Genomic DNA, 60,328 nt, shown 5'->3' with positions numbered 1-60,328 from the left:
CAACAACAAAAAAGAAGAAAGAAATATAACTGCCACGGAGAAAATAAGGTCAATGCACAGCTGTGTACAGTAAAAGTGAATTTGGGTCGTTATGGTAAGAATGCGATGCCATTTAGGGATAAAATGGACTTCTTTCATGATGAGTAAAGAGAGAAAGTGAAAGTATGTGTATTTTACTATTGGACCTCTTCTGAGAGCATAAAAGTTTGTTAAATTAAAAACAACATAAAATAAAATAAATCTTTATCAAGTTTTAAGACTGTGTGTTTCCAACTTGTGCTTATATGTTGTGTGTTTTTGAATTAAGAGAGCATATCAAAGGAAATTAGCAGACATGTGGATGTGTGTGTGTGTGTGTGTGTGTGTGTGTGAGGGGGCTGTGTCTGGATTTATGTATTAGAAACTTTACTTTTTAATAAATATTTTCATCTTCTTTGAAATCAGAAGTTAAATATTTGACCACCAGCCTGCATGCTATGAGTTACGAATTTTACAACTTTTAAATGAGCCTATTTAATATTTTCTTTGTGTTTAAATGTTAGGCAATATAATCATTACACCTCAATTTGCTTGTGGCAGGATATTTAATGGTTTTTGATGTTACTTGAAAAGAGGGATGCAAGGAAGGGACCTTCATTGGTTAAAAGTTGAGGTCACAGCTTGCAAATGTCACTCACATGCAAATCAATGTCTGTAATGAATGCATGACATTCAAAGGGTTTTTTTACACTTACTGCATGAACATCTACCGTCATCTTTCCCATCAGACGGGACATGAATGGATGACTGTGGGTGGGGAAATATATTAAAACAATATATGCTGTGTATGATGCACACAGGCCTGAACATCTGGATGGGGGCGCTGTGACTATAAACGCCCAGAGAGCGTGGCGCTATACATCTGACACAGGAGAATTATAGAGTTAATAGTATTTGGCATGACAGGGAGAGAGAGCCGGAGCGCAGTGCCGAGCCTGAATGCAGTCTCATCCTGTTTAGTATTCACTGTACGCAGCGCCTGGAGGCCCCGGAGGGCTCACCTGCCCGGAGTCTAGACGCACCATCACGCACGTTAGGAGGCTCAAGCGGGATCGAACCACCTTCCTCCCCCTCCTCTCCCTCCTCCTCCTCCTCCTCCTCCTCCTCCTTCTCCCTCTCCACAGCTTCACGGTCCGTGCGGAGTCGGGCAGGAGGGAAGTCGGTCGTTTCCACGCCACCCCAGGGAGAAGACACCCCGGTGAGTGTAGTGGGTGGGTGGGTGGAGGGTGGAGGGTGGGTGGGGCCCAGACAGTCGGGTCGGCCGGGGACGCTGCCTGTCTACCTGCCTGCAGCGGTGCGTGGGGATTCAAACGTGTAATCAGTTACTCTACAAAATGTAATCCCATTACTTTTTTTTAGAGACTCACTACTCGTTTCGCTAAACCCACCAACACCACAAAAAAAAAAAAAAAAAAAAAACCCAACAGAAATACAAAAAGAAAAAGATTTCTGAGCTCATTTTAGTCTTATAGTATAAGAAAAACACATATAATTTGGAGCTATCTCACTATTGTTTTGACTGGATAAATATTTCAGCATTTCCACGTTCAAGTCAACTTTCCTGGCTGCTATTACTCATCCAAATGATTGTGTCTGTGCCAAGTTATTTTTAGTAATGCCGAGGAAAAACAAACTGAATGTGGAGTGAGCCTATAATTTACCTCCAGCCTGCTATTTAAGGGATTTTATGACAAAAGTGAGGATTTACCGAAGCTCTATTGTGAGGTAAACTCACCTTTTGTTTATTGTGCTTTATGTAATTACACTGGCGGCCTTTTATTTTTGTTTGTTTGTTTATTTCTGCCTGGCAGTAAGTTTAGGTATGAGCAGTGTGATAGAAGGAAAACAAAAAGTTAGGTTTTTCCAGCAAACACAACAATAATAATACTAATAATAATAATAGTAATAATTTTGGATTATGGGTTGCATCTTAAATTCATGCACATCTGTTCATTACAGTGCAGGCACAAGTAGTGAGACAATGCAGGCTGTCTGTCTACCTGTCTGTATACCTGTCTGTCTGTCTGGGTCGATCGGTAGCTCTGCGATCTGTCTGCAACCCCTGAGAGAGTAAAAAAAAAAAAAAAAAAAAATCCCCCTTCTCTTCTCCAAAAAAAAAAACCCTCCTCGATAGCTCTGCACTCTCCTCCTCGCCTGCATGTTTGTGTGCGTGCCCGCCTACCAGTGCACGCGCGCTGCATGCACGTGTTAGGTATGTGCGCGTGTATGCATGAATTGTGTGCGTGTGCGTGCTCCCGGCTGCTGGTTCCCTCACACACACACACACACACACACACGCTCTCGGGTATACAGTCACAATGAATGGCTGCCTGTAGCGAGGCGGAGGGAGACACTGGACCGCTGCTTCTGCCGCCGCTCCTCCATTGAAACACTTTCCGACGGATACACGGCCGAGGGGGTGAGTTCGGCACGGAGGGTCACCGAGGACAACGGCTCGGGCTCGGGCTGTTCGGGCGAGACGGGTCGGTCGGTCGGTCGGTCGGTCGGTAGAGCCCCGTACTGTACATGTCTGTGTCGGGCTTCTTGGATTCGGACGGAGCGGTGCTGCTGCTGCTGCTGCTGCTGCTGCTGCTGCTGGTGGTGGTGGTGGAGGAGGAGGAGGAGGTGGATGGAGGTGGATGGTCTGCGGTTGTGTTAAAATGTGTGTGCATGCATAGATAGATAGATGCAGAGAGGGAGATAACAGCTATTGTTTTTTTTTTTTTTTTATTGTTTTTCTATGAAGGAGGGAGGTGGTAAAGTTGTGCTGGCTTGCTATGGGGGATGGGCTGGAGGGGGCAGCCCCAAACTTTAACCACTTCACCGGCTCCGCTCATTAAGTCGCCTCGGGCTGCCTCCCCCCACCTCCACCTCCACCTCCACCACCCCTGACTTCATGAGTCTCCTGCATTCTTGAACTTTTCTCCAAAATAACTAATATATATTTATTTAACAACTTAGTTTTTTTTTCCTGTGCAGACTGTGGTGCATTTGGTGTCCTGTCGGTAAACGGGTTAAGGATTTTAACACCCCCCCCCAACCTTTCCTTTATTTTTTTATTTTATTTTTTTTTTTACTGTCCCATCCTGCCCCCTCCCTCTCCTGCTCCTCCATGCCGGATCCATCCGTCTGTCTCGCCCACAGTTGCAGCGCATTTGTGTCCCGGGATGACCTGTTGATGTCGGCTAAAGACGGAGCCGCCGTAGACCCCCCCACCTCCACCACCACTTAAAAATTCAATAAAATTCAAAACATTTAAGTCAAGTCCAGGCTAGCACAGCCCCCCCTCACACCCCCCCCAACAACCCTCCTTCTTTTTGGTTTTGTTTTTTGTTTTTGTTGGCGGAGGTTTATGAAATAATTGTATCCGAACCAGAGACGTTTTGGAGCGGGGAACGACGCGTGTCTGTCCCGGGTCGGACGCCGCCGTTCGTCCGGAGGAGGAGGCGGGGAACTCGGTCTGAAGCGGTGACATAGAACCGGGCGGTCGGAGCCCGGAGCAACTGCTAAATATCCGAATAACAGGATATTTCTGTGGCGTTATTATTTTATTATTTATTATTTACGCGTGTTTTTTAATCTCTCCTTTTAAATGAGTTGACACACATTTATTTATTTATTTATTATTTTTTGGTGTGTGTCCCTTTTCCGCACCCCCCCCCCCCCTCCTTCCTTTTCCCTCCCCTCCGTACAAACACCGGTCCGGGCCAGACAAACCGAGGACTCCCCCAGAAAGCTCTACCGGCCGTCGAGGCTGGCACACGGCGGGGCACCGAGCACTCTCTGCCGGCTCTGACTGCCCTGCTGCCCCGCTGCTGGAGCTGCTGCCGCCGGCTGTCTGTCTCTCTTTCTCCCTCTCTGTCTGGCTCTTTTCTCATCCCGGCGAGACGTCGACTTCCATGTGAGGCGAACTGATGTGTGATTTCTGTGTCTGAATAGTTGGTTTTTATTTGTTTTTTAATAAGTTTCAGCTCTGGTCGTGGTCAGGGGAAGCTAAAGCTTAGCCACATTTCTTTTCTTTTTTTTTTTTATTTGTTTTTATGTTTTTTTTGGTGCATGTCTTCCACAAACTGTTGTCGTTAAATTTCTGCCTTTTTCTGAAAGAAAAGCCTTAAATGGCCCTTTTTAAACTAAATCCCACTCACTTGGGGTTTATTTTAAAGGCGTGTTTTTGAATTTTGTGCTCTTTTTCCTGCCACTGTTAGCTTTAGCTTTAGCTTGCTACTTGCTAACAAGTAGCCACCTTAAACCTCCCCTAAACCAGGAAACTGAAAATAATCATATGCTGATTGATGTTTTTGTCACAAGTCTGTGTTGGTGTGGATGCAAATAAGTTTGCTTGGGGTTGAGTTGTGTGGCTGGAAGTTTGACTGCAGAGATTGAGTTTACTTTTATGGCAATTTTTGATTCAAGAACCCCCCCCCCCAAAAAAAAAACAAAACATGTGGTTTAGTTTGCATGAATTGAAAAGTTTGTGCCGAGGAATTGCAAAACAAGTTGTGGTACACAAGCAGAAGCGTACAGTTTAGCGGAGCCCATAATGGGGCACATGGGGACTGCGGGTCAAGGGTCAAGTGGTGTGAATTAACTCCCCTTTATGTTTCCTGGAAGTTGTCGTGACCCCCTCTGACCTGCCAGGAGGAAAAGGTGGCTGGGTGGATGTCCTCGGCTGACGCGGTCTGTGCTCTGCGGAGTGTCGAAATCAAACCAGACAAGCTGCTCCTTGTGTGGAAGGAAAAATTAGCCTGTAGACTATGATAATGCCCTTGAGCAATTTCAGACTTTATGACACATTCTGCAGTCCTCTTGTGAGTGTCAGCATAACTGGAGACTTCTCTGTTTTTCTACTTTCTTTTGTGTGTGTCTGTGTGCTTTGTTTTAGTGGTTGTTGGCTTTTGTTTTGTTTTGTTTCTATGCTTTTGAATATTGAGGCAAGATTTTTCTTCACAGGTGCTTTATCTTAGAGAGCTGCCGCTCATTATTATTCATATGACGGCTCATATTTACACCTGGAAAGGACGGTGGGAGTCTAGTGCTGGTTTCTGAGGAGCTCCACTGGGACGCTCGGTGGTTCAGTTTCTCGCTCAAGGCCACGGGAAGTGCAGATGTAAGGAAGCAGACGGTGCACATTGTGCATTTTTTTTTTAGTGCCAAGTTGTCTTTTTTTTTTTTTTTCTTCTTCTTCTTTTTTCTTTTCCCAGACAGTTCAGAGGTCAAAACTGGCAACTTTTAATCCTGGTTGTGCTGCTTTGCCACTTCACTTAGATAGTAATTGCCACTATCATTGAGATCATGACGCATCAATTAAAGTAGGAGTAATGTATGTAAACAAATGCTGGATGAGGACCAAACTGTATGGAGAAAATATCACTCTGAGCCTCTTTGGGTGAATTATAATTACATTAATGCAATGCATATTGATTTCTTTACATCGACACAAACTGTCAAGTCACAATAACGTGGCAAGGTACACTGGCAGGCAAACATTGACTTAGTCAGAGCATTTTAAAGATTTTTTTTTTTAAACAAAATAAGGAGGAGAAAACTCAACTGTAATTTATGTGCTTGGGTGCTAATGGTGCTCTGACATGATAGGCATGCTATTCAGATCAAATTGTACCAAGTGCTCCCAGTCCAATAAACAGATGTAATTGTTTTAGTTCAGAATAGGCCTCTCCAATTAATTAAACTTAATATTATATGGGAAGTTCACACAGTTAATCTGCACTGTCATGTCATCATTTAGGTAATAAAAAAAAAGAAAATTTACTCCAACTTATTTCTACTGATTTAATTCCTACAGTAAAAAACATCCAGAGATGCTGATCAGTGCTTTTCTTTTAATTTCATCTTTATGGATGCTGTTTTTCAAAAGAAAATTTAAGAACTGTTAATGAAATGTGCAACACTGTGGGTGTAAATAGACACACTCCACTCTCTCTCTCTCTCTGTCTCTCTCGTAATGAAGTGCTTTACCAACCACGCCGGTATTTATCAAAATTAATTAGTTGCAATAAACCTAAAAATTAATTATGATGAAATGCAGATGGCCTCTCGTTCTCAGTGGTGCCCTTACGTAGGTGTGAGGAAGGAGCTCAGGACTGCTTTAGCCCACTTATACCCCCCCCCCAAAGCCTTATTTTTCAACCAGGGATGGTTTGCTCAGCAGGCTCTTCACATACACAGCTGGAAGCTTCTCAGTACAACCACTATCTGTTATGTTATTGGCCGTGGAGCAGAATGATTTGAGAATTAAAACTAAATATCCACCTGCGCCGCTCTTAGTGGTGACGTTCAGCACATTCCAAAAAGCTGTTACCTACTGATGTTGTTGTCCTCGCTTTCTTTTTACTTGCCAAAGTTTCGCTCAAGGATTTCTATTTATTTATTTATTTATTTATTTGTGTGTGTGTGTGTGTCTGTGAGATTTTGTAACAGGAAATAATGTCATGATGCATCACCCAGAGTTGCTAAGACGGCAACAGTGCAACACATGATTCAAATGTTTGCAATAGCCGCACAAGTTGGTAAAATCAATGCGGTACCACCCAAGTCTTTTGCAGATGTGCGATCAAGTTAACACTTGGACTGAAGATAATCTATGGGCTGAATGGGCTCAACAAAAGTCTGTCTGTGCGAGGGTTTTTACTTTTTTGACCTTTCATTTAAATGGAGTGCCCTGATTCTCCTTGTTGATGTGACAGGCAGTTAGGATGTTTATATCGGTTTTCATGGTTGATTTCAGGAGGTTTCAATGCTGAATAACAGTGGGGTTTTTATTTATGAGGCACGACGCTGGTTGTGCTGCAAGTGGCTTGTGTTTACGTTTTCTGGGTAGGAGCTGGTTGTTGGGCTTGGAACGCCTGGCTCAAGCTGTGTGGCCCAGAGCGAGAGGTTCTCCCCGACCTCAGTGCGACGGTCGCAGCAGTCAGTGAGGTTCCATGAAATTAACGCACAGCTTGTTAGCAGGATTCCTGCTGCTTTTATTTCCTTTGTGATTAAATGCTGTCCAATTCTTCCTTCACAGCTTAACCCAACACCCATTTCCCCGACTAAATGTGATTTCTCCCGGAATGATGTTTGAAACAGTTAATATTGCAGATGAAAGTCTATCCTATGTGGCTTTTGTGTTTTCATACAGTCCAGTGAAGGATGAATGGATGCTTTCAACCTTTATATTCAGGTGACCTATTTCTTTCTTTTTTTTTTTCTCCACAAATGCTCTGGCAGCCTAAACTGAATGGGAACACGCATAGTATTCAGCCATAAATGTGCTTAAATCGGCTTCAAAACTCAAACAGTTTTTATGGTTGTACTTCGTGGTATAAGTCGCTCTGTCTCAGATTGACAAGACAAAACGGTATTGTATGAGCTGTTTGATCATCGTTCACAATGAGCTTTTTCCATTTTAAGTAAATTATTGGATGATGTTGTCCAGCGATTTTTAGACTATTATGAGGATTTGCAGTTTCTTTGTCTGTTATCTGCACATAGACGTTGCCGCCTGGGGCTCGGCAAACTTCATTATCATCTGTGTATCAGGTGCCTCCTTACACAGCAAACCTTCAGTCACAAAATGAAGGATACGTTACAAGATACTGAAAGTTGTCATCGGGAGAGCTGCGGCAGTGAAGCAGAATACTGTACATGCAGCATCTAATGACAGCTACATTTCCTGTATAAATAACAGTGGATGGATGGATGGATGAATAATCATTCTTTAACATAAACCACTTGAGTTCTCTGTTGTTGTTTTTTTTTTTTTCTTCCTCATGCTGATGTTGATACCTGAACTTATATCAGCTGAAACTGATTGCTACCAGTGCCTAAAAAACATGTAACATGTCTGTCGATGTGCCGCCATGTCTACGGTGATGTCAGAAAGCTGCAGAATATTAACGTTTTTTATTGTGGTGGGACTTTCCAGAGTTACATGTAGCTATGTTGCCAAATTGCTGACGTTTTGCAACTGTTTCATTATTAACTGGAAATTTATTCCTCTTTGCTGCCCTAAAACGGCAGCTGGAAGTGGCTGCGTAGTCCAAGTTCCTGCGTAAGAGCTAAAGAATTGATTTTCGGTTAGACTGCTTGATTTATAGGTAAACAGTGTGTAAAGCTGTGCTTATTTTGACATTATGTAATGTTGGATTGTGAGTAGGTTCATGCACTCAGACAATTTGCAGCATTCACACCTGATCAAGTATTTTAGGTAGAAGCGATACACCATCTTGCATCTTTTGCTGTCTTTATATCTGATGCATTGTTCAAGGTGGAATCAACACCTGATCCAGTATTTTAGGAAATACTGGTTCACTGTTCACAAAATACCCACATGCCGTCATCACTACTCTGACTGAATAACAATCAACAGAGTTCAACATTTTCTGACATTGGCCCATCACAAATGCTACATAATCGCCTGATTTCAATCATTTGAGCTGACCATAGTCGTTAAAATCATTTAAATTTGTCTCTAAAAGCTGGATGAAACCAAGAGAAATGTCATTTCTTTGAATATATCCAAGCTGTTTTCCACCATATCAGGTTTGACTGCTGCTCTTTTAATGACGTCTTCTTCTGCTGCAGTGGCTTGATGGCACACCAGAAAGAGAACTGGCACCAACAACTCTTATTTCTAATAGTCGATGAGCATCTTTTGACTTTAGCATCAAGGATTTCGTCGAAGCTGTATGTGTTTAATCATTCAGTGTTTTCACACCGTCATGAAGTTTGTGTTTTTTCTCCATTGGGTCAAGCAAACGCTGTGAAGTAAGTCTTACGTTGTGCTTTCTGTGGAGGGGGGGCTGCATTTTCGGGCTCTGTTTTGGTTCCCTCCCAGCGGAGGAAGAAGACTAATCACCGTCTTATTGTTTTATATTCGTGGTTTGTTATGGGTCGTTGCCAGAGCAGGAGCTCAGCTTCATCTACTACCAGCAGCTGCTGTCCAAATGATGCTGAGCTGTGTGTGTCTGGGGAAACTTATACACCATCCATCTCTTGGAGATCGTGGTTTCGTATAAAATGTGTTTGCTCAGTAGTGGAGTGACTCACCTTTGTGTGTTCTCTGTTTACTTCTGCTCCGTCACACTCCTATGTAAATATATTGTGCTTTTCTTGTCTTGATAGGAGGAAGAGGATTTTTGGAGAGTTTTTTTTTTTTTTTTTTTTTTTTTTTTTTGGTTACTGGTTCATTGCTGGCTTTTTTTTTTTTTTTTTTTTTTTTGAATGGTGATGAAGACAAGTGAAATAGATGAAGTTATGTAAGCGGCTGTGTTTTGACTGAGGAGGAGAGATGAGAAAATAACAAAGTAGGCCAAAAACCACAGAGCAGTTTATTAACTGTGAATTAGATGTAATGAAACGTAGGTTTAAAAATTTTGACTTACATAACTGTCGCTGGTGGCCCCAAATTCTCTCTCTTTTAGATTCATTTGGAACTCGAGAGTTTTGGATTAAAAATGTTTGCCAAATAGTTAATTCATTAATCATCATACACTTGACTCACCCTTTATTTTAAGACCTTTTCCTCGCTGTTTCTGTCTTATCTGGATTTATTTATTTATTTTTTGTGCTCATTTGTCATCGCTCCTCGATTTAACCATTTCCTCCTCTCCTGCACGGCTGTCTCCCTCCTGCTTCCTGGACCTTTCAGCCCTAACTTCTCCCCTCCTGTTTCCTGCAGACCCTGTGGTGCTGGGCAGAGCGTTATGGCTCAGACGCTGCAGATGGCGATCCCTAACTTTGGCAACAACGTCCTGGAGTGTCTGAACGAACAGCGGCTGCAGGGCCTCTACTGTGATGTCTCTGTGGTCGTCAAGGGACACGCCTTCAAGGTGCGGGAACTGTTTTGGTGTTGAAGGATGAGCATTTGTATTCAGATTTGCCGACATGCTCGCACGGGAGCCACACGGCGTGACTGCAGTCTGTTGGTGGTTACTAAATAGCTGCACCGGTGAAAGTGATTTTCCTTAAAGAGCTGCTGCGTTCCTTTGCGTCGGCATTAGCCCGCTGGTCATCTTAGCTGCTTACAGGCATTTCAATAATTAAGCATAATCAAAACCAGCTCAGCTTTACCTTGAAAGCTTAAAACTCTAGAGACAGAAGTGCCTTGAAGTCGCTAACTATTTCCAACTGTATCTATATTAGCATTTTTCAAACAAGAGCAAAGAAAAAGCTAAACTAACTTGACATTTAAGCCCTGCTAGATCAGCTTCTATACTTCTCTGACAATGAGGCGTCCGTCTCCTGTTTGTTCTTCGTAAAACATCTCACAAATCAGGACTTAACTTATCAGGCCCTAACTTCGTTGAATGCTCTTCTGATGGGCCTCCATTTGAAATCCCTTACTGATGGTCTGGTCCTCAATCCACGTGAAAGGCCATATGTCAGTCTGCTACTCTTCAATGCATGCTGGCCGCCAAAAATCAAGTCACTATTGGTGCCTTCAGGCACTCATCCAGCTGAACTCAATCATTTAATCTTAAACTCTTCTCCATCACCGTGCTCCTCTGAGAGATGTCGTCATCTTTTATAGACAAGGTAGTCATGAGTCTCCTGAAGACTCAAAGCTTGAGAGAGCGGCTCCTCTGCTGATGTCTCCAACGGCCCAACATGCTTTTACAAGCCACCTTCTGTGCAAGCTCTTTACTTTCAGTTATTAAATAGATGTAGGAGGTTGTATTTACACCAAGGTCTCTTCATGCACTCGGGCTTCAGCAATGACCTTCCTTTGTAAGTTGCTTTGGATAAAAGCGTCTGCCAAACGATTAAATGTAATGTATGCAAATGTGTAATTTGTTCCACAATGAAGGTATTGACGACATCTTGGTCAGTTAAATTGGTGCGATGACTAAATACGGCCTGTATTGGATAATCTCAATAGATTTTAAAGATTTGGAGAGATCCGTCTGACCACTCTGACCACAGCGGCATAAATCTTTGGTTCTGCCTCCATTCAGTGTAGTTTCACTTTGTAAGTCTGCGAGTGAAATATTTGCTGCATTTCAGAAGTACTGTAACACAATGAAAAATTAGTCCTCTACAGTTGGATACAGTTTAGATGTGGTCAATATTTCTGCTGTAGCTAAAGGGGAAAAAAAAAAAAAAACCTCACGATCAAAGTGAGTTACTGTAAATATTTGTCAGGAGTCTAACACCAAGTTAATCTCCCGCTACACTCATGTTGTTGAGCTTTACTTGAACAGACACACGAGCAAGAGACGACTCCGTAGGTTTTTAGTTCTGCATAGTTCAAAATCGGTCTGTTTGCACACCATCCCGACTTCCTTCTCCCAATTCTCCACCCCCCAGGCCCACCGTGCAGTCCTTGCCGCCAGCAGTTCCTACTTCCGGGATCTGTTCAATGCCGGGGGGAAGAGCTCGGTGGTGGAGCTTCCCCCAGCCGTGCAGCCCCAGAGCTTCCAGCAGATCCTGGCTTTCTGCTACACGGGACGCCTCAGCATGAACGTCGGCGACCAGTTCCTGCTCATGTACACCGCCGGCTTCCTCCAAATACAGCAGATCATGGAGAAGGGCACAGAGTTTTTCCTCAAGGTAGCCGGCTAATGAAGCTTTTCATGTACAGTGATTTTTTTTTTTTTTTTTTTTTTTTTTTTTTAAGACCTTCCCAGATGAATCCAGATGTTGAGCTGCCAATAAAGGGTCAGAAATACATTAGTCCTAATCACGCTAATTTCTTCATATTAGAAGCCCTGCAAGTCGTAATCGTGGAGAGAAAAGATGCCAGACATGAGTTTAATTACACTTTTTCATGCTGCCATCATGGCACCTGTTGTGTGCGACATTATGTGTGGCGTTATGTTGTCACGGGGGTGTCTGTGTTTGTAGATCTGATTACATTTGGAGTGCCTTGCTGCATAAATCAGCATATTAATGAGGAAACCTGATTTCCTTGAATGTAGCCTTTCATACCCTTCAGACACCGAGTTAATATCATAAAAGAAATGAGTTATGTGTGGAAACACGCTGTGTCTATTAGCTTTCTACTTCATCGTTAACTTTGGTGAGCCACCAAGGAATTTTAGGAACTAAAAATCAGCTGCTAGTGCGTTTTTAAAGATTTAAAATTTTTAAATAATTAAAAGTTACATTTGTGGAAAAGAAGAACCGCAGATTTTTAGGTTTGAGCAGCTGGATTGTGATTGACATAATATAGACATTATTTAGATAATAACAATATGATGGCAAATATTGAAAGATATTACCTGTATCCTTAAAAAATATCATGGTGTTAAAGTAGACTGGAAACTACAGACCAAGGCCATTTCATCATAGACTTCAATACAACACAATCAGACTTTTTATTTTTTTTTTTTATATATATGAGTGGAGATGGTATGAAGGTTTATAGACTCTTTCATAATTAATAAATCAATTAGATTAATTAACTAGGAATAATCAGTTGCTTTAATTTTTTATTTAGTAGATATTTAATTTACAACTATAACAAACAGAAGCAAGAATTTCTGATAGTTTTGCAGATATTTTCAACAATCTGTGTAGTTACTGATTTTTATTTTTATTTTTTCCCCCGTTTTGTCACAAAAATAAATATAATTTTTGCTAATCTTAATAAATTAAACTATCTAGCTATCTGTGAGACACTTAATTAAATTTGTTTAAACCTGGACTGAATTCTGGAGCTGGATTGTCATCTTTCAGAGGGCAGAAAACTTTGACTTTTAAGGTTTAATAGGCAGCGCTGACTTATGAGTCATCAAAATAATGAACTAATGGTTGTTTATGTCAACGCACTTCTAGGTTTCATCCCCGAGCTGTGACTCCCAGGGTCTCCACACTGAGGAGACCCCGCCCTCTGAGCCGCAGAGCCCCGTCACTCAAACAATGGGAGGAGGAGGAGGAGGAGGAGCAGGCAGCGGCGGCGGCGGCGGCATCAACGCCGTGGGAAGGCCTTCCTCCTGCCTGACGCCCCTCCCCCTGGTGTCCAAAGTGAAGACGGAACAGACATCGACCACACCACAGCCACAACAGGTAGGCACCGTCTGTTGCCTCGTGTCGTGCAGTAAGTAGCCCAAGAAAATAATTAATCATCATTCGCTATTAACGTCCTTTGCAGCAGAGGCTCGTGAGTAGGTGTTTCATTGAGGCTTGAAAAGGCTTTGATAGACTTTCAAGGCGATCCTGTTGCTGGAGCCGCCGGCACTGAAAAAGCTCTTTGCGTGTTGAAACCGCAGCTTCTTTATAAAACACAGTACATGAACTCATAAGAGTTAGTTTTGAAATGTCATTTTTTTTCCCAGGTAGAGTGTCAATTTATATTGGATAGCCGAGATCATTCAGTTTGTTTACTTTCAACCACTTTATACGGGTTTTAAACGGAGCGTGTGTTTTCTGTTATATTTCCATTCATATGTGGGTGTTTTTTAGAATGGTGCAAGACTTCATTTGAGTTTGGGTTGTTGTTGCTGCTCAATGTAGTTCAGGCACCACAATGGCTTTATTATGTTTTCCTACTTTTTTTGAGTGTCTACTGAAAAGAAGGTGACTCAGAATGTGTTTAAGAAACATACAATCTCTTTCAATAACTCTATTGATTTTAACCAGGATGTGTTTTTCTTTCCGTGCTGCTTAATAAGCAATTTTAAGTTTTTAAAATTGAGTTTTAGCTGGATTGTGAGTTTATATATGTGGAGGGGGAAAAAAAGTGTCTTATAATTTAATTCAGAGGGAAGCATCTGTTGGCGGCTCAAAAATAGATGCCATGTGATGTCGGGTGCTATTCTGCATATCAGTGTATTCGCTTCAACGACAGCAATGTGTGATCATCACTTATTTTCGATTTTAGACAAGGAAATGGAATCAGATGTATAGAGTTTTTACCGTTAGTGTTTAAATATCTGTGGGCTTTGTTACTTTTTACAAGTAAAATGGGGAAATCTTGTTCAAACGGATCATAATAACAAGGTTCGCTTTGAGTTTTGTGGCTTTAGTTTTTCCTTTTGATTTTGATTTACTTGTCTCATTGCTCGATCATAAAGAGTTTGTTTTTGTAGTCAGTTGTTTTTGTGTGTTAAAAAAAATAAATAAATACTGGACAGAGCTATTTTAACACACACTCCAATGAGCTGAGCATCAAATAAAACAGTTTGACGCATTTTAGTCAGTTTAACATTTGCCTGGTTACTTTAATACGCACCTGAGTTTGGATGTTAAATGTTGGGGGGGGCAGTGACATCACCCGCTGTTTATCAGCTGCCGTTTTTCCACTTTGTTGGCGAGAGAACACAATCCTGATTGTATGGGAGAGTCTGTCAATCACGCAGTAGCCACGCCCCTCTTTATGTTTCATGATTGGCCTATAAATCCTGATTTGTTTCTCTTCGCCCCCGCAGCAGGAGAGCTCTCCCTACTCGGTGGTCTGTACCCCGGTGGCCAAGCGGCTGTGGGAAGGCGGCAACCGTGACGGGGGAGGGGGTTCAGGAGGGGGAGGAGGTGGTGGGATGAGGAAGGCCGCACGCTACTCTTCCTCCTCCTCTTCCTCCTCCACCTCCTCCAACAACACGGCCCAGGATGCCTCTGGCCGTGGGACCAACGCAGCCATGGTGGGCGGCGCCGCTTCGTTGGGAGGAGCCGGAGTCAACAGTAACCACAACAATAACAACAACAACAACGGCGGGACTCCCGAGGGAACGAGCCCCGGCACGCTGAGCATGTACACCAGCGACTCGCCGATCAGTTACCACGACGACGAGGAAGAGGACGACATAGCAGACGAGAGCGCCGAGGAGCAGTATAGACAGATCTGCAATATGTACACCATGTACAGCATGCTGAACGCCAGCGCAGCAGGTGAGCATGAGTTTATTTCGTGTTCCCAAACAGGAATCTTGTAGAAGATTCAGGACGATCAGGTTTGGATCTAAATCCGATGACAAAGTCTGGTAAAAGTTTCTCTGCAGAGACATCAGAACTGTTAGAGTTGTTAGTCGTTTATTCTGCTTCCTTGGTAGCTTGTAACGAGCAGTGACAAACTTTACCTGTGAAAACACTCAGTTTGGTTTGGGTTCTAAAATATAAGACAAATGTGCAGCAGAGTTTTATAGTATCATGGTCTGAAGGTCTTCTGTCAACTGTCAAAGGATCTTTTAAGTCTGTAGAGCAGGTTCAAAGTGCTTTAGTTCCTCCTTTTTCCCTGCTGACCTTGAACAGACTGATGACCCCCCCCGCTGCCTTTAAAGATACCATAGGAATTGAATGGAGGCAGAGAAGCATGTGGTGCAATGTTGAATGTAATTATCTCTCTGTTGCTCACACTTGGGACTGAATCATCTCATTTACTTCGTGGTTGTGCAACAAAGAAAATGGTTCTTATGAATATATTAAATACTAATAATAGAAGTTTTTAAGGCTGGGGGTAATTTTAGGATTGGGAGAGGATAAATTATCTTTTATTGTAGAAACATTTAGTTCCTGTATACTAATTGACAGTAATTAATATTCTAATTAACATATGGATTCATAATGGTTATTAAATTATAGCTGAGCTGCAGAGCTGCAGTACATGTGCATTTAAATAGTGTTAATGTGCACAGACGCAGGTATTCCCTCACGACAAGCTGTAATTAGCGGCTAACGAGCAATCAGAAATGGAGAATTAGTTAAGTGTGAGAGCCATTACCCAGAGCCAGCTATCAAAAGTAACGCAATTGCTTATTTTATTGACCAGCATCAACTGTGGAGCACTAAAAGCTGGGGGGTCAAATCTGTTATAACTGACCTAAATCTGATGGGTTTTATTTCATATTCGAGGCTTTTGTACCCGCTCTAAAACCTGCCATCCTCTGTCTTCAGTGGTCGGGGAGAGGGTGGAGGCCCTGCCGGATTTGGCCCCGGACTCTGGAGGCGGTGGACGGGGAGGCAGGGGGGCGCGGTCCCGGCAGGACCTGGCGTCGCTGCCGGCCGAACTCATCAGCCAGATCGGCAACCGCTGCCACCCGAAACTGTACGAGGAGGGCGACCCGGCGGAGAAGCTGGAGCTGGTGAGCGGCACCTCCGTGTTCATCTCCCGCGCCCAGCTCATGAACTGCCACGTCAGCGCCGGCACCCGCCACAAAGTGCTGCTCAGACGCCTGCTGGCCGCCTTCTTCGACAGGTCAGTGCCCCGATGCGCTTCGGTGCAGCTGAATGTCGTATAAAAACACTAAGACAAAACACAGCCGAAGCCTCCTGCTGTTGGATCCAGCGGACCGATGAAGTCATCTATAATTGAAAATGGTCTTAGAAGCGGTCAGTGTGTGTTCCATCATTAACTGGACTGCCTCGTTGCTCAGCATATTAAAAAATCCCCAGCCAATTTTCTCTGAATTATATTAAATCAATTCATTTTAGACATTTTCGATGTGATTCAGAGGTCAAAAAAGGAGCAAATGATCATCCCTTCATGGCATTCTTCTTCTCTTTCCCATTTCCTGTCTCCGTACCCTGTCTCACTAATAGAGGAATAAAATGGGAATGGAAAAATGAAGCGTAAAATATTTAGAAACTTTTGTCACAGCATTTTAAACATCAGTATCATGACGTACAGATTATCGCTATGCTCACAAGTGCCTGGCAGTTGCATTAAAATGTGCGTCATACGTGTTTTGTGAACAACCATTACACATAAAAGTATAAAACCCAGAAGCACATCATCACATTTAGGAAAAAAAAGCAAGAGTATTTTTCTGCAGGTTGAATTTTGACCATCTCAGTATGTGTTTTTATGTAAATCTCATTCTTGACATCATCTCCCCCCCCCCCCCCCCCCCCCCCAGGAGCACTCTGGCTAACAGCTGTGGAACCGGCATCCGCTCTTCAACCAACGACCCGAGTCGCAAACCGCTGGACAATCGAGTCCTGCATGCTGTCAAATGTGAGTCAGACACACGACTCTTTGCCATCTTCTACCTCTGCTGTTTTTGGTTGTTGTTGTTGTTGTTGTTGTTGTTGTTGTTTTTTTTGTTTTTTTGTTTTTGTTTTTTTTTTTTACTTCCTCTCTCCTCCCTTGTCTGTAGTTTACTGCCAGAACTTTGCGCCAAGCTTTAAGGAAAGCGAGATGAACGCCATTGCAGCCGACATGTGCACCAACGCCCGCCGCGTCGTCCGAAAGAGCTGGATCCCCAAACTGAAACTGCTGATGGCCGACAGCGACGCCTACTCCGCCTTCCTGGCCGACAGCGTAAAGATGGAGGCCGACGCACTGGGGGCCGATCAAGGCTTTGACGCCGCCTCCCTGGAAGCCGTGGCGGCAGCCAACAGTAACGAAGTGGGAGGCGGGGCCACGCCAGCAGAGACCCTGCAGGGGGCGGGAGGAGACGGCAGCACTTTGTTTTGAGTGAGTGAACGGACAGATAAATGAACAGACAGATCGATGGCGGGGAGGGATGGCATTTCTCCAGGGAGGGATTTTGGCGGGGGGGGGGGGGGTGATGACGAGTAGAGAGCGTCGACCGCTGTGGTCGTAATGACAGTTGTCACGCCTCCCCCTGGCTGCCATTGCGTTTATCGGGGGGTGGAGGTCTGTCTCTTCTTCTGCACCTCTTTCAGTCAGTTTGTTCTGGTTTCCTTCCTGCCTCCGTTTGTCCACATTGTCGGCCTCTCTCCACGGCCCAGAATGCCTCACTTCACGTTTTGTTTCTCCTTCCTGCTCAGACGGAGAGAGTCAGAAAGATGGCAGAGATAGAAAGGCAGCAGAGGGAGGAGGTTGCCCCCCCCACCCCTTCCCCTTTAACTCAAACCTGACCCCCCCCCTCACCTTCTCATCCCTCTGCGACCTTTCCAATGACAGTTTCAGCCTTTTTTTACTTTTTTTATTTTTAAGCGTCCCGTCACTAAAAGACCCTTTTCTTGTCTTTCAATCGAACACAGACATTCCCTTGGGGGGAGGGAGGTGTGGGAGGGGACGGGGGGGTGTGGGGTGGGGGGGCATATCCTACTTTGAGAAAGTGATATCACCTTTCTTCTTCAGTAACACTGTTTTTTTGATATTGAATGTATGAGTGGCGAAGCGTCCGGACCGCAGCGTTGTACGTCAGTGGAGGCTGAGAGAGATTGTACAGAGCCCTGTTTTCTTTTTTTTATCATCATTATTATTATTATTATTTTTATTTTTTTGCTTTTGTTTAATTCATCTGGACATCTTAGTGTTCAGTTTCTCTGATAACATGTGGGAGGGGGTTTCTTATAAAGAGGTCGGGCGGTTGAAATGAATATTATGTGTATATATATCAGCATGGTTTATGATCTACCCTGACCTCAGGCACGACCCTGCTTTTTAATCTCCACCAGCTGCAACTGAAATGAATTTGTTAGCCCTCCAAAACAAAAATTTCTTCGATTAAAGCCCCCCCCCCCACCTCCCCAACATCTTTGCCCTTTAGACAGAAAATCTTTAAGTTTGTTTACTTTTCATGTGTTTTGTCTTTTATATATATATTTTGTTTTGAGTTTTTTTGTTTTGTTTTGTTTGTTTTTTTTTTGTTTGTTTTTTTTATACCAAGGCTCCTTGTTACTGATGATTGTCAAAGAGTTTGCACTGTGTTCCTGCGGTATGAGAACAATCGAACTACGTTTTTGTACGTGTAAGAAGGGTGGGGGTGGGGTTTATTCCAAAAAATGGGAAAGAGAAAAAAAAAAAAGAAGGAGGCAGAATGCCAGTGAAAATCCAATTTCTATTTGTTGATCAGCCCCCTTCCTCCCCCCCCCCCCCCCTTTTTTTTTTTTGTTAAATCAGAAGGAAAGTCAAGAAATATCCAAAAGCAAGTTTCTGCCTGTGCTGTAAGGACCGAGGTGTGTGTGTGCGTGTGTGCAATACAGTGGCAATGTTCTTTTGTTTCCATCTCGTGTTTATATTGTTTTCCCTCAGATTATTCACAGCCATGCCCGTTAACGAACAAGTTTCCTCAGGCTCGCTGCCTGGATGTGCTCGCCCGACACGGACAAAGGTGCTAATTCAAGCGTTGGCACACGGCAAGTAATGCACCTGTATGTATATGTATGTATGTGTGTGTGTGTGTGTGTTGGTGTGTATCCAAGGGGCCACACAGTTTGTTTGTGTGCTGCCATAGAGAGTGAGAAAGAAAGAGGGCTCAGACGTTGTGTTTTCACACACGCTTGGTCGATTAATTCACCCATCATTGCGGCGAGCGCGCACACACACACACACACACACACATGCACTAATACGCATTTGGGCGCTGTCAGCTGCATCAGCTACAGTACACCAGAGCATCGTGGGAATTAAAGGGGAATTACACCTGAGAGGCAGCGGCTGCTGATGCTGCTGCTGCTCGTCACGTGGAAACAGTCGGCCAAAAGCAATGTTTTGTGTTTTTAATGAGGCTACATTAGATCTGATGGGCGTTTCACTGCACTCACTGAACCTTTTCTTTTGTTTGTGTGTGTCAGACTGCCGGTGAAGTCCTGCTTTCATGTGAGATGTTTCGAATTGTGAAGCGAAAGTGGTAAAGAAAAAAGAAAAAAATAGTTGTAGCATAGAAACGACCCTGAAAGTCACAGTTGCTGTTGATACTTGGACGGCTGAATGTGGAGCCTTCAGCGAAAAGGAAAAAAAAAAGACCTCCAGACTCAATAACGCAGCCGAATCCTCTCATCAGCTAAAGCCAGGAGTGGCCTGTATGCCCGTGTTCAGTCTGAGGTTGAATACTGAGGCTTCAGGTCGGTGTTTCTGTTTTGTCACCACGATTTGAGCAGCAATGTGGATGTCGGGGAGGGGGGGGGCATATCAAATGGATATTCAAATCTTTCATCTTTTACTCTCAACGAGAGTAAAGAGTAAATCAATCCCAGACAATCAATACAAAGTCAGTCCAGATCTGACACATCTGTCCGTTTGGCTCCGGAGGATGAAAGCAGCAGCGTGAACATGGCCAACAGTAAATTAATGTGCTCTTAAACAGTTTTGATTATTGGCCCAGAGTATGTGAAGTCTATAAAATCCAAACTAGGAGCAGAGACGTGTACATCACCACTGTTCCCTCCACACAAACACACAGAAAACTCATCCAGCCCGTTTTAATATGAGCTGTTGGATTATTACAGGAAATTAAGATACTGATGATGATTTTTTTTTTGTTTAGTTTTTAGGCCTAATTATAGTCAGCAGAGGTAAAAAGTTGGTGGCGTCTGACGTTTTTCATGGTGACGGATTAGAGTGGACGCACTGCTTGGGTGACACGTATGATTCCAAAGTTGTGGCTGCGGCGCCTGATCTATAAATAAATCTGAAATCAACTTGAAGTGAATGAAGAGAAATGAAAGGCAGCTGTGCATTCAGAGGGACCAGCGTGTAGGCCCAGTCCATTGTAGTTTGATTGGTCATCGACTGGTGAAAAGTTTATCATCAATTTAACATCCCTGAAAACTCATTTTGACAGTCTGGCCTTTTTTTTTGTTGTTGTTGTTGTTGTTGTTGTTGGTTTGTTCTTACAGATGTAAAAGCTTGAAGAAAACAGGATTGGAGTTTTTACTTTTACTTCATAGTGAAGAATAAAAGCTGAAAATGTCTGAGTTCTGAGATCTGAGTTCAGACCTTTAACCCAACAAAGATTAAAGGGAAGAAGTAGCGAACGTGCTAAGTAGTTTGTGGTTTTTAGGACTCTGTAGTTTTTTCCATCAGACTCTGTGGTGGCTTCAAATCTCTGAGGCTGATTTATGTTAATTACCCCCAGGGCACATGGAGACAGTTTATTGCCTCACGGCAGAGTGCGATGACTCACCAGTTGTTGGTGCATTTGTGCTCTGAAAGTGTGAACAAGTCAAGACAAAGACCAGAGCAGTTGAGCCCAGAGTCCCACATGAGCACAGTGTCACTTCCTGGTGCAAAAGAGAAAATTATATATATAAATTATATATGAAATCCTAAAATAAACACCTGAAGACTCTAGCAGATAGTCAGCTAACGGTTTTATTCAAGTTTCAGCTGCAGCCTGATGTGATTTGTTGCAGATAATCAGGAAACCCACAAAGGAAAAGCATTAAAATGGACTGAAATAGATGAATAGTAGATAGATCTGTTGTCCTGGGGACCGTCCGTCTGTATCAGCTGTCGGAGGCGGTGGTTCAACTTCAGTGTCAAAGTTTTTAAAGCGTGAACGCCTTCAGTGTTTTAATTTGAATGATAATCCGGCTGTTACACAATGAGCTGCTCATAATCCCGTTTAAAAGATCTCATTTCTAAATCTACAGCTGTGCTAACCTGTGTTTTTGGATTCTGGTCGCAGAGGAAAAAGCTTACTATCAGTGTCAGTTTTTGAAGCATCTCCTGGATTAAATTTATTAAGCCCAGAACAACAAAGCATGTTTTAGACTTTGTAGATAACTTTGAAATAACTGAGCTTATTTGGCCTGTTTTTGTTTTTTTTGTTTTTTTTTTAAATGAGAGGAAACCTCAAGCACCTTATTACTGTTATGTTGTCACAATTACGGGCCTAAAACGGACACACACACACGTGCAGAGAGTCTCGAGTTAGATCGCAGAAGTGGCGCCGCTCATAATCTGAGCGTCCCAATGCCCCAAAAGAACAAACCAAAAATCATCCCCGGTCCTGAACTGACCCGGTTTTATAGACCAGTGTTATGGATTTAAAAAAAAAAAAAAAAAAAGAAAAGGCAAGTCTGCCTTTTAGGGCACGGCTTTTAAAGGAAAGACATTAACTTGCTCGTTTTTTTTTTTATATATTTGCATGTCTATCAAGTTTAGTTTTGTTTTTTTACGCTATTGGTCAAAGAGCCCTTGGTCCGGAGGCAAATCCCTGCACCACCTCAGCCACTTTATGGTACGATCCAAGGAGATTTAACCAAGTTCAGTAACTGAGGACAGATGCAAGAAGGAAGTGTGAGAGAGAGAGAGCAAACGAGGTGTGTGGGGGGGGGGGGGTAAAGGAAAAGAGGAAATTAAATTTAAAAAAGTGAGCAGAAATGGGGGAGGAAGAGGAGATAGTTTGCACATTGTTTTGTTTCCCTGAAAATAATCTTATTATTCCAACGCTTTGTCTGAAACCGCCGCCTTAAGTCAGAAATGAGAGATTGAGGGAAGGAAAGGACACTCTGAACCTCCCAGGAGAGGAGGGATGAGCGAGGAGGGGGTAGGGAGGGTGGCTGGGACGCTCGGATGATTTGGTGTGAATGCATGCATACGTACTGCTGTGTGTGTGTGTGTGTGTGCGCATCTGTGGATGAGCATAATGTGTGGGTGTGTTTTTGTAATATGTGTGTGTGCGCATATTAATGTATGTATGCAGTTTTTTTTTTTTTTTTTTTTTTTAACTCTCTCTCCTCTTGCTTCCCTCCATTGCCATTTATGGCATGTTAATGTCTGCCTCCTCACTCGAAGAGCTTTTTGACTGTGTGTGTGTGTGTGTGTGTGTAATGCGCATGCCTATGCCAGGCTGGGTCTGCGTCTCATTCTATGTGCTGCATACGTGTGTGTCTGGCTTCATGTGGCGACTGCGCATGTCTGTCACTGTGTGTGGGTGGTTTGGGTGCTCAGCTCTGCAAGGTCTGTGTGTGAGAGAGTGTGTGAGAGAGTGTGTGTATGTGTGTGTGAGTGGGTGGTATGTGCGCAGAGGTTGAGATGAGTGGCTGTTTGTTTTTGTCTGCCTCAAAGAGCAGCACCCGACACACACACACACACACACACACATCTGCAGAGTGACATATCCATATCCAGTCTATACATGTGTGTCATATCAAAGATGCAGCTGTACTGCGGCCGTTGTGGCTGCATCTCTTCTTATTATCATCAGTAATATTATTATTGTTGCTGTTGGTAAATAATTTAAATATAAAATAAATGTCTCTTCTGTCAGCCGCTCTGATTCCTCCCTAAACATCCCGCCGCTGCCTCCTGTTAAACGTCCTGTACTCCCGCATGAGACGGCAGCACAACTGCAGCCCGGACACACACCCCTCCTCACCCGCTCCTCACCCCCTCCACCTCACTTCTTTTCTTTCCCTCTGTCTCCCCCTCTGCCTCCTCTCCACTGTTCTGTTTTCTATTTTCTTTGTTTACATCTCTCTGTCTCATCTTCCTGCTATGTATACATTTCTCTCTCTCCTCCCGCCCCCCCACCTCTTCTCTCTCACACACACACACACACACACACACACACAAACGCACACAGGAAGAAGCTAAATAGTGTCGGTCCCTTGTTGCTTCATTATATGAACCAACATTTTTCATCTACCGCTGCTTCATTTCAGTCGACTCCATTTTCTGCATAGAATGCAAATCCTTCACCCGTATATCTGTCTCTGTGTGTGTGTGTGTGTGTGTGTGTGTGTGTGTGTGTGTGTTTGCTGTCTACAACAACAACAGATGGTGCTGCCAAATATGTTGCTGCATGTGTGTTTGTGTATTTGCACGCACATGTGTGTGAGCTATTCGAATGCAAATATGCAAATAAATGGGCGTAGGTGCGTTTGACCAGGCACATCAGTGCTGTGTGTGTCTGTGTGTGCGTGTGTGCGTGCTCTGTTCACCCTCCCTGTCTATGGGGCACTGATCCGATTTTGTGAATTTAAATTTAAAAACAAAAAACACGGAGTGTTTATTGCACTTTTAATAATCAGACCATTGATGACAAAGGTCTGTGTCCCTATATTCCCCCAGCTGCGGCCGCCAACCAATCAGATCGTCGGGGACAAACGCAGCCAATCATGAAGGGAATATCGGACCAGACTGTTGAGCCAAGTGACCAAGTGGGGTTAAAAAAGAATAATTGTAATCACTGTAGACTTGAGCGCTGGGAGGGTGGGGTTATCGGGAGGTTCTGTTCTTCCTGAGGAGGAGATGATTGTTAAGAATCTCCCAGGACAGATGAAGCATTGCGGCAGTCTGCCGTCACATGAGCGAAGCCACAATCCAGACAAAGAGATGAGAGAGAGTGAGAGAGAGAGAGAGGAGACTAATGACAGAGGAGGAGGAGGAGGAGGAGGTGATGGTTTCTCTGGCCCTGTGCCACTAAGATAAATACCTGGGTACTTGTTTGTTTTTGTTTATTCTTTATTGTAGCGTAGCGTCTTGCAGCAGTGCGTGCTGGATTTGCCTTTTGTCTTTTCAAACGACCCGAGACGAGCAGCCGGCGGAGCTCCAGAGAAACAATACAGCTTCCAAAATTTCTTGAAAAGTTGAAATTGCACTAAATATCTGTGAGAAAGGGGGGAAAAATATCTTTATGTCCGGAAACACATTTGGCTGAATGGTATTTTTTTTTTGTTTGTTTGTTTCGAACCCTGCTTTTCTTTGAAGCACTGCGATATGATAATGTGAAGACAATTTTGCTGCAACTTGTGGAGGCGCTTTTGGCCTTGTAGGCAGACACACACTTGTCACATGTGCGTTACGTTGAACAAACACCAGGCAAATCTTCATCCGCCTCCAACAATCAGAGATTTGGATGAAGGATGCATTTGTGAAAGAGCTCCAGTCTAATTGTTAAAGGATCTCACTGGATGATACGGCACTTCCCAAAAGTTCTTTCCTTTCATTCATTTTTGTGATTTAAAGAAGCCGGTCGTTGGCATTCAAATCAGTTATGACATAATGCATCCACAGATTTTAGTTTCATCACCTCTTAAGCCACTCAGCAAAAAACTAGCCAAAGTGCTAACTTTGGACTACAGTCTGCATTCAGTTTTAAAAACACACAGTTCCCAACGAACCAGAAGGACAAGATGTCTCGACTGGAAAAGTTTAAAATGAAAATAAACTTTGGCAGAAGTGAGTTTATTAGCTTCCACAGAAGGGAAGCGCTTTATCACAACTGGATCCCAGATCAATGCGACCCAGAAACCGAGATGGCAGTTGAGTGTCTCTTAAATTTTGTCGCCCTGCAAGAAAGGATTGTAGAAGTGGTGGTGCTGTTCGGTTAAGGCGGATCCAACATGGCGGCTGTAGGCTCTCCTTCGGGGTCGTTGGATAGGCGAGCCGCTGGGGGCTTCGAACTTGAGATTTCAAACTCAAATCTGAACTTCCTATTAGCACAGCGAGAGGGAAATTTTCTGTCTGTGCCTGTTTTATTTCCTCTTCAGATCTTTTTTTTTTTTTTTTAAAGGAGGTGAGGAGAAAGGACAGAATGATTTTCAGAAAAGTGTTTCGAACACTCTTCTGCCCCACAAAGAGCAAAATCTGTATGAACCCCATCGGTTAAAACTTGGTCTGTCTAGTTCCAGAGAAACCTTCTGAAAGGTGCTACATGTAAGAATTTGCACAGCACTGGTTAGCGTCTTTGATTTCACTCTTCCAATCATTGAAAGATCTGAATAAGTCCTCTGCTAGCTCTACTTCTTCGAGGCAAACACACGTTACAGCGACTCGCTTGTGATTGTGAGTGTGATTAAGTGATGGAACGGCTTTGAGGCGTTAACTGGCTAAATGTTGCAGACATTTTTGATTGTTTTTAACGGCACTGCGTTGATGGGTTTTTTTGTTTTTTTTGTTTCATTTTTGAATGTTATCTGAAATACTTACATATAGCAGCTTTAACCTTTTTAAAGCCACCGCAGGCTGCAGCTTTTTGCCTCTTTGTAGGGCAGTTCTGTCCGAGCACAGATATACGACTAAAGGTTGAGCGGGGCCAGAGAAGATGTGTTTTGTTTGTTTGTTTGTTTTTTAAAGTGATAAGAGTTTGGTCACGCTATTAGAAGAGCTTTGTACACATTTTAAGAGTTTTCATTTTACAGTTTCATTATTTGTTGCCGTTTTTTTTTGTTTTTTGTTTTCTACATTTGAACTAGTGTACTGTAGTCCTTAAAAGTTATTTTAAAGGAGATGCTACTAATAATTCAACATTAACACCTGTACGTAGAGTTGCCAAGTTGTGTAAAAAAAAAAAAAAAAAAAATGACAAAAAGAGATGGAGGAGACGTGGATAGCTGTAAAATAGTTTAGAGACAGAGAACGACATATTTTTGCATTGCGATTGTTGTATGACTGAGGTGCTGCAGGCGGGGGGGTTTTAATGCTGGACCAGACGTTTGGTTTTTACTGTGCTACAGCTGAGCTCGGACCACGATGGGGGGGCCGGAGAGAGCAAACGGACAGAAAGGCTACAACACTGAATGTCTGTTAACAAAAAAATTCTAATCATGGAAAAAATCTTTTGTCTTGTGACGACTTAAAATCAGATCCCAGATCAGTTTGTCAAAACTTCCAATCAAAATCTACCCAAAGTTTGTTTTTTTTTTTTTTTTTTTTTTTACTTGACCTGGTTCTTGAACCAGCTTTTCCACAAAGAATAAGCTACTGCTGCTTGAATGTTTGTTTTTTAGTTTGTTTTCTTTAGACGCCATCTGGTGGCTAAATGTTGGTACTGCAACCCTGCTCAACAGCTGCAGTACCTGCCAGGGTCACCAGAGGGCGGGTCCCAAGTAAGCAGTGATCCTTCACAAGCTACGATGCTAATGGAATAGTCTCGATCACTGTATCAATCCAAGCACCTTAACAGCAGGCCGCCGGAGGCCTCTGCTGCTCGTCGTACCAATCAGACACAAGACAAAACCTGCCAAAATGTCCCACAGTGCTCGTGGGGCCGAGATGCCAAATAAAAGTCGTCAGCAGATTGAAAGCAAAAAAACAAAAAAACAAAAAAGTGTGCTGACTCGTTTGTCCGTCTGCTCTCCGGCCTTCTCGGCCTCCGTCTCGGCTCCCCATCCGCAGACTGAGGTGACGAGGAGCGAGTGAATAATCCTTTTAAAACAAAATGAAAAAAGCACCTTTGGGCGAGCCGGAGCCCTCTGCACCTTTCTGAGCGCGCTCACTACGTCACTTCCGGTCTGCGGGTCGGATGCTGGCATCAGAAGTGGAACTGTTCATTATCTTTTTTTGGGATGGGGGGGGGGGTTTGTAAGTTCCTTGTTTTTGTTGTTTTTATTTTTTTGTACTATTATTCCCTTTTTTATTTTGTACGTTTGTTTTTTCTTCTCTCTTTACAATATTTGTTGTTTACTGTAAACAAAAAAAAAAAGATAATGTACCCGACCTGTCTCCCCCCAGGTGGGAAGTGGGAGCACAGACTGTGCGAACTTGCCTCTGTTCGATGGTGAGGGGAGGTTTGTGGTGGGGGGGACTTGGTTCCTACACAGACTGGGAAAATTGGCACAAGGTGAAATCTGATCACTCAGGTTGCACAGAAAGCATTTGATAGTTCACTAGTCCGGAGTCGACCCCCTCCCCGCCCACCCACCCACAACAACAAAAAAAAAAAAAACTAAAACAAACGCACAACCTTTTAGAGTGACAAGTCAAAACCTCTTCAGAGCAACTTCATCACCTTCGACACAGGAAACAAAGGGGGACGGCTTTGTCCTTTCAACTTCAAATGCTTGTGGTGTTCGACCGGCCGTCATATTTACTGCATGGTGAATTGTCTGACCTGAATTGTGTCTCTTTTTGTGTTTTTGTTTTTTGAATCCAATCAAACTGTAAAAGGAAAAATCCACCCTCAAACACTTTAGGCTGAAAGGGGGTGGGGGGGGGCAGTGAAACAATATCACAGCAAATGAACTATTTACATATCCAGCTTTTATTCTGCGTCATGTTTCCAGCCACCTGATGAATGTACGTCCAATGTTTCGTTTCCTTTGAGCTCTAACTTTGGTCTCCACCAACTGCTGTGGGAAATATCTGGCTCCTCAGTTGCATCTGTCTCTCTCTGTCTGTCTATCTTTGGTTGTTTCATTTCTTTCATTTGAGCTAAACGGCTGCTTTCATGTGCTGGAAACGGGCGAAAGAGAATCAGAAGGGTTTAAAACCAAAGCAACCAGCTAGAAGGTGCTAAAACGTCAATCTGCCGATGTGCTCAGCTAAATGAAGGGAAATGGGTTTTGGACACTGGACGCCGGTGTCGGACCGGGAAAGAGAGGGTGGATTTTTCCTGGAATGTCAGGAGTCGTGTCTTAACGTGTGTGGAAACTGGCTAAACTTGAGAACAGCAGGACGAGGGAAGCGGAGGCAAGACTCTTTGGAATCAAGATTGTGATCCCGAGGTGAATCCTAGTCCCCCCCCCCCCCCCCCGACACCCGCCCCTCCCCACACTCCTTCCAGTCGGCCTTCCTCCCCCTCCCCCTCCCCCTCCTCGGCGCTTTGCCCTGACCTCATGAGCCCTCCCCAACTTCGCCAAACTTCTTTTCTCCTCCAGCTCCTCGTCTCTTATCCTGTTCTCTTCTATCCACAAACATTTACTGCGCTTTGTCCCAAATCCCCACACACCAGAGACAACACACAGACACACAAACATATATATATCTATATATCTATATATACATGAATATATAGAAATATACTCTATATGAATACAAAACGGGCAAAACCTCTGAGATACAGAAGCTCACGCACACGCCTGCGGCCTCTCGGGTTGAGTTGCGGGATGCGTGTGCGGCGTCTTTTGTGTCGTTGATGCAGTTTTCAAATATTAGAAAAAAAAAACAAAAAAAAACCTTAAAAAAAAAAAAAAGTACCAGTTTACCTCGGGAGCTCTCAGCCATAGCAGACCTTAATCCCTACAGATATCTCAGCGCTGCGAGCAGCTTCCGAACTGCTGTGGCTGCCGTTACAAAGCAGGTACATAACTTTGTTTTGTTTGTTTTTCAGGAACAAAAAAGCCGGGAGCCTCAGCAGAGCGCTCTCGGACCATTTTTGAATGCATTACAGTGCAGGGTTTTTACACGAAGCCGAGAGTCCATGTCAACACAGTCTTACCTCAGAATCATACTACAGGACGGGGGTGGGGGGGCAGGGCCTACATAAGATCATAGCAACCGTGAATGACTATTTTTTATTCCTTCTCTTCCTTGTCTCTGGTGGTGTTGGGGTGAAAATACTCCGCAGAAATCTTCTTTTTGTTTTTTTTTTCCACTATAAATATATAAATATATAAACTGTACATTATGACATAGAAGCACTATTGAAGTTTAATTGTTAGGTGTGCACTCACAGCATGAGGTATTATTCTTTATTATTCTTCATATCTCAGAAAAATGAAAAAGTTAAACAGCAGCTTTTTGGAAGTAAAGGAGGAAAAAAAAAAAGGATTAAAAAACAAAAAATAACAGATTAAAAACAAAATGCAGTAGCGTCTACTGATGTCAAAGAAAATACCCAACCTCGCCCCTGCCACACACACACACCCAAAACCTTTACCCCCCACCATCCAATACATGCCCCTGATGCCCCTTTGCGCCACCCCCATGCTCCCCTCCTTGCCCCGCCCCGTGTACATGCCAGTGTTTTTTCCCCATGTGTTTCCAAGTGCCAATAACTTTGTGAATTCCTAACTGTGACCCAGTAATAAAGAAAATTGCACATTAACTACTGTAAAGAGAAAAAGAAACCAGACTGATTAAAATGAGGAAAAAAAAAATCTGAATATCTTAATAAAAAGTTTGTAACAAACAGAACTCGGCTCAGGTGTTTTTATTTCCTCCAAGTTTCTTCCCAAATGGCTTCCGGCTCCACGACGTTTCGGAACCTTTCCATTTAATTTCAGGTCGTCTTGCAAATAGGGACGAGGCTGTAACCTGCAGCGGCGGCACAGCCTGACTCCGCCCCCTGATATCCAAAAAGAGGCGGGGCTAAGACCACACTCCAGAGCAGGTGAGTTTTTTTGTTTTTTGTTTTTTTTTATCGCAGGCTGTAAATGTGCTTAATCCTGCTGTTTTCACGGGGGCCGTCACGTGTTTTCAAATGGATGATTGTTTTCTGAACGTGTGGAGAAATGTGGCAAAACCTTCTTTGATTTGCTTTTTCCACTTTGATAAATAACCATTAGGCCTAATTGTCAGTCAGAACAGTTGGTAATTAGTTCCCCATCAGTCTAATTAACTCATCATTGTGTCTCCAGAGTTCTGACTGAAAACACTCCATCTCTTGTTTTGAAGACGGCAGCTAGACGACTAAGAATCTAGAAATAGCTGGTGTGAGATGTTCACAGGCCGTCTGTAAAACGTCAAGGTGTCGGCCTGCTGATTTTCAGAGTCATCAGGGAGCCCCCCCCCCCCCACACACACCACCTCCTTCGCTCTGCTCATTACAGCTAAAGTAAAATGTAATTTCACATGATGGCTCTGCTCAGAATAGGACGTGATGATGTTTCCATTCTGAAGAGCGGCTTTCAATTAAAAAGGCGAACTGCTGGAACATCTGCAGTTTGTTGGAGGCTTTTATCTGAAGCTGAAATACCTCTGCAGCCGGAGCCGCCGTGCTCATTCAATCAGACGCGTTTAAAAGCAGCACATTGTTCATGTTCAACAGCTTTAATCAAAACTTAAAACCCCAGAAAATCATCTCCAAAGTGACAGTAACAAAAAACAATCATGTGCGATTCACTTTCTTTTTTTTTTTTTTTTGTTGTGTGTCCAACTAACATCCAACTTCACGTCGTCGACGTGGAAGAGAATGATTAATTGTTTTTATTTGGCTGCCACGGCTCCTTTTTTTTTTTTTTTTTTTTTTCTCCCTTTACTGAAGGCAGTCAAGTATCTAAGAAATGTGCTGTTTGGCATCGAGGAGCACATTCACAGAAAAATAAATCAACAGGAGACCTTCAGAATAAAATCAAAGGTTACCTTCCGAACCTCCTCCCAACTATTGGCACTTTATTTAAGGGCGCATCGTCAGAGGTGCCTGATTTCCCCAAGTCCACCTTAAATACCACAGAGGTTTCGTTAAAGTCTCTGATGAAGGGGAGAAGCTCTGCAGCCCTCTTATGGACACTTTCTGTCTTTGTTCTCAGGCTCTCCTGTCCCTCATTCATTGCCTCTTTTACAGTAAAATAACTTTTAATATTTATTTAAAATCCCAGCGGTGGTGAAATTTCTCTTCATCCCTTCATTTTTCTGACATTCAGCTCGACTGTGGGTGAAGCAAACATTTTCTTCCATACAGGAAAAGGAAAGCTCACGTTCCACCTGCTCTGCTGTCACAAACCTCAGAGGTCTGACAGCAGCTGAAGACACACAAGGCCTTGAATATGGAACGCATATTCAGATTTTAAAAAAAGCACGAGAGCGGAATAAAATGAAGACGAACTCTGCGGGTGAGGGCGCAAAGGGCACCTGACCTCTGACCTCTTTGGGATAATGGATTTTTCTAAATCTCTGATTGGGAGATTAAAGGAAAAAGTAATGGAGGCAGCCTCAAAGCTTCGAACAGGACTGAAGTTCATTTCCAGAACGCAAAGGAAAAAGCATCCTAGTGAATATTTATATACTGCAACACACCCTGACGTGTCACCTGACAAGACACAAAGGAACATCATGGCCGCCGGCCTCCAGCAGAGGGAGCCGTCGGCCCGGGTCTGGGCTGAGTGCGGCGACATCCTGCCCAGCAACTGTTCCTCCTCATTGGCTAAAAGCTTTTCAATAAACCAGGTGAGCCCTCATTGGTTTCCACTCAGCGGCCGGTGGAAGCGCCCCCGCCGCGGCCAATCAGGCGCTCCTGCACCTGCCCCTGCAGATCTGACTTCACCTCCACCAGACGCAGCCCAATCAGACAAACTGTTTTGTGTTGGGTTTTTGTCTTGACACACACACACACACACACACACGCACACAGCAGCAGGTTTCTGAGGTGACTCATTCTTCTTCTGCGGCTGAAAAGTGTCGTGGAGGGAAAACCTGCTGCTGTTTTCCTGATTCAAGCAGCGAGCGGTTACCACGGGATAACTTCCTAAACTGATCCGCACACATAGGCACATTAAGAAACGTATAAAAATATATTTAAGGCAACACTGATCCCCCCCCCCCCCCCGTGCTGCTGCTCCTGTCGGCTAAAAACACAAAGAAAGTTTCCTGATTTAAAAGTTAATGAGTCGCCCCGTTAGCTGTTCTCATCAGGGTTCTTTTTTTGGTGCCACTTACTGACATTGGTGTTGAAGGGGGCTGATTTCTGACGTGTTTTTTCTGCCAACAGCAGCAGCAGCCGCAGCAGCTTCTGGGTCAGTACCATCATTTCCATCAGCTGAAATGTACCAACATGAACATTGACATGAGCGTGAGGCAGCCGTCTGGTTTCTCCCTCGCGGAGCTCCGGCGGCTGCACACAGTTTATTTTTCCTCGTGCGAGAAGCAGAGACGGGACGGCCGCATCCTGCCGGTCACCAGTGTGAAGAAAAGGAAGGGACGGGGGAGGTGAAGAGGCGGACGTCCTTCCTCTTCCTGCATCTGTCCATCCAATCTAACCGTCCGGACGGGGAGGAGCCAGGGAGTGTAGCTGGGAGGTCAGAGGTCGCTGACATCAGAGGGCGAAGAAGAGGATGAGGACCACGATCATGATGGCGACCAGCACACCGATGGCGCACCACTGCCTCCGACCTGAGGAAGACCAGGAGGGTCGCGTTTTTATCAGTCAGACTTCAGGTTTGATACTAATTCTAAAACTTTTTCAAACTTTTTTTACCGTAAATGTCTGTAAAATGTCTCCACATGCAGCTGCTACAACAGTAAAGATTCAGCCCGGACACAGAAACTAAGCTGCAAAGTGTCATTTTTAGTGTGATGTTAAGCGTTCCGATAAAGAAATGAATCAATCTCTAGATGTTGCTGCTCACATCAGGCAGGCCGCCTATCTGCTGTAATCTGTGTCAGCGGGGTTGGTGTAAACCTACTGCTGGTCATGTGCGACACCTTCTCCAGCTTCTTCAGGACCGAGTCCATACGGGACGACGTCTGGTCCATCTCATCCCCGAAATCCCCCAACATACTGAAGGACAGGAGAACACAAACACACGTCCTGCTTTTACACGGTGCACAAAAACAGAACTGCACTCTGCTGTTAAGTCTTTGTACACAAAGGGTCCGTCACGTCGCGCAGTGTTTAAGTGTTGCCTGAAACACACATTTACACAGCCGTGTTGTGGCTGAAAGTGTAAACCTTGTCTTGAGGATGATGCTACAGAGAAGTTCAAGACGTCAGACAAATCAAAACACTTCAAACACGACGGCCACTGAAGTGGAAATGTGTGTTTTCATGAGGTCGGCTCGGTCGTCCTGCTGCTGAACGTGTGGACGTGTCCTCAGCCTCCTGCTGACTGAACTAAATCCTGGAATGTCAGAGGAACTGATGAAAAACTGTGTGGAAGGAGAAGTTGAGATTTGCCTCTGCCGCGTCCTCTGGACAAATATTTCATAAAAAATTAAATAAAGGCATCCACGCCATCCACCGGCTCTAAAATTATTTATTTTAAAATTCTTCTGATGAAGCTGTAAAGTCTGACTTTCTACATTTCCCACATCACCCACGGATAACTATCAGAATGTCTCGGACCTCGAAGACAATACGGATTTATTTTCAACCTAAATTCAACTTTTGTCAAATCATAAAGAAAATCGTTTTGCTTTAAATAATGACGAAACTGAAAGAGTGGCTGATTCGCTTTCTGTTTTTTGGAAAACCACTCTTGCTGTTTTGGCTCTTTGAGGAAGTGACAGCAGAACTTTTAGGTGAAGTTTGATGTCGGGGAAAATGAAACGTCTGAAATCACGACTCCCTTCGGTTTGTTTTCATGTGTGACTCGACTTTGTGGAAAAGAATCACGTACACTTGATCAGGGTAAAGAAAGTGTGTGTCTTTGTGTGTCTGTGTGCTCACACTGCCTGCTCGTCCAGCTCGTCTCCGATGCGTCCCGACATGTCTTTCAGGACTCTGATGCTGCCCGACACCAACTCCAGCTGCTCATCCTGCTCCTGCATGATGAGCTACACACACAGGACAACAATTAGCATCAGACAACACACAGACACACAGACTACACAACTCCTTTAAGTGGCTTCGGCTCAAACAGAAAGGGCAGATTTTCAGTTCCCACATCTCAGACATAGACTCCACTGGTTGGAAAAAGTCAGCTTTGTTTCCATGGACACAAGGAATGGGATTAAAAGTGCTTGATGTAAACACACTCGTTTGGACCTTATGCTGATTGGTGTGCATATAAATACTTATTCTACAGTTTGGATAGAAATGATCTGAACTGTGCACGTCTTGTTCCGTCAGCCATACGTCAGCATAGCGTATTTCCACCTTTACTACTCCGTTCAAACGAGAGCTGCATGTAAACAGTAAAGCTCTAATCCGAAGTGTGATCAGTAAACATAGCCTGTGTGAAAATGTCCTGTCAGACAGATAACAAATTTGAAAGTTTCAACATGTTAACTTTTTTTTTTTTTTTTTAAGTTGTGCTGCTGAAAGTAATTTCTCCCATTTGAGATCGTAATCATCAGGCTATGTATTATTTTCACTCCTGAAGTGACTCTCGGGATAGATTGGACCACGAAGGATCCACCCGTCCTTCATTTCTCAGGAACGGACACATTTGTCAGCCACATGTCAAGAAGAAGAAGAAGAAAAAAAAAAAAAAAAAAAAAAGACGTCAACAGTGACGCAGTTGCTCTTCTGAAATGAGACACTGTTTTTCTAGGTTGTGTTGTTCGGACACTTTCTAACACAGAAAGAAATCTATTTAATTTTTCACCTCCTTTGAACACAGTTCTAACTGGGTGCAGATATTTCTGTGACCAAATGTTCACATTATGAAATAAAGCAGACGTCATCTTCTCTGTGAGAACTCATCTGATTAAGTCCTATAGAAGACTTTCATCAACACCACAGGAAGTGAGAAGCAGCAGCTGTGATACGGAAACCTTACAGTGAACTTCCAGGCTTCACCACAGCGTGACTGCCGGCACTAATCGCCAACGATAAAACAAACTAGCTTCAGAATGAGTTTCACACTAAAAATGCTAAATCAACAAACAAAAATGTTTTTCCATGCTTCCACTTCTTCTCCCTCTGCTCTTGTATATTCCACCCGTTCATCCGTCCTCCCTCTCTACCTGCTGTTGTTCCTGTTGCTCCTGGATGTATCTGGAGTTTGCAGACACCAGATGAGCCTCCAGTCCTGTTGACCTGTCCTGGCCTGACGAAGCCAGCAGAGCCTGAACACACAAACACACACACACACAAATGGGTTGTGAGGTTAACAGGAGCAGAGTGCTTCAGAGAGACGTCACATTCAACACATCAGGAGAAGTTTGAAGCAAAAGTTCACATAAACTGACTAAATGGGTCGAGTTTCTGACTTTAAACACACTAAGAAAAAAAGCGGTCCTTGAAAGGCTGGAGGACAGAAATGCCAGTTTATTTCTATATTCCACTATAACTAATATTAAAGCTAAATCTTGGCATGCTTGATGTCAGAATGACGTTGTGGTAGAACATGGTGGTTGATTTTCGTGTGTGATAATGACAAATCAAAGACATTTGAGACTGTCTTTATATACAACGTAGACCTGACGGGGGTCCACCTTTGGACCTTTAAGTGATACCAACGACACTGATGGTTTAAATGTCCACCAACCTGTCTGTTCTTCTTCTCTGCCTGAGCCACAACAGAGGGGCTCGAGAGCTGATCCTTCATCTCCTGCACACACACAAAACAAAGGATTTACACTTTCTCACTCCAAAATGTGTCACAATCATGAGGAAAAATCACTTTCAAAGATGCTCTCAGCGCAGACAGCTCCATTAATCACTTTCCCCGACCAGCAAATCAAAGCGTCAGAAAGTCTTTTGTTCCCTCTCCAATGACTCAGTTCTTTTCAAGTCTATTTTCAGGATGGTACCTTTGCCTTGTGTTAGGATCTGACTCATATTTTCCACCGTGCCTGCAGCCCGGCCAGCGTACCAGCTCAGCCAAAGCCAGGCGCCCAGTGAAAAGTAAACACGCCGACAGGTGCTGACAGATAATCGATTCTATGTCTCCTTACAACAAAAAGTGACAACACATAAATTACTGTGTGCTGCAGTGTCGGGAGCTGCTGCATCCTCTGATGTTTGACTTCTGCCGGTACAATCTGTGCTCATTAGTTGCCAAACTACAGCAGACAGCTTCCAGGCTGTGTTTGTGTAGTTGGTCACCTGTAACCGGAGGTGACACCTGGTTCTGCGCAGCCCTGAGTCCTGAATAAACACCAAACTATTACACACAGTTAATTACTTCTGTTTGGAGTTTCTTCACAGAGAATGAAGGCACAATAGCAGCTGTGCTTCTCTATCATGAGGCATCTTTAGTACATTTTCTATTTCGACACAGTATTGATAAAAATAAATAAATAAATAATAAAAAAAATAAAACAGATACTGACTGAAAAAGATTTTTTCATACTATTGTCAAATCATCTTTGTTAATGTATTTGTGCAACAGCCAAATATCCAAGGAGCTGCAATCCTTTTTTATTTGATAAAAGTGAATTGTGTTGCAACATATTTGTACTATATATATATATATATATATATATATATATATATATATAATTTCAGAGAAAATAAGAAATCAAACAAGACTTGAAATTTATTGTGATACACTAATATATCTTCAGGAACAAATTAAGGCAAATGAATCTGACATCATAAAAATAGAATCAATACAAAGACTTATATTTACCTGAACTGATTTCCTGGTTTGCTCCACAAAGTTTCTCCTCTCCTGGAGTTCATTGTCCCCGAGTCTGAACTTTCCCGGATTCGACTCCACAATACCTAAGTCAGTCAAGGACCCAAAAGACCAAATATGTCCCCTTATTTAAAGGGAAACAAATGATATTTTTACTGTAAACTAGCCTTTCTGTGTTCGCCTCAAGCACTGCAGCTTCCAAAGATGTGCAGGTTGGACTGTAAATTGCAACAGAATTTTAAAAGAGGAATTTGGAGAATGCGTATCCTCAATCTTTGAGTTTTTAAAGTCTCAAGGGAACTGCATATTAATGTCATCTTCCCCTGCATAATTTAAAACACATCCATTTGGACAAAAAGTCAGAGCAATATGACAAAGCGGTGAATGGTAATGTTGTTGGGAATAAAACAACCTTTACGGGTTTATTGGCTGGCTGCTAACAATGTGAATCTGTTATTAAGAACCCCGTAACCCTTCTTATATTTCATTACCTTTAAAGCAGTTTCATTTGTCAGTGGCTCTTTTGTCACACAAATTGTGTGTCCTCCACTTTCAGAGCTGTGACTCACTGTTGTTGTGAGTCACAGCGCAGCAAGAAGTTTGACTTTTAAACAGAAGCAGTTTGTTTCACTGAAAGAGTCACGTTGTTGTGTTTTTAAAATCTTTGATCTGTGCTTAATGATGGTGGCAGGAAAATGTTTCCGGCCCTGATGGGATGAATTTTATCTGCTGGTGGAGAAATTAAAGGAGGAGTGCGACACAAAGCCTCTGTTTGTTTTAAAAATAGTGACGGTCATGTGAAGAGTTGTGGGATCCTGTTTGAAAGGATACTGATGGTTTCACTGAGGTCCTCCAGATCCCAGTCAATGGCCCTCAGGCAGTTCCTCAGTTCATTGGCGCTCCAGTCCAGCTCATCCCGGCTGACCTGAGACAACAACAACCAACCTAAGTCATTCTCACTCACTGTTTTCAGTCTCTACCAGAATACTACACTTTTCCTTCATGTGCAGCCTGATCATTTGTGCTGGTTCCACTTTTCAGTTCTTTATTTAGTCTTGTCCATCGTGCAGTGTCTCATCTGTCCCAAATCGTTTTACAGCAGGACAGCTATCATAAATACTTCTTTTTGTCAATAAGAACAGGAGCTCTCCACCATACATCCCTAATCTCAACATCATGAGATCATTTTACATCTAGAGCACATTTAAACTCAACACTGAGTTGGCAATATTAAAGATTACAGTAAACAAAGGTGAAAGGAGGAAACACACATTTTGGACTTTCCAATAAACTCAACAGTTAGTGAGCTATAAATGCCAGTAAATAAAAATAGACTTAGGGGGAGTATGTCTGATGCCTTTTATAGTTTTTGGAACTGTAAGTGCTGCAGCTCCGTCGCCTTTGAGATGTGACGGTGGTGCATGTGGAAGGGGTGAGCTTTCAGGTCAGAGAGCTCCGCAGCTGAGTGCCGGTGGATAAAATCTGTGCTGGGAGGAGAAGCCTGGAAACAAAGAGCTTTGGCAGCGAAGGGCAGCTAAGACTGCGGTCACATTTCAAAAACAAACTCTCTCCTGACTGTGGAAGGGGCGGGCTTTGATGGCTGTTATAGCTTTTTCAGGTCACAGCAAACGCTGATGTGTAGCAGTGATGCTGAAGGCTTTTGCATGGAGTTGCATGTGTCAGAGGGCCAGAGGCTTCAGGTGAGTCCGGCTCACCTGAGTCCCGTCCTGCAGCAGCTCCTCCCACCGATCAAACAGGCCCCGGGCCCGGGAGAGGGCCTTCTGCACCTCCCTGAACACACACAACACAACAGCAGAGAAACATGAACAACACAGAAACGGCTGAGCAGCTCGTTTAACCAAATCAGACATTTATTCACCCCCCGGGCCCGCACACATGACCCCAGAGCGGCTGTCACACTGCCGTCAGTCCGCAAACAGACACCGACACACGGACTCCCTCTGCGCAGCTCACGGCCGTTAGGAGCTAGCCGGGAAGCTAACTCCTGCTAACGCGGCTAGCACCCCCCCGCCTCCCCCGCTCCACCCCCCGAGGCGGAAGACACACACACCGGCAGTCATATCGGGCTTTTTGGTCGACTCTAACTTCGACTCAGGCCGATTTTCGGGTGTTAATGTGCTCATTTCTCACCCTTTCACAACGAAAAACGGATCGTCTGTCGACATGATGCGTCCTTCCGCTTTGCTCCACGCGCATGCGCAATTCTCAAACGCTCCTTCTACGTCATTTGAGATATTAATATAAAAAAAAAATATTTTACTTTATTTTTATTATTTACTTTTCTGAAACTTCATTTTTAATATTTTCTACTTGGAAACACGTACTCTTCAACATTTACTATGTAAGTACTTTTACACAAACGTCCGATTTCAAGATTAAATGCTGCATTGTGTTGTTAAATTTGTGTTGCTACTGATTTTTTTATTTTGTATCATTGAACTAATTGAACGAATAGGAACCTATTAACTACAACTATCACATTCATTCTAAAAGTAAAATGTGCAACATTTAAAGAAATGGCATCTCAACCTCAGCACTGATCCGTGATTCAAAGTTCAGATTAATGATCATTTCTCTCCTATTCCAGCTTGGAAGTCTCAAAAAACTGTTATAATGTTGTGTTTTGATTGGGAGGTGAAGAGGAATAAAGTGTAAGTTTGATCTAGAATTTAAAATAAAGTAAAAAGTGGTTGAGATCTGGAGAAATGCTCTGTTGGAAAGCAAAAGGAGGCACTTGTGGTAATCTGTGTAAGATTAGTTGCCACAGTAACATTTATGCAAGCCCAGCCGGTGTTTGCAGGAACTTGCAGAGTTTATGCAGACGGAGCCACAGCCTGCATTTAATTTACAATTTACTGCCTAGATATTCACAAATAAGAACAACAGGCAGGTCTTTTTGCACTGTAATAGGACATAGAAGAGGATGAAGGATAGAATAAATCAGGATGTAAGAGGTTAGAATATGATGCACGACTTTTTCAATCCTCTTAATAAGGCCAGAAATCCCTCCACAGTTCTCCTCTCTGTCCATCAAATGAAATGGAAATCAGAGGTAGATGGAGTGGAAACTCATTAAAAGTGAATTAGCGATGGATGCACATGAATGAACCGAGCAGATCGATGCGGATGGGTGTTGATGGGAAAGAGAAACTGCACACTCAGCGTATCCTCCGGTGGGCGCTGCCTGCATGTCCTCCCTTCACATCTGTCCTTCCTGTCCCACCCATCTGTCTCTATTCTTGTGGGGATTTACCCCCCGCCTCGATCCCACCCTGTCCTGTCCACCTCCTTCCTTCCTGTCTTCATCCTGTTTCCTCCACTCCACTCCTCCACCTTCACTCCACCTCCTCCCATCCTTTACTGTGAAAATTCACAGCTGCAGTCTTGACACACAGACCTGAATTTTTAACAAAGCTCCGATCTCTCAGCTTAATAACACTCACTAATCCTCTGCCATCCCTTTTCCCATAAAGCCTTGGTCACTTCTCGTCTGAGGTTTTGTTTTGATTTTGGCTGTGTTGGCCTGTCTTTGGCCATCTGAGGAAAGTGAAACTCAAAAAGAATATAAACCTCTGGGTGCTTTCTGTGAAAAAACACTGGGTGAATCAGACAACGACAAATTAATTCAACAAGGAGTCGACTGAGGAGTTTGCGTTTCTTCTCTCATCGTTATTGTTGGAGAAACCTCCTTTGCCTTTTGCTGTCAAAAGAAGTAATAAAAATATGAGTCCAGTTCAGTGTGATGGTCCACTTCCTGGTTTGAGTCAGAAAACTTACATACACATTAATGTTCCAGATGTGAGTCCTATCCTGGATTGGATCTTATTAGGGATATGATTGAAACCTGGTTATTCACATCCTGGGAAACATGATCATAACAAGTGTGACATTATAGACCTACACATTCCTTTCATTGTTGACAATGACGTAACCTGCATTTGCATAACGTCAGTCTGGAATTAATAACAGAGATGAGAAATCTGGATAAAGTCGGTCAGTTTCTCCATCATACCCAAGATTCACTGAGATGGGATCAGGACTAATCAATGCTTAGGCCAAACAAATACTGATATACACGTCCAAATTTAGTCCACTATCTTAAAGCAGTAAAATGATTTCTCAGTAAATTAGTAAAACCTTTTCTCAACATTAATGGCTGAATGATGAGCCTCGCAATACTGCTCAGCTCCGTTTACCACCGTCATAAAAGGCACCAACATGTGGAACCCATAAAAAGATTCAGCTCCAATTAAAAGAATTACACCTTTACATGGAAGTATTGATTTTCATTACGGGTTCAACTGTCTGTAAGGGCCTCAAAAAAAAGAAAAAAGAAAAAGTTGTGTGTTGTCAAGGTTGGTAAACAACAGGAGCCAAGCTTCGTAAGGCCAGACCGTCTCATCTGGATATGGCCCTGGACCTCGCCTTTGTGGTGGACTGTCTTCCTGAATAAGGACACGGTTAATGTTAGCAAACAAAAAACTATGACCAGCTATTTATTGTTGTTTTGGTTTTTTTTTTCAGGTCAGCCTTTTAATTGATGTGAGTTACCTTACTCAGAATTCACGTAAGAAATGTAAATGTGAAACCAGCGCACACACCCGGGGATTCCCTGGCATGCAGCTTGTCGGGCATTCCCAGTGTTTTTACTTTTAATCTTGTTTGGTAGCAAGAATCACGATAAAGTAAAGACACAGGTAACAAGTAACAAGACACTTAATGTTTGCAGGGACTCTATATAAATGTGGATGCTTATAAATCCAGATATGATTGAATGCACGTGTGCCCCATGATGGTGTTGGACTGAATAGGTCAGATCCAGCCCTCACTCCTCCCGAGCTCCAACTTCTTTTCCAGATATAGTTGTTCTGGTTCCAAAAAGCCAAGATGGCTTGCACACACAGAACCAAAAATAAAAAAACACAGAATACATCTGCCTCCACCCTGAGACCTTCCAATCAGATAGTAAGAAACCTCCACCTGAAAACCTCCACAGTCAGATAATCTGAACATATCTGTGTTTTACTTTGTTTTTTTACTCAAAAAATACCTTTTCACTCTCTCACCACTTGCTTTATCACTGCTTCTCATCTGCTGTCCAGCTCTGTTGAATCTAAATCTGCCCGAGTGGAAAGTTTGAGTCACTTAAGAACACGCAGCTCGACGTAGCAGGAAAAAATCCAAAGAGCAAAATCTGAAGTGAGCTGGGTAGATCTAGAGAAACTGGCTCGGAGTCAACAAGCACGAGGAAACAGACAGAGAAGTGTTAAAGTGCTAAAAATAGCCACCCTGACCTCCCTTATGGTGCCTTCAAGTGCTCCTTGTAAGGATGACCTACTTCTTATGTTTGAAATGCAACTTGCTGCTGCTGCTAAAGTGCATTCATGGGAGAACAAAGAGAAAAGGTTTATATACAGTCACCACTTGGTTTCTTTCAAAGCTCAACTTACATGAAACCATCCTGAAGGAGAAAAAAAACATTGACATTAACTGATATCTAACCACGCCAAGGACGCAACAGAGAAGCACAACAAACATCCGACCGTGCGTCACAAAGCTGTACCAGCACCATCAGACTGGCCGGGCCACTTCACTCAACAGTCTGCATTCAACCTGCCGGAGTCATCACATGCAGCTCGGAAAGCTGTGAAAAACCTGTTTTAAAATTCAGTGGTACTCACAACTGTTGTCAGATTTTTTTTTTTTTTGCATGTCTCAGCACATTTTGGCCAATTAACTCTGAAAACAACAAAATGACTCAAATCTGGTGACTAAAGGGTGACAAGAGTTTGCAGGAATTAACTTTCACTCTTCCTTTTTGGAGGGGATGGCAGTCGTTGGATTGACAGAATGTATAACACACCTGCCTGATGATCAGGAACAGATCCAGCCCTCAGTTTGACCTTACCCTCAAAATTTAAAAACCCGGAGGCCTCAAACCGGCAGCTCGCCAGCAAACAGGTCACATCGACAGACTGGCCTTAGCTGAGGACAGTGACTGCTCTGTTGTGACATCACAAAGTTACAGAGGCCCTGATTGTGTGTTCTGTCTATGAATCCTGGCTGTGGACGGAGCACTTATAAAACCTAAACCTGATAACACGTAGAGAAAACCTTTTTATGGGACGTAACTCGAAGGTGCAAGCACGACTGATCAGAAAAAGGAAACCCTTCTTCACCAATAAATCAACAGTTTCCATGCTTTCTGTGTGTTACAGCATATTTTGGCAACTAGGTCGTTTCCTGGGCCTACCAACTGTTTATGCTATAGAGTGGAATACTGTAGAGTGAAAAGGCTGGCCCCACCCTCCAGTCTGCACACTCCACCGCCCATTTGTCCTCAAGCAGAGGCGGCGCAAGGATAATCACACATAACACTGTCACCATAGAGACCGGTCGGGTACAGACCTGAGGTGATGTGTTGTGTGCTTGTTTTCTTTGCTCAGCTCATACGGCTTGTGGTGGAGTTTCCACGATAAGAGGCAGAATTTGGATTTTAACCTTATTTAAAAATTCTCATGACAAACCGGGAACAACAGATCAGTTTAAATGGCAGTTATGATGAATTGAAAGACTCGATCCTTTTGCTTTTTATTTTTGTGTGTATTCGATATGTTTTTGTGGGATTACAGATGGACGACCTCCCTCCTGGAATCTGATTTATAAAGTATTTATTCACAGCTGCATTAGATTAAGTGAGAAATTGACGCATTTATGCCCCAAATGAGCTTTTAAAGACTAAAGTTTCTTCTTTGTAAAGAATGTTTTTGTGTTTTTAATAAAAATGACTAATGTAACTTCTCACTGCCAAATGCGAGCTATGCAGAACAACACACAGTTAGGACATTTGGTATCCATTGTAATGTTTGTTTTCTGATGCCACGTTGACGTTGTGAGGCAGGGACATAAAAGTGATGGGAGAGGTTTCCATGGTTACAGCTTCCATGTTTTTACAGCAGCTGACAGCTCAGGGCGGTGTTGGCCAGCGTTACTGATAACTAGTATAATAAGCTCACTGAATGAATACTTGTTGAGCGCTGTGTTGCAGTGTAGCTGTGTGTGTGTGTTTGTGTTTGAAAGAAAGAGTTTTGATTATAATGGCATTCATTCAGTTGCCTTGGATTTTGGAAATCGGCTGATTCAGGGATCCAGTGTTTTTCATACACAAAGCTATATCTGAAATTCCCAAATTTTTTAGACAGACAAGACAAAACAAATTCAAACGTAACTCATCGTAACTCATTCACTTCTTTCTATTCATTCAAGATAAAATTCCCCTTTATTGTTCTTTAGGAGGTAGAAAGGCAGGTAGGAACTGCATACAGATAAATTAATAAAAATATTTATCCTATACTTATGACTTTTAACTCTTTTATTAAAGTTTAGCACCTGGCCAAGGGAAATGGATGAACATTTTCCTTTTCAATTAAAACTACTTTTTTCTCATGTTGAATCTGGAACAATCTGGAGTAAAAACTTTAAATGTAAAGTAAGTAAAACCATTTATCTTCCAGTATTCCAGAAAAAGGTACCAGAGCATCAGAACCTGAATGCCAATAGCTTTATTCCAAGTGCAATCAGACTCTAAATGAAGCACATATGCTGCCTGTCCGTCCCTACATTTATTATCATATTTATTTATTGAGTAATTTATTGTTCTTTTCATTGCCAGTGTGTTCGCAGTGTTTTTACATTGAAATGTAAAAAAAAAAACAATTTTAACAGGGCAACTTCTTGTCTATACAGTTTTTGTGTGTGAGTGTGTGTTACATTGTGCTGTGTATGCAGTTTGTTTTTATCTGCACCCTTGACTGCAAACACAGTCTGTTTGTCTGGGCTGCAGAATTTCTAATTTGAAATAAAGCTCATACAATTTCCCACGGCGCCTGAAGGCACCACCGCGGTGCATGCAGGTCGACCTGAGCCTCGCTGCTGCCTGGTAACCTTATTTACACCGGGGACAACTCCTTATATGGTGTGTGGGGCTGACGTCATCACCGCGCGTGCCCTCGGTGCAGGGTGAGAGCTGGAGGGGGGGTTGAGCTGCGGTTGCGCGTTCACGTCATGACTTTTCCGCTGTGCGCGTCCCCCCGGGTTTTTACTACCGGATGAGCCATATATGGAGAATACGAGCGAGTGACGTCACGCGCGTTTACGTGTGTGTGAAACTACAGAGAGAGAGAAAAAAAAGAGAGAGAGACATAAAGAGACACAGAGAGAGAAAGCAGAAGCTGAGGACACGTTTTTTTCTTCTTTAAAGTCAATTCTCCGAAAACAGCTTCAGTCCTGAACGGGAATAAAAACAGAGTAACTGGGAACTCCGGCCTCTAAAACAGCCTCTAAAACAGAATAACTGGGAACACCGGCTTCTAAAACAGAGTAACTGGGAACTCCGGCCTCTAAAACAGCCTCTAAAAAAGAATAACTGGGAACTCCGGCCTCTAAAACAGCCTCTAAAACAGAATAACTGGGAACACCGGCTTCTAAAACAGAGTAACTGGGAACTCCGGCCTCTAAAACAGCCTCTAAAAAAGAATAACTGGGAACTCCGGCCTCTAAAACAGCCTCTAAAACAGAATAACTGGGAACACCGGCTTCTAAAACAGAGTAACTGGGAACACCGGCCTCTAAAACAGCCTCTAAAAAAGAATAACTGGGAACACCGGCCTCTAAACAGAGTAACTGGGAATGCCGGCCTCTAAAACAGAGTAACTGGGAACGCCGGCCTCTAAAACAGCCTCTAAAACAGAGTAACTGGGAACACCGGCCTCTAAAACAGCCTCTAAAACAGAGTAACTGGGAACACCGGCCTCTAAAACAGAGTAACTGGGAACGCTGGCCTCTAAAACAGAGTAACTGGGAACGTCGGCCTCTAAAACAGAGTAACTGGGAACACCGGCCTCTAAAACAGAGTAACTGGGAACGCCGGCCTCTAAAACAGGCTCTAAAACAGAGTAACTGGGAACACCGGCCTCTAAAACAGCCTCTAAAACAGAGTAACTGGGAACACCGGCCTCTAAAACAGCCTCTAAAACAGAATAACTGGGAACACCGGCCTCTAAAACAGAGTAACTGGGAACGCTGGCCTCTAAAACAGAGTAACTGGGAACGCCGGCCTCTAAAACAGAGTAACTGGGAACGTCGGCCTCTAAAACAGAGTAACTGGGAACACCGGCCTCTAAAACAGCCTCTAAAACAGAGTAACTGGGAACGTCGGCCTCTAAAACAGAATAACTGGGAACACCGGCCTCTAAAACAGAGTAACTGGGAACGCCGGCCTCTAAAACAGAGTAACTGGGAACGTCGGCCTCTAAAACAGAGTAACTGGGAACGCCGGCCTCTAAAACAGAGTAACTGGGAACGTCGGCCTCTAAAACAGAGTAACTGGGAACGCCGGCCTCTAAAACAGACTGAACCAAACTGTCTGTTCCTGGTCAGGAAAGGTCAAACAATAAAAATAAATAAAAAACACGGACATCTGACGAGAAATAAACTTTCAGCCTTTTTGGCTTGACTGTTAAACACAATGTGATTATTGATGGTCTGATTTTTAGAATAATAATAACTAAAGGCTATCGGAAGATTTAAAAAACTTGTAATGTTTTAAAATATTTATAACGTCAACATTAAATAAACAACAAATCTGTTTGATACTTTTTATATTTTTTATATTTTTTATATTATTAATGAAAAACTGGATGTTTATGAGTTAGACAGTAAAACGGCCACCGAGTTCAGCCGTGAAGAGAAAAGGTCGACGGAACTGTGTGTATGTGTGAGTGTGTGAGAGTGTGTGTGTGTGAGAGAGAGAGCAGGTGTGGGCGGAGCCTTCTTGTCACTAACTGAGGCATGAAGTCCGCGTTACGTCAACGAGGAAATAAAACACCGCCCCGCCGCTCACGCGCTCTCATTTCACTAAGAACGCACAAAGTCCGAGCTCAGACTTGACGACACTAGAAACTAAAGTCCAAGTCGGGACAGGAACAGCTGGTCTGCTTGAGGAGTCTCTTTTGGTGACGGTGCCAAAACAACCGTGCGCAATTACGCGTAAAACCAAACAAACACACACAACAATGAGTGCCACAACAGCCATGGAAGTGAACGCCGAAGCCAGACGGATCCTGGCCGTGTCGATAAGCAAGCTGTACGCCTCCAGGACCCAGAGAGGCGGGCTGAGACTCCACCGGAGCCTGCTGCTCTCCATGGTCATGAGGTCCGCCCGGGACATCTATCACTCCTCCCGGGAGAGCGAAGCGCCCAGCGGGCCGCAGCCGGCGCCGGCGGAGGAGCCGATGGAGGTCGGCTCCGGCCCCGGGGAACAAGCCGAGCTGCCCGCGCCTCAGCCCGAGCTCGAACCGGCTGTGAGCCCCGCAGAGACAGCGGAGCCCGGCAGCGCGGAGGAGGGCTGTGATGGTGAATTCGCCGAGGACAAAGAGAACCGGAGTCCGGCGAGGCAGTCCAGGAAACGCCGGGGCAAGGCGTCGGCGGCGCCCGACTTCCTCCCCAGCAAGAGGGCGAGGCTGGAGCCCGGGGAGGAGCGGTATGCGGCCCCGCTGGGCAGCTGTCGCGTCGGGGCCGGGGAGTCCCTGACCGCTTTGTCTCTAAACCGGGTTATACCTGCCTTCTGAACATATGGAGCCAGGCGGAGGGGGGCAGAGCACGGCCTCCGATGAGACTCTGGAGCGGAGTGGTTCTCCACTCCACCGTAACCTGGAAGGGACATCTGATCCCTGTGCGCACCGCGGAGCTGACCCAGATCGGCGGCCCCGGGACGGAGGGATTACCGGAGAGGGGCAGGGAGGGGGGGGGGGGCAGCTCCGGTCGATCTGAACAGCCGGGCCGAGGGGAGATACAGGCCGGAAAGTTTTGAGGAACAACCCCACAGAGGAGGAGGAGGAGGGGGCTGTGTCACTTTTAGTTTCCCCTCTGATTCAACTTCTGTTGAAGAGTCCAAACAAGTGACTGGTGCTGACTCAAAATGTGTGCAAGTGTGAATCAGCGGAGCGATGTGAGTCAGAGAGAAGAAGTGAAGTGGTGGACAAACACACAAAACCCCGACTTTGGGGGAATTTCCTGTCTGTGTGTCGGGACTCTCATTGAAAAAGGAAGGACACAAACACACACATTCAGCTAATGCTGTGGACTTTGATGAATCAATACTACTGCGCTGGACTGTCCTAAATACACTGAGTTCACACGGTGCTGTGGAAGAACTGAGACAGAAAACAGGCCAGACAAACGTTGTGTGTCACTGAAATTGTTCTGTTCATGTTTTACCTGTGAAAGAAAGAAAAAAAAAAACAAATTACCTCATTCCTGTTCTGAGCTGCTTTTAAGAAATGATTTGTATGACTGAGTTAATGGTGTGAATGTTTTTGTAATAAAACAGCTGAAAAGGTTTTCTGTCGTCCACAGCTCTTTTGTTCTGAAGTTGTTGCTGAGAAACACAAACACACACACACACACACACCTTATGTCCAAACTAAATGGTCTATATTAGGCCACAGTTCACAGGGTCAATCCCTTTCAGGAGGGAGGAGGTTGATACAAGCCAGCGCCAGCCTGGCGTCGTGCCGCTAATCTCATACTTCCAGTAAAGACAGACACACACACGTTCAAACAAACTCTCTCTCTCACACACACACACACATGTTCAAACAAAATCTCTCTCTCTCTCTCACACACATACAGGTTCCAGCATTGTACCATTTCCTGTGGATTATGACTGAATTCTGAATCACATCCTTCCCTCTCAACATGACCTGACAACGATTCACAAGAAGTGGGGGGGGGGGGGGGGGGGGGGGGGGAGTTACGCAAAGTCACAACAAGGGGCCAAAATAGAGCTGGAGTCAGCAGGTAGGCTCAATCAGCCCGAGGGCCTTCGCCGTGGACCGCCATCGCCGTTCCACTTCCTGCCAGGTGACTGGAGGCTGCAGCAACACCCTGAAACTCAACAACAGCCGCTGTGTTTATCTGGTTCTTCTGGTTGCTCCAGTTTACGTCACCGTCTTTGTGTTTACTTTTGAGGTTGAGATCCCTGTCACTGTCATCTTCCTCCTCCTCCTCCCAACATATTTTCAAACAGCATCAGAGTCAAGAGGAGGAAGAATGACGAGGGGGGAAAAAAAAGAAGAGGGAAAAATGTGAGTGGTTTCAGGATGAAGGACGACGCAGGAATGTTGGCCTTAAATGGTCCGATCAGGTTGCTTCTTCAGCTGCCTTCACAGTCGGGCTGCTTTATTTTGACTCGTTCTGCCTCTGCGTTCACCGAGCTGACCTCAGACAGGTGGGACGGCGGTGACATCAGCGTGAGAAACGAGAGGCCACACAAACAGGAAGTTAACAAACCGCCAGTTTGTTTACGAAATTAACAAAACGAGGCCTTCAGGGTGACTTCTTTCCTGTTGACAAAACCAAAACAGCTTTTGGACGAGACATGAGGTCATCATCATCATCATCATCATCAGCATGCTCATCCTGAACGATGAAGACTAATTCAATTGTGACGTCACAGAGGAGGAAGGAGATAAAGAGAAGTAACATGATTAGCGGAGTGACGTGATTCTGCCGTTCCTGCTCTGGCTCTGATCATCACCTTTCATTTTTTTACTCCCCAGATGTCATCAACCGCTTCATCTGCATCCTCGGAGAACATGTTGTCCTTTCAGGTCCACGTGGACAAGCAGCCAGGGACGCACTCATAACACTTCTTTGTAAACAGATCCGTTTCCACGACAACCGAGGCATCCCAGGAAGAAGCCAGTGGGTGCGCCTTGAGTTAAAGCTGTTCAGTTTAATCCGGTTTTATTTTGTAAATAAACGTTTGTTTTTCTCTCCTTCGTGGGGAAATCATCTTCTCAATCGTTTTTAGAGCGGAAACTGGAGCCATCACTTTCATCATTTTTAATAATAACAGTGTCAAAACACTGTGATAATATTGTTCCTTACAGCTTCACAGAGCTGAAGATGACGTCTTCATTTGTTTTGTTTTGGCCGAACTATTCAATTTACAGAAAACATGACAAAGAAAAGGCGGCATAGTGGCCACAACAAGAAGGTCACGGGTTCGGTTCCCGGGCTCAGGGCCTTTCTGTGCGGAGTTTGAAACCATTTTTTCTTTCTCTCCTCTAATAATATTTTAAATCATCTGGTGAGCCGTCGTGACTGAAACACTAAACATGTGCCTCCACGCTGATGTTGATTTCATCCCCTCATCAGCTGGTTTTCATGTTGTGTCTGATTTATTTATATCAGCTGCTGCATTATCACACTGTGAGTGTTAATACCCACACAAACATGGGAATGTACACACCCCCACCCCCCCACCCCGATAAGCCTTTTTATCATAAACTGACCCTGATCTGCCTCCTGCATCACTGGCTTAGCTTAAAAGAAAACATCTTTCAGATCTGGGTCATATGATGTTTCGTGTTTTTTCTACATTTTCTTTTTTGAATCGGTGTCCAATCATCAATAATTAAGCAGCCACGAAGGATTCCAGGCTGTAATGGTGTTTAGAAACTGAAGAGTTCTTTGTCTTCACCTGTCAACATGATCAAAACATCTAATTTTCACATCGGTAAGTCACGAGAGGCCGAGCAGAAGTGATGTAAAAGGGAAATTTCTCTTGGTAGCTTTCGTATGTAGGTTATTCTGTGGCATGACATCAGAGCGCCGGCCTGTTTTCACGCCAAAGCTTCCCGTGAGGCTCTGATGTGTCACTTTGATAGATGTTCCACTTGATTTGGATCAATAGCATCTAAAACTGAGCCTCAACGCCGGCGCTCGCTGGTACACGCCGTTCCACACGGACACTTGAAGAGGAGAACAACATGTCCCTGGAGTACGTGCTGAAATCAACAGAGCAGGCATATTTGGGGTAGAAACTCAAATATCATCTTAATAAATTTGACTGAAATTGAAGCTCTCAGTTTTTCGACAGATTTTCCACAAAAGCTTTCACACAAATGCTGCTGCGCCAGTTTTCACTGAACTTGGTGTTATTATATAATAACAGTTTGGGACAGATGTGCTCTTAGTTATTTTATTAAATGAAGTCTGGTGTTCATCTTCTGGTTTTGCAGGCTTTTGTGCTGTTATTGTTGTATTGTGGGAAACTTTGGCCTGTTTGCATTGTGTGAATGTTATTCCACCCAGAAATATAACAGGGCAGGTTCTGTGTGTCAGGACAATCCCTTCAAATTTACATCACACTTTTCTAAAAAGTGCCAATAAAAGATTAAACAATGCTCATATTTTTTCTGCAACAGACGACTGAAGTGGGAACTGCTGGAGATGAATCCATTCATTTTGAACCATTTGAAGAAAACTCTAGAATATCACAGACAAAGGAAGCAGAATATGTTTCCAATAACACAATATATTAGCCAAAAAAAAAAAGAAAAAAAAGTGCTGTTTCTGCAGCAGCTTGAATAAAGACGTTTCCCAGTGATGGATTCCCTCGATCATTCCTGCACCATGACAGCCTGATTAAGATGCTGAGTGCGGAGGACAGACAGTTGCAGTGACGTGAACAGCTCTGGGCTGAAAAATGAACAGCACAGGAAATGTCTTCACACAGGATGCGTGCACACATCGATGCACTCGGGGCGCTCCTGCCTGCGATGGCAGAGGATGAACCGTGCGACCCCTCGTCACGATGATGGGAGTCGTTTGCACACGGGTGGGGGCAGTGCAGAGGCTTTGATCGAAGACGTCACTGTGGAGCCTACGCCTCCATCACGGGGGGATTTATAGCGTAAAGAATCATCATCACAGGCTTGTTTTATCAATCTGAATGTACACGAGTTGCTGAAGTGAGCAGAATGAGAAATTTGAGTGTCAATAAGAATAATTACTGTAAAAATAATAAGTGGAGACAGTCAGATTGTAGTCTAAATAAAAATGGCTCCAATTCACACACATCAGCTATAATGAGTTTTGGAGCTCACTCTCCAGTTTCAAGTCTTCCTCAATAAAACATGATGTTCAGTATTTAAATGATGGCGTGGCCTTGTTCACTCTGTGTGAAGGTGGAAATACTGAGTCAACCTTCAACACGTAACACTTCCTGTTTTATAGAAAATCTCCTTACAAATATGTCAATAAGGCTGAATGCTGAACTGCCAATGGCGAGGATAGTTTTTAGGAAAATGCTTTAATGGAGATGAATTTATGGAAACTGTTAGTGTTAATTCTGGCTGTGAAACTGTGATGTGGAAAATTATGGTAAAACAATTTACTGAGTTAGACTTCAGCTAACATGAGTATTTTTTATTAATCTGATATTAACCTTCCCGTAAACATGGGTTCTTCCTGGGATCATATGACTTGGCTTTATCTATTAAATGATATAAATTCTAAGAAATGGTTGTAATTTCCTGCTCTAAAAATGGAGACATGTTTGATTTTATCGGTTAAATTACGTCAGGATCAACATCAGCCTCTGAAAAATCAATCCTGATCAAACTGAAGTGTGTGAATGTGCTTCTGTGAACAGGAAGTCATGAGCTGATTAAATTCAGTTTGAACACTGCATGTGTGTTCTGAAAAACAAATGAGGAAGTATCTGTGTTATTGCTGTGTGTGTGTGTGTGTGTGTGTGTGTGTGTGTGTGTGAGATCATTTAATGATCACATGTCAAGCGGCTGTGAACACACAACCTCATACTTCCTCACTCTGACTAACTGAGACATTTCATTGCTGAAGACAAGAAACGCCTGCCTGCATCTCTGTGGGCGAGAGAGAGTGTGTGTGTGTGTGTGTGTGTGTGTGTGTGTGTGTGAGAGAGTGACATCGTGTGTTTGCGTATATGTGAGGCTGAGACAGGAAATGATGCGCTGATGCCAGCAGACGACAGAATCAGTAGAAGGAGTCTATTTTAAGACACAGCTGCAGGAGGACAGTGCTCCCTAATACATCTGAGTGTGTGTGTGTCTGTGTGCGTTTGTGTGTCTGTAGTGGGCAGGCTATTGACCAGAGGCGATGCATTTAGTGGACTTAAATGTCCATTAGGCCCACACATGATGTTATCTTGGTATCAAATTAGAGCACAATTCTTGGTCTGTTTTTATCCTCTTTAGGTGTTGGTCCATCCTGGCTGTGTTTGTGTGTGTTTGTGTGTCTGTGTGAAAAAAAAAAAAAAGGAGAAGGAAGCACAGATGTGCAGAGAAAGAGGGCTGCAGGAAGAGCAAGACATTTAACAAGAAAGAAAAGGAAGGAAGTAAATTGAGGGAATAAAATGTGATGACACAAGAAAAAGGTGGGGGAGGGGGGAAGCACACGTGCAGTAAAAGCTTTTGTATTTGTGTGTGTGTGTCTTCCACAGCCCATATGGATGACGTCGTGGCAGACGTAGACAGAGCAGAGGGAGGGAGGGAGGCAGTCTGAGGGGGCGAGTTTAAACTGTGACACCAGAGAGGAGCAGCCAGCAGCGTTTGGCGGGTCGACTCACCTGAGGCGAACTGATTCTCCTCTGAGCGGGTTTTTGAAGTCTGCAGCTGATTCACTCTGCCGCTCCTCATTCAGGCAGCCGTGAAACATGAAGGGACGAGCAAGAGACAAGTTGAGTTCGTGTTTTTCTTTTACCTCATCACCAAATAAAGAACACGTCCTGCATTGATCATCTCCGGGATGTGGTTTAGTAAAATGAATCATCAAGTTCTTCTCAGCCAGATTTGTCTTTTTTTTCTTAATTTAACAGTCCCATGTGGTCTAAAGGTTTAATGGTCCATTCCATTAAAGGTCCAAATGTAGACCTCCATGTGGTCTTTAATTATAAATCAGGTCCAGGTTCTATATCAATCCAGTGAAAGTCTCAGTCCTCAGAAAATGAGCCTTAAAACTAGCCGTCAGGACTTCCATGACCTTGTGATGTCTGACTTGTTTTAGCAGAGCTCCAGGAAGAAGCCTGAGAGCGGAAACAAACCTGCACTGAGATGGTTTTCAGTTGCTAAAACCAAAACTGGACATACAGCAGGTACAGAAAGTATTCAGACCCCCTTTAAATCTTTCACTCTTTGTTACACTGCAGCCGTTTGCTAAAATCATTTAAGTTGATTTTTTTTCCTCATTAATGTACACAGCAGCCCATTTTGATTTATTAAAGAAGAGAAACTGAAATATTCAGACCTTTGGTCAGCTATGGGTCAAACAAGTTTTCCACACCTGGTTTTGGGGAACCTTCCATTCCTGCCTGCAGATCCTCTGCAGTTCTGTCAGGTTGGATGGTGAACGCTCAGTTGGGTTTCAGTCAGGGCCGTTCCAAAGCCACTCCTCCGTTATTTTAGCTGTGTGCTTCGGGTCATTGGCTCGTTGGAAGGTGAAGCTTCGGCCCAGTCTGAGGAAGAGGTTTTAGTCCAGGATCTCTCTTTACTTGGTGTCATCAAACCAGAGAATCTTCTTTCTCGTAGTCTGAGAGTCCTTCATGTGGTTTTTGGTAAAACTTTCTCTCGTCACTCAGCTGCAACCTCTCTCACCAAGGCTCTTCTCTCCCATTTTGGCCCATTTTGGCTGGATGGTCGGTTGTCGGAGGAGTTCTGGTCATCCCAAACGTCTTCCATTTGAGGATTATGGAGGCCGCTGTGCTCTTGGGAACATTTAGTGCAGCGGAAACTCTTGGGTAACCATGGCCACATCGGTGTCGTGCCACAATTCTGTCTCTGAGCTCTTCGGGCAGTTTCTTCGACCTCATGATTCTCGTTTGTTCTGACGTGCACTGTGAGCTGGAAGGTCTTATATAGACAGATGGTGCCTTTCCTAATCAAGTCCAATCAGTTTAATTCAACACAGCCGGACTCCAATGAAGCTGCAGAACCATCTGAAGGACGAGTGTCACAGAAAGGGGTCTGAAAACTTTCTGTACCCGCTGTGTGCATATTCTCCTGGTAAAACACAGAGTTATAAACTTTGGGAGCTTTAAAGATGCGAGTCAGTGATACTGTAAGGACATTTATTTTTTATCACAGTGTTTCTGAGCGATAAAAATAAAAAAGAATAATACTATGAAATTATTCCAAATATTCCACATAATTAGTGTCGAACGTCCCCCCTCTATTCTGAACTAAACAAATATTTGAGAAATTGTAAAATCAAATTATTTGGTATCAGAATTACTGACAATCTCTTGATTTGTATATTTAGTTTAATTAGCTTCTGATACAAGAGGAGAAATATCAATATGTAAATATATATGTATTGCGCCTATTTATTGTTTTACCGAAAATTATTTGTTTATCTGTTTATTGTGACGCATTAAAATGGCAGTTCCACATTTCGGGAAACACAACACAATAACCACAGTGTGAAGCTAAGGAGTTGTTGTCGTGTTGTGTCAACGGTAGTTTCCAGGCAACCAGTCAGGTATTTACTTCTGCAGGACAAAGGCAGCAGACAGGAAGATGGTAGAATGCATTCTCTCTGGTTTATTCAGGTTCTTTAGGAAGAGTTCTGTTTGAAATTACAAAATGCACTGGTAGAAACAGCAGAGATAGATAGAGAAAGAAACAGAGGGGGGAGAAAGAGAGCTAGACAGGGAGAGAGAAAGACGGGATTTCATAGCCAGAATAAACGGGAATAACATCACCAGATTCAGATTCAGGCAGCTCTTTACTCTCAAAGGGTTTGATTTTCATCAAGGAAGATTTTTGTATTCCTTCTCCCCCTTTTTTTTTTTTTTTTTTTTGTAAACCACGTTTTCTCTTTTTAATTTTTTTTTTGTAATGTTAGTTAAAGTGTTATCTATCCTTGTTCCCCCCACAGCCCCCCTCCCCTCCCCCGTTAAATAACTGGCAAATATAACAAACAAACATTCTTTGATTTCATCACCAAAGTCATTTCCATTTTTTTTTTAATAATAATTATTTTTTTTTGGCAGGATAACGTTTTATCTTTTTTGCCCCATTTGTGTTTATTTATTTTTTTGTTCAGATTTTTTTGCCGTTTTTTGTTTTTAAAAATAGAAGAAAAAAGAAACACATTGCTCTTAAAAACATCTATCTATATATATATTTTTACATATATATACTTTTTTCTTTATATTTATTTATTTTTTTTTTTATTCCTGAAGTTGACTTGTTACCCCACATAGTGGCATGCACATTGCACATGCAAATCTGTAATTAAATACTTCTCTTTAATCTTAAATTGACATGTATGTTTAATTTTTTTTCTCTTTTTCCCCCCAAACTTGCTGAATGAATCCTGTATGGTTTTCTACCGTGGCACTGGTTCGGTTTCTACTGGGTCGAGTGTTTGATGGTTTGCGGTGAAGATGAGATGGATGCTCGGTGGTTGCTTCAGAGAGTTTCACTAATGCATCTCTGCAACGATCGCACTATGACTCCTCGGGCTTTTTGGATCCTTTAACAACCCTCTGCAGCTATTTTTTTTACGCCTCAATGAGCAATATAAATCTTATATTCTGATATCTGCAAGCGCTTTGTTGGGTAAAATAAGGGGATAATGGAAAAGCAGCACTTTGTTTATTTCAGTGAAGTGCATGAATGTCACAACAGAAATAAATACAATCCTTTCCCTGTTTGGTTTACGGATTAATCCCAAATACACAACAAGGCTTTGTTTATCTAATCGGAGCTAAACAGGGTAAAAAAAATACAGCTCGTTTCTTAATCTCGTGGCACCTTGAGATGTTGTGTTGTTTTTGTTTTGTTTGTTTTTTGCTAAACGATGAGGACGAGAAAATCTTCTGGAAGCAACTCGATAAACGTCTCAGATTGGACTGATGGAGTAACGAGGGGGGGGGGGGTAGAAATGAAGAGAGAGAGAGCGATAAATGGAGACAAAGGGTTGCCTTGAGGGTTGCTATGGCGACAGCAGGAGACAATTTACCCATGTTTCTGAGAAACCCTTCTGCTGTAAACCGTATGGAGCCCGGGATGTATCAGGGATGGGAGTACTGAGAAGATAACGAGCCAGAACATTAAAGGTCCCGTGTTGTCTGAAGGAAGATGGAAGCCAACGTCCTAACATCCTGTTTTTGGAAAACTGAGCCTTAGAAACCAGCTGTTGGGACTTCTGGAACTTTGTGATGTCACAATGAATGAATGAATGAATCAAACCCCGGCCTGCCTGGACCCGCCGTCCAACCTCACAGGATTTAATTCATTTCACTTTTTCCCTTGACATCCAGGGTGTTGTAATTGGATCACACAGAAAACTATCAGCCAATCAGAGGAGGGGATCAGATCCTCTTCTTTGATTGGCTTATGGACCTGTTGTTACTCAGCTCCAGAGATTTGAAGCACACTGAGATAGTTTTAATGCTTAAAACCACCTTTAATGGGACCTTTAATCTTGTTTCATTTGGAGTTGGTGTGGACCGACGTGAAGCTAAAGCCAGAACAAATTTGATGTTAAACATTTAAAGGTGTTTACATTGATGCATTTTGGGGTACTTATAATTTAGTCATATTTTCTTTTCCTGAAATGTTTTGATGCCAGCTTGTAATTGTAACCTCCAGTGAGCTTTACTTTTTCTCCTGCAGATTTCAGTGTGTCCAAACTAATCATTCTTCCGCCCCCTGCTGCACAAAGTCAACTGGTGCAGCTTGAAATCCGTCACGTTGTCCGTCTATTTTTCAAATTGTCCGCACTCGTTACTTCATCTAGAGGCTGAATTTATTGATTTTATAAGGAGCCACATTAGAAAAAAAATCTGCCTTGATACCAGCCGAGCTCCACACAAAGAAGAATCAACGCACACTGCAGACAGACACAACACACCCACACAGGCGGCCAACACATGAACCCGTTCAGCCTACACAACACACATATGTGCTGTGCATCTTTCATAAAGGAGATGTGTGTGTGTGTGTGTGGGGGGGGGGGGGGGGGGGGGGGGGGGGGGGGGGGGGGGGGTGGAAGCTCAAACCCATCCCCTTGTGTTGATGAGCGGTATTACACAAGACGATGCAGAGAGGATGAGGTGAGGAAGAGAATGAAACACGGCGAGATGAGGCAGAAGTTCAGTATTTCAGAGACTTTATGGATCATACACACAAGAATTACAGAGATGGGGTTATCTGATGGAGCGGGTGAGGAAAGGAGGGAAGGTGGAGACGGAAATATTAATCTGACAAACACTCGTCTACCCACTGAAAGTAAAATTAAGGTGATGAATGGATTCATCAAATTAAAGTTCAGTTTTTTTCTGAGATTGTTGATGATAAATAAATCTTTTTGGCTCTTCTGATTTATGGAAATAAGGACCCTGAAGATGACACCTTGGCCCGTCACATATTTAACAGCGTTAATGTAAGTTCACAGTAATGAAGCGGCACCATTTAGTGCAGTGAAGAATATTAAGTTATAATTTATGTTGTGGAAACTGGCATCCTGCATCTGAAGTGTAGTTTTATTTTATATTCTGCAGCTCTATCTTATTCTTTTATTCATTCTGAGAACATTTATGTGTCTGGTTTTTTAGATATTCACCTGTCGTCTGGAAATAACAGATTTTCTGTCATGGTGTTAAGGAATCATGAAAATAAAATAAACCGTCAGATTATATCATGAGAAAGCTCGTCAGCACACACACAGTAAAACGCCCCCCCCAGGCCTGATGATGACAACAAAATGGTTTCTGAGCGTGACGATGAGCCTGAAAAGTTGTCCAGTGCCATTGTGAAATTGTGTGTTAGCATCACTACACCCTCCTCCCCCGTCCCTCTGATCTAAACAGGACCCCCCCCCCCCCCCCCCCCCCACATCATTCAAATCTACTTCTTGCTGCCTTTCCTGCCTTAAACTTGTCCTGATGCCCCGCCCACCCAACGTCCTCCCTACACACACAGCCACGCACACAGCTGGCGGTGTACAGAGGGGATACCTCGGCGTGGCTCCAGGCTGGACATTAACTCCCACCGTGTAGTTTACTTCATCGTCTTTTCTAAGAGAGCCCTTTACTCGTGTTTTTGTCGACACGTTGCCTCACGACTGACCCACTGACACAATTTCACAGCCGGCGTTTCTTCCTTTTTTTTTGTGTGTGTGTGTGTGTTGTTTTGTTTTGTTTTTTTTCCTCTGTCAGTACGAGGAAACAACAAACAAGATGATCAGATTTGGATCGGCGGGTGGGAGAAGCTGGATGCGACGACACAAAGTGGATGCGGAGAGAAGTGATGACTGAGCGAAAACCTGGCAACCCCCCCTCCTTTCGGAAAAATAAGCGAAACAACAACAACAGAGACAAAGATCATATGCTCACTATTTTTTTTTTTTTCCAAAGAATGGGATTTACTTTTTGGAAAGGTTCACACACAACATGGTTTTGTTGTGTGTCAGCCATTTTGGATCCGCAATTACAATTCTGGACAAGCGAGTGGAGTCGTGGAGCCAAAATGGAGGCGGGTTTTTCCTGCCTGTCTGTCAACACGCTCGGAGTGTTGGCAGGCTGTTAATGAGGGAGGTGAAAGGAAAGACGGGGGGGGGGGGGGGGGCTCAACAGGCAAAACCATACAATAACTCAATCTGAGGCCTTCCGTACCTCGTCTAACTATCCAGCTACCTAACTCTAGAGGGACCTGAGAAGTAAGCAAACCGGTCTGCACCTCTGTAAACCTCTCACCACACCACCTGAAACTGGACCCAGGACGACCCCGGGGAGGGACACAAAATGGCGCCCCTTGTGCCACACCTAAGTGGGAGGTGAGGCCGAGAGGATGAGCTCGCGAGCAGCATCTGGAATCTTTAAAAGGCAAAACCACAAGGCTCTTTATTTATTAATTTTTTTTAAGCCTCTTGAGGATATCTTTATGTTTAAATGGGTTTTTTTTAGCGATTATCTCCGTACTGGATGTGATTTTGGTCTCCCCATGTCAACTTTGGCCCAGTCTCAATCACCGCTCTCACTGTTTGCACGGGAGCTGGTGGGATTCCACTTTTAAGTCATAGCGTGGTTGATCTAATCTACTACAGAGGTGACAGACAGGAGCGTTTGTGGGCGGAGATGTTTGGGGGGGCAGGATCGAGGGGGATGTGACTCTGATACAGAAGGCACTGTGGCTCTCTAGGGGTTTTTGGGGAAGTCCCCACACCTGCTGTAACCTCTCAAGATGGGATATAAAAGCGGAGGGGTTTCAGGTTTGCTCCCCTCAACTTCTGCCAAACAACTGGACGATCGACAAAAACAAAATCCCCCTATCTTCAACTGCTAGACCTGGAGGAAATGTGATTCAGGAGAGGAGAGAAAGATGGTGAGGGAAAATGATGGAGGGCCATGAAAGAAAGGGAAGTCTCGTTGTGGGTGCCATGTCAAGTGATGCACGTGTGGAAAAGTGTCGATCTTCACATTTTCTCAGATCCGCTCGCTCCAGTTTTTTAAATCCGTTTCACAGTACCACAGCGCTGCAGTTTGTCCTTTGAAATAAGGATTCTTATGGGATCTGCATAGACTCAAACATGAGAACTGGGGTTCATTTTCTGGCTTCTGCGACTGCGAAGAAACAGTGCGAGGTTTCAAGAGTAGCTAGATCATCGACCGTGTCATGAGCATGAACGGTATGCAAAATAAATAAATATCTGAAACTCTTATTATATTCTGTTATCTATAACTACATCTACTGCATCATATCTAGATTTATATGGAAGTTATCATCTATGTTTATCTATATTTTATCATCTTGTCCTAGAGTTATTGACTATTCAATAATTGTCCTAAATAACGAAAAGGATGAAATAATTATTTTAAAGTGTTTCTGTTCCTTTTATGCCTTTAGTGTCCTCAGTGTCGCTCTCTGGCAAGCTGAAAGGACAGATGTTA

General features: G+C 43.6%; 3 protein-coding genes across 5 annotated transcripts; 2 read left to right on the top strand and 1 right to left on the bottom strand.

Annotated features, from left to right (window-relative positions):
* The first annotated feature begins 2,358 nt into the window (after positions 1-2,358).
* On the top strand, positions 2,359-17,497 carry nacc1b (nucleus accumbens associated 1, BEN and BTB (POZ) domain containing b). Of its 3 annotated transcripts, none has more exons than XM_029507968.1 (8): positions 2,359-2,458; positions 9,722-9,872; positions 11,350-11,592; positions 12,820-13,050; positions 14,412-14,868; positions 15,871-16,171; positions 16,833-16,930; positions 17,073-17,497. In XM_029507968.1, the coding sequence occupies exons 2-8, from the start codon at positions 9,747-9,749 to the stop codon at positions 17,390-17,392; spliced, it is 1,776 nt and encodes a 591-aa protein (XP_029363828.1). In that variant the 5' UTR covers positions 2,359-2,458; positions 9,722-9,746; the 3' UTR covers positions 17,393-17,497. The 3 variants fall into 3 exon arrangements, with proteins under 3 accessions (XP_029363828.1, XP_029363835.1, XP_029363843.1); XM_029507975.1 differs by lacking the exon at positions 2,359-2,458 and adding an exon at positions 3,760-3,940; XM_029507983.1 differs by lacking the exon at positions 2,359-2,458 and adding an exon at positions 5,051-5,146.
* Positions 17,498-30,358: 12,861 nt separating this feature from the next.
* Positions 30,359-38,745, bottom strand: stx10 (syntaxin 10). Its single transcript, XM_029499793.1, has 9 exons — positions 38,677-38,745; positions 38,241-38,316; positions 37,357-37,450; positions 36,517-36,611; positions 35,431-35,493; positions 34,907-35,008; positions 33,666-33,772; positions 32,683-32,777; positions 30,359-32,389 (listed from the first exon to the last, which is right to left on the bottom strand). Exons 1-9 carry the CDS (start codon positions 38,709-38,711, stop codon positions 32,313-32,315), a joined length of 744 nt encoding a protein of 247 aa, XP_029355653.1. The 5' UTR covers positions 38,712-38,745; the 3' UTR covers positions 30,359-32,312.
* A 7,719-nt stretch (positions 38,746-46,464) lies between these two features.
* Positions 46,465-47,946, top strand: ier2b (immediate early response 2b). The gene has a single exon (XM_029507202.1). It carries the CDS (start codon positions 46,620-46,622, stop codon positions 47,172-47,174), a length of 555 nt encoding a protein of 184 aa, XP_029363062.1. The 5' UTR covers positions 46,465-46,619; the 3' UTR covers positions 47,175-47,946.
* The last annotated feature ends 12,382 nt before the right edge of the window (positions 47,947-60,328 follow it).

Source organism: Echeneis naucrates, chromosome 1, assembly GCF_900963305.1.
Source record: "Echeneis naucrates chromosome 1, fEcheNa1.1, whole genome shotgun sequence".
NCBI classification, from domain to species: domain Eukaryota; kingdom Metazoa; phylum Chordata; class Actinopteri; order Carangiformes; family Echeneidae; genus Echeneis; species Echeneis naucrates.
Note: the sequence above shows the minus strand (reverse complement) of the source record. Positions and strands in the feature narration are given on the sequence as shown.

Bases quoted from the DNA above. Each gene is read 5' to 3' on its own strand.
- ier2b (XM_029507202.1), top strand. From the start codon at position 46,620: ATGAGTGCCACAACAGCCATGGAAGTGAACGCCGAAGCCAGACGGATC.
- nacc1b (XM_029507968.1), top strand. From the start codon at position 9,747: ATGGCTCAGACGCTGCAGATGGCGATCCCTAACTTTGGCAACAACGTC. The intron at 9,873-11,349 runs GTGCGGGAACTG...TCCACCCCCCAG, and splicing joins TCAAGGGACACGCCTTCAAG to GCCCACCGTGCAGTCCTTGC. The intron at 16,931-17,072 runs GTGAGTCAGACA...CCTTGTCTGTAG, and splicing joins AGTCCTGCATGCTGTCAAAT to TTTACTGCCAGAACTTTGCG.
- stx10 (XM_029499793.1), bottom strand. From the start codon at position 38,711: ATGTCGACAGACGATCCGTTTTTCGTTGTGAAAGG. The intron at 37,451-38,240 runs GTGAGCCGGACT...TTGTTGTCTCAG, and splicing joins TGCTGCAGGACGGGACTCAG to GTCAGCCGGGATGAGCTGGA. The intron at 32,390-32,682 runs GTAGGTTTACAC...GGTCTTCCTCAG, and splicing joins GGTGTCGCACATGACCAGCA to GTCGGAGGCAGTGGTGCGCC.